General features: G+C 37.3%; 1 protein-coding gene and 1 pseudogene across 2 annotated transcripts; both read left to right on the top strand.

Moving 5' to 3' along the window:
- Positions 1–32829: 32829 nt before the first annotated feature.
- LOC149148790 (uncharacterized) lies at positions 32830–33732 on the top strand. The gene has a single exon (XM_089442275.1). The coding sequence runs from the start codon at positions 32830–32832 to the stop codon at positions 33730–33732; it is 903 nt and encodes a 300-aa protein (XP_089298401.1).
- Positions 33733–50321: 16589 nt separating this feature from the next.
- On the top strand, positions 50322–69551 carry LOC149148789 (autophagy-related protein 13a-like; annotated as a pseudogene). The gene is made up of 3 exons (XR_016263308.1): positions 50322–51880; positions 52505–52689; positions 68751–69551. The product of XR_016263308.1 is annotated as an autophagy-related protein 13a-like (transcript).
- Positions 69552–72089: the final 2538 nt, after the last annotated feature.

The raw sequence follows: 72089 nt of genomic DNA, 5'->3' as shown, positions 1-72089 counted from the left end.
AAGTGTTCTTGGTTCGTCAAACTCAATACAGTCTTGATAGGACTATAGTAATCCACTGAGAAAGCATTATATTTTCCCTTTCTCATCTTTGATATACGGCACATATATTAGCACCTCTATGAGTATATTTGCATAGGAATCCATATTGAGCTGCCCTAATTTATGCTCGTGGAATTATCTAGTCTTTCTATTGAAATAACTTTCAAATAGGTATTTTTCTCAAAAGCATTTTTCAAATTTTTTCCATGGCAACTTCTTCTTATGAATTCCCTTGAAATTATTAAGATCTTCCCACTAAATTTCAACCTTTCCTTTTAAGTTAAATATGGCCATCCCTGGATCTGGGTGACAGAAAACAAATCCAAGGTATTTACTACCTTCATGAAGAACACCTATAGCTTATGTGGCGTAGGAATTAGGCAATTCCATTAGTATGCCTTCCACGATGTATTTGGCTTAGAGCAAGTATTTGGAGGCAATCCCATCCTCCTCTTGCATTTAAGGCACATGAACGGTCAATACAACCGCCTTGCTACCTAGTGAGAAGATCACATCATTTTAATGATCTGGATTCTCTCAGCTACTGGAATTAACCAAGCTCTTTTACTTTTGTGATGTTAACAGAATGGCATGCGAAATAGTATGAAAACAACAAGTGCATACTTTAAAGGAGAGGAAGCATAAAGGCAACCATCAAAATCAAAGAACACACACAAGTTGATAATGGAGTTCAGCTAGTGTGGGTTATGTCTTTGGGCCCGGTGTCAAGAGTGGGGAGGCCGCTTCATTAATTGTTGCAAGATGATGATGAATACATTATGTGTTCTTTATCAATACAAGGAAGAAATCCCTTAACTAGATTGGCATGTCTCTCCATGAGACGTTCTCCTATAAGAACTATCACTCATATAATCTCTCCTTCAGCATGACAAAATATCAAACTCTCACTTGAAGTGGCATAAAGGGATTCTCCAATAAAGTGGCAAACAAGGATATGAACATCAAATCATTATCTTAGAAAAAATCAAAATTAGACATGGCATCAATGCATCTTATACCTCCTCTTTCGCAGATGGCCTAAAAATGCACACCTCTGCTGAATAAATAGACTGCATAGTTGAATTCCTGGCAAAAAATCATGAAATCTAACTATAAACTTGACCCCTTCCTGACTTGGTCAAATTTGGGCTCCCCGAGAATCTCAAAGATTCCTCAAATATTCTATAATGTGGGATGATTGAAATTCGGCTAATTAAACAAAGAAGTTGATCACACCATCATGTTCCTTGTGAAAAATTGAGAAAAATGAGTATAAAGTCAACCTAGTTCTGAAACTGTCATTTTGGGGCCTCTATGGAATCTTTTAGAATCCATGTAGATTCTTGCATCAAGGTTCCACCCTTAACATTATTTCTCTAGAAAATCTAATACTCATAACAAAAATTGGCTACACCATCACTCATGGCAAAATTCTGAGTAATCTGAGTATAAACTTGGCATGATTCTAATTCTATCAAAATTTAGCTCCAAGGGAATCTAAAAGATTCCTCATGATTCCTTCAGTTCATGGTTCCACCTCCTCGATCCATGCACCCGCTCAGGGTTCCGCTCTCTTGGCTTGCGTGCACAGTTCCATCGCTCAACCTTTGTTGGTGGGTGTATGGTAAAATTTGGGGTTTAAATAGTTTGTCGTCGATGTTAATTACAAAGTCAACATGTTGGGTTGTTGGATATGATCCAAATTTGGGTGGGGCAGGTCTAGGTTCTGATTCTGCGGCCTCCCCAAAATAGTTAGCATTTTTTTATGTTTAAATATGGTGGGATGGTAATGGGGCTATCGCATGGGGCGGGTTGGCCACATGGTCGGCGTGGGTTACAATCTCGTCGACCTCCCAAAATTGTGTATGGTTGTTGGTGTTAGGATATTCCGACACATAGGAAATAGTTAAGTTCAACTTGGTCTAGTATAGAGTTAGGTATAGAGTTAGGTAAAGTGTGTTTCTTTACCGTTGTACATTTTGTAACTTACAATCCGACGGTCACGATATGTAGTGATCCGACGGTTCACTCTCTCCTCGGTATTACCGACACTTGATCCGTGGCTTGACACCCGATTGGTCCATGAGTTCTATTTAAAGCGCATGGAGGGTCATTGTTCGGGTAATCCGTGCATGAGAGAAGCTTATGTAAATTTTCATTCTTTGATTAATAAATTGCCTGTAGTAGCCACGTTGGCGCAGGCCGTGGACTGTTTCCCTCTTTGAGGGTTTTAACCACGTCAAAAATACTAGTGTATTGATCTGTGATCTGGTTGTGAGCGGTGTCCTTTTGGTGTTCTTTTTGAGGAAGTTACCCTGTAAATTCCTACATGGTATCAGAGCTATTTGAGGGCCGCGTCCGTTGGTGATCCAAATCTGAAGCCGGTAGAACTGCATCCGACTGCCGTTTCCTAGATCTGCTGTTTCTGACTGCTTTCGGGCCGAGAGGACTGCTCTGTTGTGTTCGGAGCATCTGTTCCAGTGAGGAACCCCTTTCGTTTCACGCGAAAAGGTTTCCGGTAGCCCTAGCTGCGTCATTTTTTAGATCTGGAGGTATACAGTCTTTATTTGCAGTTTACTGTTATTTTCTCTCTGCTTATTTCGGTTTCTGTTTATTTAGCCTTTTTTATTACCGGATCTATACCTTTCATTTCTGCGTATGCTCTTTGCCCTGCGACTCTGTGCGATCTGGGGAAATCAGAAACAAAAAGGAAGTTTTTTTTCTCATGCGTATGCTCTTTTCCCTGCACCTTAGTGTGATCTTGGAAAATCAGAAACATTGAGAAAAATATTTAGTTTCCGGCCAAAGCTAACTTTTAGCCGCAAGGTTCATTTTTGAAAATATCTAGTTTTTTGGCTAAAGCTAACTTCGAGCCATAAAGTTCGTTTTCTTTGCATGTCCGTGTTGGGTTTTGTGTTTTGTGTTTTGTAGGGAAAAAGAGCTTTCTCAAAGCAAGCACGCAAACCAAGCCCCCCCCCTCTCTCTCTCTCTCTCAAATTTTTTGTATAGATCAATTGGTTCAAAGCTATTTTAAGAGAGTAGAGGTCTTGGGTTCAAGTCTCCATTTTGTGGGGGCGGATTTTTTCATTTCTGCACATTCGCGCACTTTGCCGGCAACTTCAACAAAATTTTTTCAAAAAGTCATAACTTCTTCATCCGGAAGCCTTTTTCAGAGCCGTTTTTTTTAAAACAGCCTAATTTTTCGAGATCTATCCATTGGAACACTTACTTTCAGCATCTTCAGCTTCAGTTTTTTTTTAAATGGAAAGTCCATGCCAAGTCATTCTTGACAGCACTAACTACTTCCAATGGATAGCCTACATGGAAGATTTACTTAGAAGTAAAAGTCTCTACAGAATAGCCACAGACCAAGAGAAGAAACCAAAAGATGAAGACAAGGCTGCAAAATGGGAAAATAGACAAGATCAAGCACGTGGTTTGATAGGGATGTCTATTTCTCCTGATCTTAGATTCCATATTGCAGAACTTGAGACTCCTCATGAAGCATTGGAAAAAATCACTAAAGTTTTTGGGATTAAAAATGAAATTAGAGCCCATCAACTTGAAAATGAGTTGCTTACATTGGATCCTAGTAATTTTTCTTGCATTGAAGATTTCTTGTCCAAATTCAAGACCCTTAGATATCTTTTGGAAGGTGTTAAGGTTAAGAAAGAAGATAGTAACCTTATTTATTCCATCCTTACTAAGTTGGGACCAGCCTACTCTGTATTTGTTTCCACCTTCCATTCTACAAGGGAAGCTTTCATTTGTCAAGGAAAAGACTACAAGGCCCCTTCCTTTGACTCTTTTTGTGATTCTTTAATAAGAGAACAAGAAAAACTCTTACACCTTGGTCTTCTTCATCTTGGAAATTCTTCCAAGAAAGCGTTAGCCGCCCAGCAGCAACCAAATTCAAAGAATCCTAAGAAGTCATGTCCTAAAAAGAATGGTCCTAAACCAAACAAGGGTCCTAAGCAAACTCAGCCTCAAAATGAAAGATCATTTCAGCAAAATGATAAGACCAATAAAAACAAATGGAAGAAGACTGATAGACATTGTAACTTTTGTAATCGAGATGGCCACTTAGAATCTAAATGCTTTAAGAAGATGGAAGCCTTGGAAGCCGCAATGAAGAAACATAACATCCATGTGGAGCATACTTCAACTTCAACTTCAGGAATGGCACTTTCTGCATGTCGTTGCCAATCATCTCAGTCTGGTTATGCATTAAATGTATCTTCTTCTTCTCATTCTCATGAGTGGCTTATTGATTCTGGAGCCTCTTATCACATGGCCAAAAACCAAGCCATGTTTTCTTCTTTAAATGATTGTAACACCAAAAATATATATGTTGGTGATGATAGATCTCTTAATGTTGTAGGGACTGGAACTGTTCATCTAGACAATGGTCAGTTTAATGATGTATTATGTGTTCCAACCTTATCCTGCAACCTTCTATCTGTATATCAGATAACTCATTCAGGTGAAGGTAAAATTGTTGAATTTTCACCTCATGATGTTGTAATCAAGGATCTGAGAGATCTTAAACAGATTCTAGCTACTGGTATTGCTGATGATTCCACAAGGTTGTATAAGTTTCACAACTTTGGGTCATCAAATCTTCCCTCAGTATTTGTTGCTCATAATGATGAAGTGAGCAAACTTTGGCATGAGCGATTTGGTCACTTAAACTATCGCTCCCTTCAGCATTTATGTAAAGAAAATATGGTGACAGGTCTTCCTATGGTATCTTGCAGAGATGGTGTTTGTTCCGGATGTGTACTCGGAAAACATCATCGGGACAGTTTTGAAAAACGTGCCTCTTGGCACGCCTCAGCCCCTTTATAGCTTGTGCACAGTGATTTATGTGGTCCACTTCCTGTTGCTTCATTCTCTGGCTGCAAGTATTTCTTAACTTTCATTGAGGATTTCTCCAGACGCACTTGGGTATACTTCTTAAAACTCAAGAGCGAAGTATTTAACACTTTTTTGGCCTTCAAAGCCTTTGTTGAAAACCAATCTGGACATCAAATTCTTAAGCTAAGAACCGATAATGGTGGAGAATATGTTAAAAACACCTTCATCAACTTTTGCACCGAAAATGGAATTCAAATGCAACATACTGTTCCATACACTCCACAACAAAATGGTGTAGTTGAAAGGAAAAATCGCACCTTAAAGGAAATGGCTAATTGTATGCTGCAATCTAAAGGACTCAGTCTTAGTTTTTGGGCCGAAGCAATTAATTGTGCAAATTATATAATCAATCGCACTCCTACTAAGGTTCTAAAGAATATCACTCCAGAAGAAGCTTGGAGTTCCATTAAACCAGATGTAAGTCACTTTCGTGTTTTTGGAAGTGAAGCATGGGCCCATATTCCAGATGAAAAGCATAAAGCTTTAGAACCTAAGAGTGAGAAATGTACTTTTGTTGGATATTATGAAGATGTAAAAGGTTATAGACTTATTCCATTTAAGTCCAAAAATGTTATCATTAGAAGAGATGTAAAATTTGATGAAAATAAATCGGCCTGCGAGCCTAGTCCGGCGGATGTGCCACCTCTTCCTATCTCTTCTACTTTTGAAAACATTTCTTCTTCAGATGATGAAAGTGAGGATGATAATCCTCCCCCACCTTCTCAGGATCCTCAACTTCCAAGATGGGTCCGTGCTACTCGGGATGCAGCAGGTGATCTTGCCGGTGATCCTACAGATCAGCGACGTACACGTTCTCAGTTTGAAAGAGCCTCTTCTTTACTGGCTCAAGCTCCAGTAAATCATGATCCTGACACTTTTGCAGAAGCTTCAGGCCATCCACATTGGGAAGCAGCTATGAATGAAGAATATCATTCATTGTTGGCAAATGATACATGGGATCTTGTTCCTCTACCAAAGGGACGCAAACTTGTTAGATGTAAATGGGTTTACAGAACCAAGTATGGACCAGATGGGAAAGTAGATAAACATAAAGCTCGTCTTGTTGCTAAGGGCTTTTCACAGGTTGAAGGCATTGACTACACTGAAACCTTCTCCCCTGTTGCCAAAATGAACTCTATCTGCCTTGTTCTTTCCCTTGCTGCCTCTTTAAAATGGGAAGTCCATCAGATGGATGTTAAATCTGCCTTCTTGAATGGGGACTTGCATGAAGAAATCTATATGGAACAACCCATTGGCTTCATCCAAACAGACTCCAACCTTGTATGTCGACTTAAGAAATCTCTCTATGGTCTCAAGCAAGCTCCTCGGGCTTGGTATGCCAAAATGGATAGCTTTCTTTTAGAATCTAGCTTTTCTAGGTGTTATTCTGACAATACTGTCTACACCAAGAAAGTGGGCAACTCTCTTATCATCCTTGTTCTTTATGTTGATGATTTTATTCTTACTGGTAGTGATCCCAACCTTATCAACCATGTGAAGTCCAGCCTTAAAAAGAAATTTGAAATGACAGACTTAGGACACTTACACTATTTTCTCGGTCTTCAAGTCTTGCAATCCAAGGAGGGTATTTCCCTTTCCCAGTCCAAGTATGCTTGTGATATTCTTCATCATTTTCACATGGAAGACTGTAAGCCAACCCCTTCTCCCTTTCAGTCTGGAGTCAAACTTTCAGTCTCTTGTACTTCTCCTGAAGTTGATGCTACCTTATACCGTCAACTTGTAGGAAAACTCTTGTATTTAACCCATACTCGTCCTGATCTTTCCTTTGTTGTTGGCCTTGTTGCTCGTTTTATGCAAAACCCCCGTGAAAGTCATTGGAAAGCAGCCAAAAGAATACTTCGTTATGTTCGAGGTACAGTACAGTTTGGGATTCATTACAGTGCCAAAGCAGCTCCTCTATTAGTTGGTTTCACTGATTCTGATTGGGCTGGTGACCCTGATGATCGGAAGTCTACTGCCGGTTATGTCTTCACTCTTGGTTCAGGACCTATTACATGGGCTTGTAAGAAACAGGCTGCCATTTTTCTTTCATCAACAGAAGCAGAGTATCGTGGTGCCGTGGAAGCTAGTAAGGAAGCCTTGTGGCTTCGTCAGATCCTATCAGAGTTTGGCTTTGAGCAGCAGCATCCAACCACACTTTGGTGTGATAATCAAAGTGCCATTCAGCTATGCAAAGATCTAGTCCAGCATCAGCGCAGCAAACACATTGAACTACACATGCACTTCATCAGAAAGCTCATTCATGACCATGTTCTTGAAGTGCAATATTGTTCAACAGATGATCAGGTTGCAGACATCTTCACAAAGGCTCTCACAGAGGCGAAGTTCACTAAACTTCGATATATGCTTGGAGTTCAGGAAGTTGTCACTAAGGGGGGATAGGCTCTAGTGCCTCCTTCCTTCTCCTATTGTGTCATATTTGTAAATCCTTCAATCCTATCCCAAGTTGTTCTTAAGGGGGGATGTTAGGATATTCCGACACATAGGAAATAGTTAAGTTCAACTTGGTCTAGTATAGAGTTAGGTATAGAGTTAGGTAAAGTGTGTTTCTTTACCGTTGTACATTTTGTAACTTACAATCCGACGGTCACAATATGTAGTGATCCGACGGTTCACTCTCTCCTCGGTATTACCGACACTTGATCCGTGGCTTGACACCCGATTGGTCCATGAGTTCTATTTAAAGCGCATGGAGGGTCATTGTTCGGGTAATCCGTGCATGAGAGAAGCTTATGTAAATTTTCATTCTTTGATTAATAAATTGCCTGTAGTAGCCACGTTCGCGCAGGCCGTGGACTGTTTCCCTCTTTGAGGGTTTTAACCACGTCAAAAATACTGGTGTATTGATCTGTGATCTGGTTGTGAGCGGTGTCCTTTTGGTGTTCTTTCTGAGGAACTTACCCTGTAAATTCCTACAGTTGGCCATTTTTATTAATACATATATATAATATGTGACTGGAGGTTGGGCGGGTCCTCCGGGCACAACCGCCCTATTTTTTTAATATTTTTATTTTTATTTTAAAAACAACTTGGTAAAAAACTTGTGGCTAAAATTTTTGGGGCACTGGAAAAATTTAGTATGGGACAATTTCCCCCTTTTCTACCACTAGAAATCATTACCGTGAAGTGCCAATTTGTCACCCCGTTAGTGGTTTCCAAATTTAGTGAACCTCTGTGCTCTGCTAAATTTAGCAAGTGGGGCCAAGTTAACCAAAACTTTGACTGTCGTAACTTTTGCATACGAACTTGGGTTGAGGTGTCATTTGTGTCATAGGAAATCTTGAGACGAGCTCTTAGATATGACCCTAGTTTCATTTCAATCCAAATACTTTTATTTTTTAGCCTTTCAAAAGCCCTCTTTGGTTGTTGAGCCTATCTAAAGTCACTTAGATCATTCCTCCCAACTAAGGAGCTTTTGGTCCTCCAAAATCATGAACACAATCTGTAATTTGTTATACTCTCTCATCTACACAGCAAGTTCCCTAAGAGGCCACACTTCCTTCTCCTTCACCTTTGTTCTTCGAAGCCATAAGTGATGAACCAACACTTGTGTCATCTGCAAACCTGTAGTAGATATTTGCAAAATACATGTTCCTTTACAAGACCAAACATGACCCAATCAACCTCATACTTGCCAAGATTTTATAACGCACTCTTTGGTCAAGTTTACATCAGAATCATAATAGAAACCAATACCCCAACTATCAGAAAAAGGTCAAAAACATCATCATGTTTCTTTAATAAGTGATGGAAAATGTTTCATCACTTTTACAATCACTTCGCAATAGATGATTTACAAAATTTGGACAAACTCAACTACTTAAAAATGTTACCCATCTTTAACCCAACCAGGTTTATGGGATCTCTTCGTGTAGTTGGCTTTCTTGTTGATCAATTTCATTAACTGGTTCCTTCATCAATTCTTTCTAGTCCTTCGATCGTTGCTTTGGATGGAGCTCCTAACATGTGGCTCTCTGATGTCCACCTCTGTTTCAGTGACTGCAAAAAATCTTCTTCCTCCAGACCTGCATAGCCTTCTTCCTTCCGTGATGTGGAGAAGGATTTTCATGTCATGTCTTCTTTCTTGCTGTCATTCTCTTTTAGCACTCGACAACCACATGGTTATACAAGCCAAAAAAACTACATGGTTTTCTAAACCATGATTTCTGCTCATCAATCTTTTTGTACTCAAAATGAACATTAGAATACTGAGACTTTTTATACCTCATTTCCTCTGCAATGTGCATTTCCATGGGAAGATTGTGATGTACTCTCAACATCCTCCATTGTCTCAGACTTGTCGCCTAGAGATTCTCTTTTCTCTTCCTTTCTGATATAGCCCAATCCTACATGTCATGGTAATTCCACCACTTGGATGGGATTCACAATGCCTTGCCCATTAGATCCTAGGCCCTTGTCTTCATATCTCATCTTCTTCATTAGTTTTGAACCAATGAATGTAGTGTGCTTTTCAAAATCACCCAAATCATCAACATCATGTGAAAATGAAACTAAAGAACTACCAACATTGTTTACCTCAGTTGTTGATTTTAAAAAAGGTGATGATGCCTTCGTTAAGCCTTCGTTGTGCTTCAAATTTTGCAAGACCTCTTCTATGGCTCATAATTTAAGCTGCAACCTCTACTTCTCCTCTTCTACTTCTTGTAGAAGTCTCTTCAATTAAGCATTCTCCGCTTGAAGCATTTCATTGATTTCTTCATTTGAATGATGATAATAAGATGAAGAAGAATAATATTCACCCAAAGTTGGAGATGGAGCATCATCTTCTTCTCCCTCTTTATCCTATTCCTATTTTTCCATTTTCACCTCATAATATGCATACATTATATCTACCCCATCCTAAGGAGGTCCTTGTAGAGATCTTTGTGATCCTCCATATTCCTTATTGTTTCACATTCATGTTGGAAACACTGAGAGGGGGGGTGAATGAGTGTTTCTTTTCAATTGTTACTTTTACCAGTTAGATCATTTATATTTAGAAAACAAAATGAACAATAAGAATAGATTCTTTTATTAATTTCTTTTTCACAATAAATCAAGTACAATGTATATAGGGATCCAACCCCAGATGAAGACACGGATCTTCAAACTCCCAGGCTCCAACCTGTTTCCAAGCACCAACTTGGTCTTTTGTGAAGCTTTGACTTCTAAGGCACTGACCCTATCTTCTCAAGGCACCGACCTTACGTTTAGAGGCTCCAACCCTTCTCTGGGACAGACTCCGATCTGGTTTCTTAAGGACTTTGATCCTCTAAGGCTCCAACCCTATCTTATCAAAGGCACCAACCTTGAGTTTAGGAGCACCAACTCCAAGGACACAAATATTATATTTTCTAAGCACCAACTTGGACTTTCTAAGGCACCAACCTTGTCAATTCTAGGGCACCACCCCCAAGGGCTCCAACCCTATAGCTTCACTTTGTCAAGGTATGTTTGGTTGTACTTCACGGCTCCCAATGTCTTCTTCAATGAGCCTTGCCTATCTTTGTCTTCACCGTAGTCTCCACGTTATGTCATCAATGACAACCTTGTTTTCTTAGAAGGTGTCACCACTGCTCTTCATGGTACCCAGACAAAATCTCCAAGGTCACCTCATGATGGCTTCAATCATGCATCAAGGTCTCCAAGATTGTCTTCAAGATCAACTTCACAAGAGTCTTCAATTCTAAGCCCACTCAACAAATGTCTTAATAGTTGCTCAAAAGATTCTTCAAGAATTACTCCAAAGTCTGCTAAAGGAATGTGTCAAAGAGGTGCTCCAAGAACTTTATGGTCTGCACAACAGACTTCAAGGGATCTTCAACAATGTCTTCAATGAGGACTTCACGAGGGCTTCCAAAGGCTGCTTTAACAATTTTTCTAGCAATGCTCAAGAATGTCTTCAACAAGCAGCTTCAACAAATGTACAATAGGTCTTCTTCAAACATATTTCTAGGTCTCTTTTAGGTGTAGTCCTAGATACTCTTCAAATTTTGCTTCTCTCTGTCCCAAAGGTGTCCTCAACTCTATCACTAGGTTGCTCCAAACATTGCCCAAAAAACCTACTTTCAAATTATGCCAAAACTCTCAACCAAGTGTCTCAAGTCCACAGTTAAGGTGCCACAGGTTCGAGTTTATTCTCTACTACAGATCTCAGCTTCAGAAATTAGGGGTCTCTTCCACAGGTCTGAGCTTAAGAAGATAAGGGTCTTTCGCCACAGTCAAGACTATTAAAATCTACTCACAGGTTTGAGCTCTTCAAAGGTCCACAGTATTGAACCTAGCCACAAGTCTAGGAGTCTTTGTTTATAGTTCCAAAGTTCCTTTATATTTAAGCTCTGTCCACAGAGGCCAAGGGTAATTCCACAATTCAACCACAAGTCTCCACAGGCGCAAAGATATGTCTGCTACAGGTGGACAGACTTCAAATGATACTGCAATAAAATCTGAGCTGCTACAGACTCCAAATGATAGTCCACTGTAATTACAAATCCGAGGTGTAAGGTTGTTGTAGCTCTGAAATCTGAGGTATGGAGTAATTCTTCCACAGTTAAGACTGTTCTCTGTGCCAAAAACAGAATTGTAATAGATGACTATCCTCAAAACCTTTAATAGAATTTGCCCAAAATAGAGATATCAAGTCCTCCTCGGCCTCCTTTTTGTTATGTCTTCTTCTGTGTCTTATCTCTGAAATCTTCACCGAATTGCTTGCTAAAATGAGGTGTCTGAACTCATATTAATACTGGTTTGACATTTAAGATGAATGGACGTGTCTTATGGAGGGAGGCCGACATGACAGGCCTAGCATAGGTCGGCTCAAGGACCAGATTAATATTCCTAACTTAAAAAATTAATATCTCCAAAACTATTTGGAGTTTCGGGTCAAATAATAGCTCATTGGAAATATAAAAATATGCTCTAAAGGATGATGAAGGTCTCATAGAGAAATTTTGCTTCTAAGGTAGTAAAAAATATTTTTTAATGTGACTGGTCATTTATTAGTGCAGAAATTGAGGTAGGGAAGTTAGGCTTCTTCATCATAGGCTTATAATGTCATCAAGATAGTGATATGCCATTAATCATATGCAACATTAACTTTTCTATGTCATCATGAAGTCTTCCATTATCAACATCATCTGAGATAAGAACATCTAGGATTATGGCTTCATCATCAAGATCATCAAAGATACATGATTGGCACTTCTTCACTAATGTCTTGATATCTTCAAGATTTATGACATCATTCGAAATATCAAGAATATTTTTCATCCCAGCCAATATCATACTTACATCAATGAAAACCTAGATTAACAATTCAATCTTTGGTTATCATTCACACTTTCAATCTGCATCAACAAGAAGACTGGTCTAATACCAAACTTGATCTGGATTCTCTCAACTACCGAAATTAACCAAGATCTTTTAATTTTGTGATGTTAGCAGAATTGCATGTGAAAGAGTATGAAAGCCCACATGTGCATACTTTAAGGAGAGGAAACATAAAGGCAACCATCAAAATCAAATAGCACACACAAGTTGATAGCGGAATTCATCCAATGTGGGTTACGTCTCTAGGCCCGATGTCAAGAGTGGGGAGGTCACTTCATTAATTGTCACAAGATGATGATGAATACATGATGTTTTCTTTGTCAATACAAGGAAGAACTCACTTAACTAAAGTGGCATGTCTCTCCACAAGAATTTCTCTTATAAGAACTCTCACTCATATAATCTCTCCTTCAGCATGACAAAATATCAAACTCTCACTTGAAGTGGCTTACAAGGATCCTCCAACAGAGTGGCAAGCAAGGATCTCAACATCAAATCATAAACTTAGCAAAAATCAAAAGAAGACATGGCATAAATGCATCTTATACCTCCTCTTTCGGGGATGGCCTGAAAATGCACACCTTTGTTGAATAAACAGACTGCACAGTTGAATTCTTGGTGAAAAATCATGAAATATGACTATAAACTTGACCCCTTTGAGGATAAGGTATGTTGGTTTATTGTGATTTGGTTTAGCTGACATGATATACCTTGCAGGAAGAAATATAAAATGGTTAGCAAGATGGTTGACTACAAAGACTCTCCCTATGAATCAGTAGATCAGTATGGTGTTGGGAACTCTTCTAATTTGGTAGTAACACTGAGAAGCTTAAAGGAAGAAATAAGGATTTGTAAGGCTGATAATGACAGAATCATGAACGCATAGGAGAAACAAGTAGAGGTGAATGCGGTGATACTGCAGAGTTTGTCATATTTTCAACGACAAAGACCATATCGGATCATCTATGAGAAAGAGGTTAGAACTAATGGGGCATATGGCAGTTGGTCTCATGGTGGTCATAGGTCAGATAGAGATGACATGGTCAGAGATGACAGATTGTTGGACACTCTGGATAGGGGAGGGGATAAACACAAGTATTATTCTAGTTCTGATTCAGATAAGCATCATGATCGTCATCAGTATCATCCTTACAGGAGGAGTGATAAGGGTTTTTTTTCCATATGATTTTAAGAAAGAAAAGCCACCTAATTTTGATGCATATGAAGAAACCAAGGGATGTAGAGGCATGGTTGCTTGGAATGAGGAAGTTCTTTAGGTTGCATGACTATTCAGAGAACATGAAAGCTAGAGTGGCTACATTCAGTCTCAAAGGTAAAGCAAACATTTGGTGGGAAGATATGAAGAATGTTAGGTGTATTCATGAGGATGATTTGACTTGGAGTGATTTTAAGTGGCTATTCAAGAAGAAGTACCTATTAGAGAGATAATTTGATGATAGGGAAAAATAATTATATGAGCTAAAGATGGGATCCATAACAGACGATGAGTACACTAGCAAGTTCTTGGAGTTATTGAGATATGTACCTTATCTTATGGAGGGGAAGGCCAAGGTTCAGAGGTTCATTAGTGGATTATCGGTTGCATTTAAAGATAGGATTGAGTTCGATGAGCCTAGATCATTAGAGGAGGCCATCTGAAAGCTAAGGCATTGCTATGAACAATCTAAGTGCAGGTTGAGACTAAGCCCAACTGGAGAGGTAATGAAAATAATAAAGGAAAATAGGACAAGAAATGAGAAAGACCTAAAGATACATGTAAAAAGGACACTGTTGCACCACCTAAGAGGTTCAATGCATCAAATAGAGGACAAGGACACAGATCTAAGGATCAGAATAAGGAGCTCGTGTGGTGTTGGATTTGTGGAGGAGATCATCGCAAGAGGGATTATCCATAGTACCAGAGTGGTAGGCCTAAGATATACAGTGCGCAGGAGGCATAGACTGTTTGTGATGTTGGTCAGGGTATTCCGCGTATCTATGCAGCATTGGATAACAAATAGGTAGAGCATCAGGCATCTATCATTGAGATGGATGGTAAGCTTTGTGACCAAGTTATTTCTATTTTGATTGACCCTGGATCTAATTATAGATATGTTGGTCCTGACTTGGTGGATAAGTGTGGTTTGGGTAAGGAATTGCATGCAAGTCTTGGTTAGTGCATTTGGCTACAGGTACAAAGAAGCAAGTTCATCATTGGGTAAGAGCTTATGCATTTGATTTAAATGGTATGCCTACCACAACACATTCAAATGTATTACCAATGGGATCATATAGTATGTTGTTGGGCATGGATTGGTTGTATCTTCATAGAACCAAGGTAGGTTGTTATGACAAATCCATTGAGTGTGTTGATGACAATGGGGAACGAAGAGTCTTACAGGGTAAGAAGAAATCCACATCAATTAGGATGGTGACAACTATGCAAGCAAAGTGTAGCTACAGAAAAGGGTGTAAGTTATTTGCAGTACTCATTTCTAGTGATAAGAGCAAGGAAGTTGAGGATGCAGATGTGTTGAGCAGGTACCTAGTTCTACAGTAGTTCATGGATGTATTTCATGAGGATATTACAAAGTTTCCACCTCACAGGGAGGTAGACTTTTCTATTGAGTTAGTGCAAGGGGCAACTCCAACATCAAAAACACCTTACATGATGAGCACACCTGAGTTGGTTGAGTTAAAGTTGCAGTTGAAGGAAATGTTGGACAAGGGATACATTAGGCCAAGTGTATCACCATGGGGCACACCGTTATTTTTTGTGGAGAAGAAATATGGAACTCTCAAATTATGCATTGACTATAGGCAATTGAACAATGTGACCATCAAGAAAAGGTACCCTTTACCAAGGATTGATGACTTGTTTGATTAGCTGAAGGGAGCCCGCAGTGTTCTCTAAGATTGACTTGAGATCGGGATACCATCAGGTACGCATCAAAGAGGAAGACATTTACAAGACAACATTCCGGACTAGGTATGTGCATTATGAGTTTGTTGTAGTTCCATCCGGTTTAACTAATGCTCCAGCTACATTTATGTGCTTGATGAATAGTGTGTTGCATCCATATTTGGATAAGCTTGTTATTGTGTTCATTGATGATATATTGATATATTCTTAAAATGAGGAAGAGCATGTCGAACATTTAGCAGTAGTGTTGAGGTTTTTGAGAGAGCATCAGTTTTATGCTAAGCTCAACAAGTGTAGTTTCCTTTATATTGAGGTACATTACTTGGGGCATGTTGGAGGGCATTGTAGTAGATCCAGAAAAGATAAGAGCCATCATGGAGTGGGCAGCTCCTAAGAATTTGGATGAGGTGAGATCTTTCATGGGCTTGGCAGGCTACTGTAGGAGGTTCATCAAGCACTTCTCATAGATTGCTTATTCTATCACATCATTGCAGAGCAAAGGTAATAAGTTTGAATGGACAAAGGAGTGTGAGGCTAGTTTTGAGTAGCTCAAGCAGTTGTTGACACATGCGCCAGTGTTAAAGATTACAAATCTGGGCAAAGAGTTTGTAGTATGCACGAACGCTTCTAAGAGAGGACTTGGTGGAGTCCTTATGCAAGATGGATAGGTGGTATGTTATGAGTCACAGAAACTAAATGAGCACGAGCAAAACTACCCCACGCATGATCTTGAGTTAGCAGTGATTATACATGCATTGAAAATGTGGAGACACTGTCTTTTGGGTAGGAGGTTCACATTGATGAGTGATCACAGTGGGTTGTGATATATATTTGATCAGCCGAATCTGAGTGATAGGCAAGCTCGGTGGTTGGCTACGATCAGTGGGTTTGATTTTGAGATCAGGTATATTAAAGGTAAAGAGAATAGAGTGGAAGATGCTCTTAGCAGGCGGATACAAGTAAATCACTTAGCAGTTGTGAGCCCCTATGGGATAGACTTACAGGCTAACATCTTTTAGGCAGGTCGGCAGGATGTCAGATACATGAGATTATGCACAGGTTGCAGCATAGTACAGGTACAGGTACATGTATAGGTACATGTGATGGTACATGTGTAGGTGATGGCATAGGTACAGGTGATGGTACATGTGTAGGTGCAGGTACAGGTATAGGTGCAGGTCCACAGGATGTGGACTATTGTCTTACAGCAGATGGATTGGTTAGGTTCAGAGACAGGATATATGTGTCAGATAACAATGAGCTCAAGAAGGTTATCATGAGAGAGTTTCATGCGAAACCCTATTCAGGTCACCCAGTTTATCAGAAGACATTGACTGCAATGAAGAGATTTTACTATTGGTCGAACCTGAAGAGGGATGTAGCAGAGTTTGTGGCTAGGTGTTTTGATTGTCAACGTGTGAAGGCAGAGTGTAAACATCTAGGCAGATTGCTACAGCCGATTGTGATTCCAAAGTGGAAATGGGAGGTCATTTCCATGTACTTCATCACAGGGTTGTCAAGGACAGTGAGACAGCATGATTCCATCATGGTTGTTGTGGATAGGTTGACAAAGGTTACACACTTCATTCCAGTGAAGTCTACATTCTCAGCTAGCGATGTGGCACAAGTATTCATCATAGATGTGGTTAGATTTCATGGTGTTCCAAGGAAGATTGTGTCAGACATGGATGTGAAGTTCACTTCCAAGTTTTGGAAAGAGTTATTTGTAGGTTTCGGCACAAGGTTAGCCTTCAGTACATTTTATCATCCACAGACAAATGGACAGACAGAGAGGGTCATTGGGATATTGGAGGACATGTTGAGGATGTATGTGATGCATCAACAATGAAAGTGGGAAGAGTATCTTCCACTGGTAGAGTTCACATACAACAAGGGTTATCGGGATTCATTGAGGATGAGTCCTTTTGAGGCATTATATGGGCGGAATTGCAATACTCCTATCAGTTGGAGTGATCCGATTAACAGGGTATTGATTGGACCAAATATGTTGGCAGACATGGAACAGGAAATGCATGTTATAAAGAGGAATCTAAAGGTAGCAAAAGATAGTCAGAAAAGCTATGCAGATCAGAATAGGTTGTTCAAGCAGTTTTAGGTTAGGGAACATGTGTACTTGCACATCAAGCTGAAGAAGAGCTCCTTACTAATTCGATCATGTGACAAGTTGGGACCCTTCCGTATCATTGAGAGGATTGGGCCAGTAGCCTATCGACTTGCACTACCTCCGACAATGAAAATCCATGAGGTTTTCCGTGTGTCATTGCTTAAGAATTATTTTAAAGATGTTGATCATGTAATTGACTGATCTGTATTACAGGTGGAACAGGATGGGGAATTCCAGCCAGATCCTGAGTGTATATTGAGGTGTTCATGCTTTGTAACCGAGAAACTGAGAAAGTTAAGGTGCAGTCGAAACACTTTGGGCCCAATGAAGCTACATGGGAGATGGCAAATTAGATGTGAGCTATGTATCCTTCCTTGTTTGCGGGTTGAGTCAAAGCAGTTTTAGTATGTTGCTTTGGTATATGTTTTGGTGATTTATTTATATATGTACATATATATGGATGTAACTACCACCATGACCTGTTTTATAAATCTCCAATAAGCAGTATGACTGTCATGTCATTATGATGTTATGTTTTCATGTTGGTTTGGTTTTTAGCAGGTTGATCATTGTAAATAATGCATCAAGCTACATTTTTTTTAACAAGATCGGATAGTGGATATATTACCAAAAGTTGAGATGGAGCAAGCTCCTATTACAATTGACTATAGCATAAGTGGAAACTAAGCAATGAGAATGTGTTGGGAACGCAGTCCCTTCTCTTGTGCTTATATTCAAAAATTCATAGATTTCTGTAGCTATTCTTGAATACTGTCTAACATATTGTCCTACTAGTAAAGCAAATTTACATAACATTGATTCTCTGGTATTTTTTCATGGTTTGTAGACTGACTGCTCCTGAGAGGGCTGATTCTTCTTGTCATAGTAAATAGAGTTTTCACCTTCTTGGCTCGTGGTGTTGGTTTTAAAGTATGTAACTGCCTCCTCTAAATGTTTGCAATTGTTTTTGAGTGCCATGATCTCTTCTTTCTGAATTTCCATGTTCCTCTTATGGTAGCTATACTCCATTCTCATTTCAGACTTGATGTCTTTCAGCATTTCTTGGAGTCTGCTAATCATAAATTTGTTCGCTTTGCATGCTGGGCATGCATCATTCCTTGCTGCCTTTTCTATTGGGTTAAATTCCATTTGGTTTGCTTCCTTCTTTTTCCCCTTGAGCTGCTTGCTTTTCCTTCTGTTGTTGTGTTGTTCCTTCTACTTGTTCCTTCTGTTGGATGTTCCTTCTGTTGTTGTGTTGTTCCTTCTGTTTGTTGTTCCTTCTGCTTGCTATTCCTTCTGCTTGTTGTTCTTTCTGTTGTTGTGATTTTCCTTCTGCTTGTTGTTCCTTTTGTTGTTGTGTTGTTCCTTCTGTTTGTTGTTCCTTCTGTTGTTGTGATTTTCCTTCTACTTGTTGTTCCTTCTGTTGGCTACAGCTGATTGCTATTCCTTCTGCTTACTGCTTGGCATTCCTAAGTGTGACAGACAGGGAGGAGAGGCGCTGAGGGGGAGGAGGTAAAGAGGCAAAAATGGTCACTAGTGGAGGAGTGAGGTTGGTGGTTGGAGGTGTTAGCGCTTGAAATTTCACCTCGGTCTGAGAAAGGTAAACCTCAAGGCAACATCAAACCACTTAGCCTCGTAGCTAGCCCTACGGGGCAGGAGAGGGCTCTCTCCGGTCTATCTCGGTAAAGATCTTCAATTGGTGAGATGACCAATAGGGTAACACTGATTTTAGGCTAGTAAACTGATCAAAAGGGTTGATTTGGGGTTTTTAGGGTTTTTGGTGGCAAATTGAGGAGATGGCAATTTTGGGTGCGGGGATTGGACACAGTTTCTGCAGGGGGTTCTTTGGGGCGAGGTAGGAGACAGTATTGATGCCTTTGATTGAGGTGGATGATTAAGAATGACAGATGAGGAGTTAAGGAGAGCAAACAATAACTTTGAATTCTCCTTAAACAGTAGAAAACATTGAAATTAAGCAAACTTAAAAGCAGAGCATGACACTTCATTTGCTTAATGTGCAGAAGGAAAAGAAAGGAAATGATTCACATAACACACTTACAAGAACAAAGAGAAACACACCATCAATACATGTGACCACAAGAATCCCAAAAAGGACTGCAAAACCCTGGTCTTCCTTAGCCAAAAATTGCAGAGATACAGTGAATAATACAATGATAGCTTCTCCCTCAAGAGTCCAACCATGAAAATGAGCAAGAAAGTACATAATATAGATGATCTAACCTCTTTCCCTGCCTCCATGGGTCGAGCTCACTATCCTAGGAGCTGTTTCAACCACTTCTAAACTAAGCACTACAAACTAGGCAGTCAAAACAACTTGCCTCTATAAGCTAGGAAACCAATTCATTCATTTAATATTTACCCTTTTCATGAATGAATCTTCTAGAAGTGTTACATAAGAGTAAAAGTGTCTTAAAAGTACAATAATTACATCAAATAGAATCATAATTCACCCCAAAAAGTCAAACTGGGTCAAACTGCGTTTTTCTGAGCTGTACAGTGCATTTTGGAAAAATCTGCCTGACGGGTCGCGCGCCTTTGGAGCCACTTTTGGGGCACTTGCAGGTGGCCAAATTGAGCAAGAGTAGGCTTGTTGGAAAGGTCTGTGAGTCTACTTTCCAACCCAACTGGAATTTTTGAATTTGGTGGTCATTTGCCCCTCCAAAATTGCAATCTCCCAAGACTGCTTTTTGCAACTCAAAAATGTGGCAGAAAGTCATTTTTTGCTCCTTTTTTGACTTTCTGGAGGCCCAAAACTTCATAAAATCTCAAGTCCATTGATGAGCATATGTAACTTTGCATGACAAGTCTGGAAATGCTGAGTTTTTTCCAAATGGAGTTGCCATGATGTAGGGTCGCGCGGGGGGTGAGACCCGTTAATGGGGAAAATCCTGTAAATGCCTAAAAAAACCAAAATTTGCCCAAAATGCTCAAAAATTTTTGGGATTTGTGCTGAGGCTGAGTTATTTAGTTCCCTGGTCCTTCAGTGATGCCTCGGCTAAGATATGAAGGGGATCAGGCCTCTTTCTCCCTTTTTGTGCCTTCGCCAACCGCCTCTGGAACATCTTCATTTTTGCCTTGCACACGTGCATTCTTGCCCAATAATGGTTCTTCATGTTCCTCAGCAACTTCTTCTCTTGGTTGGCCCTAGCCAACAGCCTCTCCAAGTGTGCATTTACCCGGATGAGCATGGACTCTCGCTCAGCGGGCAATAGATCACCGGGTCTCCTCCGGTTCAAAATGCGGTCACTACGAATCCTCCACAGCTCATCAAGAGCTTGTTCATCCTCCAACTGTTTGTTGCGCTGCTCAAGATATGTGATGGTCCATTGTGCCCCCTCTAATCTCCTCTGCAAGGCATCATTTTCAGCTCTAAGGTGCTGAATGATCTCCTTTGACTCTCGGCTAGGAGAACTAACATCAAGATCAATAAGCTCTATGTCCGGAACACCTGATGGTCCCTCATCAATCTTGGGCTGTTTGCCCCTCCCTGGTACCTGTGCTACTGAAGAAAGTGAGGCCCCTTCCACCTGATGTGGAGATAACACTCGCTGAGTCGATGAAGAAGGCGAGACCCCTTCCACATGCTGTGGAGAAAGTACTCGCCGAGCTGCTGCAAATAAGGCCCTCTGGCCTCTCTGATAAGTAACCATAGGTGAGGAGCTGACATGTCTGGTGACGGGGATGTCATGCTGCTGTGAAGGTCCTCCCTCCTCATGAATAACCTCAGGATGTGGTGATGATGGTGCTGTGAAAAACTCACGAGAGATGAACTCCTCCCATGAGATGCCCTGCTGAGCCAACTGATGTAACACCACTAGCTGAATCAAACCATAATGGTAAAGGCTCCTGTACTGCTGTGCCGGGCTCTTCCTCTGCATCATGGACACCATCTTCTCAATGTTCTGATAGAAGAAAACAGGGATGTTCATCATCCTCACTCGGGTGAAGTGCATCAAGAGGCGAATATGGTATGAATATACCTGTGAAAATCTGCCCTCACAGGTAAAATAGAGCATGATGAGCCTCATGATGGGAGCATACTCACTCCTGAGAAATCTGAAGGGAAACACTCCTGTCAAGTGTCTCATGAGTGCTGGTCTAACAAAAGGCTCAAAATGAACACTGTCCAGCACCTTGCGCTTATTCCATACCTCTCCAACATTAGGTATCCCTGTGGCCTGTGCAATCACCTCAGGTGTCAATGTAAAGTCCACCCCGGCAAGGTTGACATGTCCATCATGCAAGTGTAAAACAAACAGGCGAGCCAACTCTCTGTGGTGCTGAATCCGAGAGATCCTCTCACAAAACTCATAGCAAGACATGTACTGAAAACATGAGACCGGCATAGGACAAGCTTGTAAATCTGTCAAAGAGGTGGGCTCCTCTCGCCTATGATGACCACCCTTACCACCCTTATGAGGCCTCCTCTGTATCTCAATCTCTGAAGCTGATGCCTGGTCATCACTCTGCTCATAGGTTTCGGTTTCTGACATTGTTTAAGGAGCAGAGTGGACAAAATGTACTGTTGTTTCTGCTTTGTAAAATGCTGATTTATATGCTGTTTCAAGGGGACAAGGAACATGAGGGGAATGTTAGGGGAGGGACATTTTTTAAAAGGAAAATGGGAATACATGTATACAACAGGGAATTTAGGGAAAAACACTGCAAACATCACTGCATAAGCATCATTAAATACATGTGTTTACATGGGTATTATGAGGGGTAGGGTTAGGGCTTGATTTTTTATTTTTTAGGGAAAAGGGGTAGGGTTTATTTTCTTCTTTACAAATTTAAAAGGGAAATTTACATGGAAATACAAGGAAAATGAAATGGGAATGAGGAAAAATGATTACAAGGGAAAAACCATTGAAACAGCATAAAACCCTAGTAAATTTTTACAAATTTAATATGCAGCCATATGGAGCTTTTTCTCTTGCACAATTTGATCTTTAAAAACACATTCATGATGTCCTTCAAACATAACAAGCAACCAATTTTGAGTTTGGAGGGCCTACCTTAAGCAAATCGGCGATTTGATAGCTCCTTGGGTGAATTTGCAGGTGATTTCAAAGGGAGGGCGCTGACGGGTCGCGCGCCTCACCCAACGGGTCGCGCACCTCTGACGGGTCGCGCCCGTTGAAAAAATGAACTGTGGGAACGCGCTGGACGGGTCGCGCGCCTCTGACGGGTCGCGCACCTAGCCTGACGGGTCGCGCGCCTGTCAAACTCCCGAATTCGCTCAACTTTCACTCAATCACTCGCCCAAACTCTCTTGCAAATGACTTGAATGCATAATGAGGGTAAATGGAGGGAGATTGGGCCTTTATAGCTTTCATTTGAATAAATTTCATGCCCAAACCCACTTTATAATGTTTTGCTTTGACACTTTATAAAACTGACTTTTCTTGGTTTCCTTTGTCCTGAAATTGACTGATTTAATGCTTTTGCTCAATTCTTTTTGCAGGGATAGCATCTGAGGGATCTTGGCAAGGGAGCCAGGGTTTCATACTGTCCTTGGAAGCTTTTTGAAATTTCATCACTTTTTACAAAAATTTGAAAAATGACCTTGGCTTTAAAAACAGAGTTTTTAAATCCAAGGTGAAAATTTACTGTACAAGATTGAAATTTGCGAAGAAACACCTTTAAAATCATCCCTCTGGCTTGCTGGGCACCATTTGACCTTCAGAGACATGACCTTGTAAACAAACTTGACCAAAACCCTAGACCTAGGAATTTGACCTCAAGACAAGACAAGACAAGCCTTGAAAGTGACTAAGGACTGAAATGACTTAATCCAGCAATGCCAAGAGGGGGACAAAGACACCAGCTCCTCCATCAGGGTTATGGCATGCCTAATGGGATGCAAAAATTGACACTGATGAGACACCTACTTATGCATATGCAAAGAGCTTTGATCGCTGATGGAGGGCTACAAGACCGACTCTAACAGGAGGTTTGCACAACACAGATGGTTGGAAGCTTGAAGGAGGAGTCGAAATGTTGAGCTCGTGGGCAGTGAAAAGAAAACGAGACAGAATTTAGAGAAGGCGGGGATGCTTGTAGCTGGGCAAGGGATATGAGGGGTGATTGAAGCAAACAAATTTGCCTGGGGATGAAGCTACGGGAGATGTTACAATTCCACATGTATTTGTAGAAGCTGGGAGCTGTTCGAGGCCTTTCGTTGATAAGATGGGTTGCTGCGTGTTTCCTGTGAACATGATCGCAATCGTCCTTGCTGCCAGAACAATTGCGATTTTTTGATCTTCTTTGATTTTTCCTCCGTATTCTCGTGACCTTTTGCTTATATTTGCAATGATATTCTTTTTGCTGAGATCTTACTGCTTTTTTTTATTTCTTTTAGGAATGCTCGTTGTTCCTTTTTTTTGGGAGGATTCATGCTTATTATCTTTTGGAGGAACTTATGGGACAGAGGTGTGATATTCCTCTTTGTTTTCCCGAACGCTCCCTTCAGTTCTTTTCACTGCTTGATTAGCGAAATAGTCTGCCTGTTGGTTATGAGTTCGCAAAACATGTCTGAAGATCACATCTCCTGAGCCTTCTAAATTCTTCCTGATTCTCCTGTATACTCTGTTCATGAATTCATTGTTGGGATTTTTGTGACGAGCCATTGCCTCAATTATTATGGCTGAGTCTCCTATTATAATGGGGTCTTGTATCACTCTTTTTATTATTATTATTGTTCCCATTAACAGGTTGTAGGCTTCAGCCTTATTATTTGAGACTTCTCCAAGTCCCCATTCATATGTAACCTTTTCTTTCCCATCCGGATCAAGAATTATTCCCCCTACCCCTACCTTCCCAGGATTATGTTTTGAAGCCCCATCAAAGTAGAGACAATGTCTTCTCTGATTTTTTTCCCAAGTTGCGAATTCTTCTTCACTCAGCTATGATCTGAAGTTTTCCTCCTTTGTCCTTTTTTACCATTGTTATTTATTATGGCTTTGTTGAACCAATTTTTCTCTTCTTGTTGAAGAGTGTTGTAGTCTGTTGGTGTTGTTCCTTTAACATTTAGGATTTAGAAGTTAAACCCCATGTTTTTGAGAGGGTTTTCCCTATTCTTGGGGTCTGGCTCTTGAAAATGCATTTGTTTCTCGTCAACCAAATTTGCCAACAAAGAACTATTGGGATGCACTTCCAGATCCTCTGTATCGTCACTTTCCTCTTTGTTGTGTATGGATAGGCCTTCTCCAAGGTTTGAAGAAAGTCTAGCAGAGGCTTTTCAAAATTTATATTGATTTCAAGAGGACTTATGAGCTGTTGCCAGCACTCTTTGGCAAAGATGCAGTCCTGAAATAAATGTTGTATGGTTTCTTCTGCTTGCAAACACATTGGACATCTTGAGGGGCCTTGGAAGCCTTTTTTTTTAAGTTTTCACTGGTTAAGATCTTCCCTTTTAAGAGTGTCCAGGTGAACATTTTAATCTTAGGCAGACTTTCAGATTTCCAAACTGTCTTCCAGTAACCCCAGTCTTGTTGATTTGGTTGTTCTTGTAAGATTTTGTATCCAGTCTTGACTGTGTATTTTCCACCACTTGGGTCCCAAAGGAAGTCATCTTCTTCCTCGTAGTTTATGGGTGCTACCCCTTTAAGAAGCTGCCTTAATTTGCTCCATTGCACTTCCAAATTTGCAGGGATTGTTAAGGCTTGCCATTCTTGCCAATCTCTCTGATTCCAAAGAGAGATTGAGTGTAGTGTATTTAGACCTTTTCCTCTCATCCATTTTTGAATACCTTCAATTTCTGAGTGGGTTTTTAGAGGTTCTTTTCCCATAATTCTATCCTCCCAGATAGATATTGTTTTTCCATTGCCTAGGATTTTAGAAATATGATTGCTCATTAAAGGGATTGTCTTTTTTACTAACTTCCAGACTTGAGTACATTGTCTTGATGGGATGTTTCCATTCAGCAGACTTTTCCTAGAGTTGTCCATGTATTTTGAGGCAAGTGTTTTTTTCCACCAGCTCTCTTTCCCTGTGATCAGTCTCCATATTATTTTCATTCCCAAGGCAGCATTCATGAGACCAGGTAGCCGGATTGATAGGCCTCCTTGTTCATATGGTAGTACTACTTGCTCCCACCTGACCAAACTGAATTTTTTGTTTTCTTGCTTCCCTCCCTGCCATAAGAAGCTTCTTAGGATTAACTCCATTTGTTTATGGGCACTTGCTGGAGCCAAGATTATTGCATATTGGTATATTGGGAGTGCTGCTAGGAGTGCTTTGATTAATATCACCCTTCCTGCCATGTTTAGCCACATCATTCCCCAGCTTTGGATTTTATTTTTCATTTTTTCAATTTGTTTGGTCCATATCTCTGCCTTCATGTTTTCTTTTGAGATGGGGAGTCCCAGGTAAAAGAAATGAGTCCATTTTTCCTGTATGGGGATATCTAGGATTTGTGAAATCCTTTGCATGATTCTGGGGGGGTATTCCAACCATAGATTCTACATTTTGTGTTGTTTAAGAGCCCACCTGAAACCTGTAGGAAATCATCCAATATTCTTTTGAATCTTTTTGCAATTATTGTAGATGCCCCTCCCAATAACAAAGTGTCATCGGCAAATAGAGAGTGGTTTATGGTTTTTACTCCTCTTGCTATTCGAAGTCCAGTGATATTTCTTTCTTTTCTTTGTTTTTCCAAGGCTCTGCTTAAAGTTTCCGCCATTATAATATATAGGAAGGGGGAGAGAGGGCATCCTTGTCTGAGGCCTCTTGTACTTTGAAAGAATTCGCTAGGCCTTCCATTTATAAGAGGGGCGATCCAAGGGTTAGTGATGCAAGCTTGGATGACTTCTATTATTTCTCTTGAAAATCCAAGTTTTTTGAGGACTGCCATTAGATATGGAAGGCTGACCCTGTCAAATGCATTTGCCATATCCAGTTTAATTATGATTCCTTTTTCTTTTCTTTGTATGCTGGAATGTACGGCTTCCTGTACAATAATTACATTATCTATGATTTGCCTGTTGGGCACAAATCCTCCTTGGTTTTCAGATATTATTGTTGGGAGAACTTCCTTGATTCTATTTGCAATTATTTTTGTGATGATCTTATAGGAGGAATTGCAAAGGGAGATGGGGCAGAATCTATTGAAGGTGGAAGGGTTGGGTTCTTTTGGGACTAATGCAAGATAGGAGGATTTTGTATTGCTTCCTATTTTTTTTTTGGAAGACATTCTTTACCATTCTTAAGAAGTCCTTTCTTATTATATTCCAATGGAATCTGTAGAACGCTATTGTAAAACCATCTGGCCTAGGGGCTTTGTCTGGATGTAGGCTCCATATGGCCACCACTACCTCTTCTTCTGTTATTTCTTTGCAAATTTCTGAGTTTTGCTTTTTTTTTTAATTTGTTTTTTTGTATGTTGTAGGAAGCTTTCATACTCAGCCGCTTCTTCTATGGCTGAAAGTAAATTTTTAAAATGCTTGTGGGCTACTCTTTTTAGTTCCTCTGCACCTTTAACCTCTTGTCCATCAACTTGTATTTTTTCTATCTGATTTCTTGCTCTTCGTATCTTAATGGTATTGTGAAAAAAGGAGGTGTTTTTGTCCCCTGCCTTGAGCCATAGGCTTCTAGATTTCAATCTGGCCTCTTCTTCCTCTTTTCTGTTTTCCCTGTATATTTCCCAAAATATCTCCTTCTCTCTTAAATAATCTTGTTTGTCTTCTTCTTTGCTTTCTTTTTCAATTTGTATGTTGTCCATTTTCTGTTGCAACTCTTTTTTCTTTTCTTTTCTTTTCTTTTTTTAATTTCATTTGCTCTTGCCCATTCCTTTAGCTTGGCTCTTAAATTTTTTAATTTTGTTTCCCAAATATATTGGGGTGATCCTGATATTCTTGGTGCCCAGGCTTCCTTGATTAGTTCGTTGAATTCTATGTTGCTGTCCCATATTGAGCTGTATCTAAATGGAAGCGGTCCTTGATTTTCCATTTTGCCCATCATTATTGCCACCGGCTTATGATCAGATGTCGTGGTGTGTAGAATTTTAGATTTAATAGAGCTATGAACTGCTGCTATATTTTCTTGAATCAAAATTCTATCCAGCCTTTCTTTAATGTTATTTTTGCCCACTCTTTTGTTGCTCCACGTATATTTTCCGTTGTTTGGGGGAATGTCTATTAAGTTGTGTTGTTCCATTATTGCTTCCAGAGCATCCCTGGATGGGTCTATGTGATATGTCCCTCCAAAATTTTCTTCTATACTTCTTACCAAATTTAAATCCCCTCCGAGAATTATTTTCCCGGTTTGTATTTCTTTTAGTGCTTCCTTTATGGTGTCCCAACATTTCTCTTTTTCCTTGTAGTGATTGGGGGCGTATATGTTTATGAAGTTGTACTTCTCTTTTGTGCTTATTTGCTTTAGATCTGTTTGTATCCAGTGCTGATCTTTTTTTTTTTTTGTATCACTTCCCATTGTCCTTTTTTCCATATTGTGCAGATTCCGCCTGAAGCTCTTGTTGCCTGTATTGCTTCCCCTTCATAATTTTTGAATTTTTTTATTATTTTTTCCGTTTCTTGGCTATTTGTTTTGGTCTCCTGAATCATAAGAATGTCTAGATTTTCTTTTGCCAAAATGTCTCTTGTGGCATTTTCTTTAAAGGGTGATCCCATTCCTCGGCAATTCCAGGAGACCACTATCATTATTTGCTTGTTGGATGGTGCAAGGGGCCTTTCCCTCTTTGTTGGATTTTATCATTGTTTCCTAAGCTTCTTCCCAGAAAGGATTCCATTGGTTGTTGCATTCCTAAAGCCATTTCCTTTGTTGTCGCTTCATCCCTCAGTTCTTTGTTTGACTTTCTTCCTTTTTTTTATGTTCTACATTTTGGAGAGTTTCCTTTGACTGATTTCTTGTTAGAATTCTGTCTACTGAGGGAGGAGGAGGAGATTGGGTATTTGAGATCGGAGAGGTTGCTGGGGGGTTGAGGGTATGGGGGGGGGGGATCTGGATCTGGATCTGGGGGATGGGGGGGCAGAGGGATCTAGTGGCCCAAAAGGATTTAGGCTAATGAGAGGATTGTCGTCTGCTTTTGGTGATGGAGGGAGGAGGTCAGAGGATGCAAGGGGCTGCGAAGAAGGGTGAAGGGGTTGTTTGTTGGTTGTCTTCTTCCTTTTAGCCTGCTCCCATTTGTTTTCTGGATCTTCAGCATTTTCATTTTCATTCTCTCTTTTTTTTGTACATCTATTAGCAAAATGACCATATTCGTGACATACCTTGCATTTGAAGGGGATTTGCTCATAATCTAGTTGTTGAATGTGCATCCACTGGTCCACTTTGATTTTGATCGCTTCTAGAAGCCCTTTCCCTAGATCCACTTCTACACAGATTCTGGCACATGCATGCATATTTTCCTTTGGTTCGCACCTGTCTATGTATTTCCCGACTGCATTTCCTATAGCTTTAACTGAATCATCTCCCCAGCAGTGGAGGGGAAGGTGCGGCAACCTGACCCAGACTGGGACAACACTGGGCACATCCATTTCTGGATCAAAATCTGGTGTCCATCTGTTTAGATACAGTCCCCTTGTATCCATGAAGTATGGGCCATTCCTAAATATCAGATCACGATCCTCCTTGGTTTCGAAGTGGAAGGTGTAATACCCTCTTCCATAGAACCTGATTGAGATTTTTCCATTTATTGACGCAGTCCAGTTCCTTTCCACCCATTTCTGGACCGTCTTGGGTGATGGCCATAACCCAGTAAACTGCCCCACTAATCCACGCTCCACCAGGGACAAAGCTGCTCTACGGGGGAGAGCGAGGGGAATGAGATTTCAGGAATGTCTTCCAATCTTTTAACAAACTTGGTTATTGATGGTCGATTCTTGGCCGGACCCATTGCAGATATGAGAGAGGTGAATGCTTTTGCTGTTCCTTCATTTTCTTGTTGGCGATCTGAGGGAGGATCTTCGTCCTCTAGAGGATCCATCGAGCTAAGGCCTCAGCAGCAGGAGGCCACTGAGGGGCAGCTGCGTGTTGCGTTCTCTGGCTAGGGCTGCATTGTTCTGTTAGCAGCATCAGCAGCGCATTTTCCATCACATCGAGCTACATTATAAACCTCCATCGGCAATATATTTTTCTTACAAGAGTCTTGTGGTTATAGGTGTTGTTGAACATCGAGGACGGTGTTTCCCCAAGGGGGAGGGTTCTGTAACATCCCTGGAGAAAATCCCATGTGATAAAAGTGAATAAAGGTAAAATAATAACCACAGAGGATGGGACACTTATTCCAAGCTGAATGTTGGGGAAAATCCTAGTGATGGGGATCCCTTGTGATTGGTTATGGCTAAGGAAATTGGCAAAGGCAATGGCTAAGGCTTTGGAAAGGCAAAATGGCATTTTTTGAACATTTATTTATGAAAATAATGGAAATTAGGAGAAAAAGGAGGTGAAAGATCACAGGTTGCGTGTGAGGAGAAAAATAAGGAAAATAATGGAAAATGAAGAAAATAGAGGCCTCGTTCATAAAAAGGCTTCTAAGGATTAGTTGGCAACCTTTTGTCAGTTCATTTTTGGAGCTCTCTCATTATTCTCTCTCTCTCATACTCTTAGAGACTTAGAGTTTTCTTGGAGCACTCTTGGTGGGTGTGGCATACTTGGATTCTTGGAGCAAGAAGGAAAAGGAGGAGCAGGAAAGTGCAAGAAGCCATAGGGATCAACAACTACATCATATTTACTTGTAGGTACCGAGTTACATGTATGATTTCTTCACTAGTTTTGGCATGCATGGCATATGCATGTGGATTCTTGGTCATGATCTATCCTTGGCATGGAGGATTATCTGGATTAATAGTGGATTTCCTAGCCTTGTCATTTCCTAGATAGCCATGGAGTTTGTGGGTTCATTTCATTGTTTTGTTTTGTTTTGGTTGGTTCTCATGTTTCCTTAACTTGGGTTGAGTTACTAGTTCCTGGAGCCTTGGTTGGAAAAATGCTTTGGAGCCCTATAACAACTTGGGTTGAGTTACTAGTCTCATAGCCTTGGTTGGACAAATGCTATGGAGCCTAACAGTGAGTTGAGTTACTAATCCTGGAGCCTTGGTTGGACAAACGCTCTCGAGCCCGGTGATAGTTGTGGGTTGACTTACTAGTCCTGGAGCCTTGGTTGGAACAAACACTTTGGAGCTCTGGATGGCTGGGATAGAGACCGATCTAATGATGGTTTTGTGATGTCCGACCATGAGGTGGAATCATTATTTGGTGGGTTGATGTGGATGGCCTCTAGAAGCCCTGGATGAGTTTTGATTGATGTGTTCTGTGAGATCCCGTGTTCATGCTTGGAATATGGAACAAGGGTGAATGGCTGAAGAGAGATTTGGCTCAGTCATTCTATAGTCGAGTGGAACATGGAAGTCCCATCCCGGGTTTGGATTTAGCATGATTAATGAAAGGTTATTTCTCTTTGAATTTCTATGAGCATTTTGATGGACTATATGTGGTCTACATGGTTATACTTTCATGAGTATTTTTTGTTGTTATTATGTTGGTTATGTTTGTGTTTTATGATAGCAACTATGTATGGCTTTCACCATGTTTTTACTTGTAATTGAATGATCAATGTATCTATGATCTAATGGATGGAATGGCAGTTGATGTGTTGAGGCATCAATGGTACTTAGTGATTCTCAACTAAGTATGATACCCTTATTCTCAGAATTTTTCTTTACATCTGTAGTTTACATATTCGTGATATGTTTGACGAAATTCTTGTCATGGCTAGTAGGGGTCCAGTCAAGGTCAAATTATTTGCTTTACTACTATCATTTCCATGTTATTTTACTATTTTGAAGAGATGGTTCAATTATGGGCAGTGACCTGCACTCTGAGCCTGAAAAAGTGGCTCAAGTCTTGGGGACGTTGGCATAACACTGACAAAAAGAGTCCCTGGACGCTAGCAAGCAAGCTTGTGAGAGCGACTCAAGGTTTCTGGATGTTGTTATGCCTATAGCATGGGAGCGATTGGGGGTAAAATTGTCCAAAAGCTCAGTGGGACTCAGGGGAAAGCTACCTAAAGTGTTGGCAAGGTTCCCAGCAGTCCCGAAGTTGATGTTGAATGTCTGTATGGTGTGTTTCTTTCGGTTCCACTTCCTTAATGTGACTTAGGAGGTTGAATCATATCATAGTGGCCTCTCGTCGCATGTTTACCCGAGTTGGCTGGTTGCTTGGGTAGATGTGGGAGGAGGGTGTTACATTAAATATATTATTTTATGACCTTGAACTCTAAAGAAAATCTTATTCTTATTCTTATTATATCATTTTGAAACAACCAATTAAATATATTTTAATAACATTAGCAAATATCCATATTAAGTCGAGATTTACTAAGGGCCAAGAAGATTGAATTTCTCAAAATGCAAACCTCTTTTTGTGTGCAAAACTTAATGAAATGTTTGAACTTGGAGAGATTTGATTCTTTTTTAAAATGCAAAATTTGAGAAAATGTTTACACCTTGAGAGATTTGATTTCTCTAGACATTTGGCAAATCTAAACTTAAAGATAAATTTATGTTAATTCTTAATAATATTGTTTATATTTATATTTTATGTTTATTATTATATTTAGAAATTTTTTTTATGTTTAATTAAAAGTTATTAATAAAAATTATTATGTTTTTATATATTTATTTGTTATATGTTCGAAAATATTATGGTTATAAATATGAATTATTATTAAGCAAAGTCTTTTGGTAGAAATCACATAAGAGAATTTTTTGGCCGGCGCATTTCGAACCAACAAGTGTGGTTCATCATCACGACGAGATGAAGAGGCAAACCATGGCAAAGGCTTAAATAAACGCGTTGGCCAAAAATTTCTCTTATGTGATTTCTACCAAAAGACTTTGCTTAATTCATTATGGATCACAGAAACTTGAATACATAAATGAATTATTATTATTTGAATTTATTTTAATGTGATAGACATATTATGATTTATAATTTTATTAATAAAAACAAAATTACAATATAACAAATTGAATTGAATCAATTTTTTTTAATTAAACTCACATTTAAATATCTACACTTATTTATAGATATTATTATTATTTAAATTTATTTTAATGTAATAAGCCTATTATAATATTTTTAATCTATAAATATTACTATTATTTAAATTTATTTTAATGTAATAAGTAAATTATAATATTTTTATGGAGCCAAAATTATTTATAATTTTATTAATAAAAATAAAACTACAACATAGTAAATTGAATTTAATCAATTTATTATTTTCTATATTCAGGTTTTTGTTATTCATAATGAATTAAGCAAAGTTTTTCAGTAGAAATCAAGCAAGAGAAATTTTTGGCCGACACTTTTGGAATGAACAAGTGTGATTCATCTTTGACCCTGATATTATCAGCATATCATGCAAACAAACCGATCTCTGCCCAATTCGATCTTTCCCCACATTTACTGGAAGGATGGCTGTCAATCGAAAATGATTCACTTCGCATGGCTCAACTTTCATAACAAGATTCTGACCTGGGAGAATTTGAGGAAGCGCGGGTGGATCGGTCCAGGTATATGTCCCCTGTGCAGATCTGATGGGGAAAATAATGACCACCTGTTCATTAGATGCCATCGCTCTCAGCAAATCTGGCAGTTCCTGGAGAAAAGTTATGGATTTAAACTCAAGTCTTATGCTACAATTTTAGATACGCTCCTCTGGTGCAGCGCACAGAAATTAAATTGGCGTAGGTTATTGATTTCCTCCCTGTGGCACATCTGGAAATGGCGAAACTCTGTAATTTTTAACGATTCTAAATTGGACAGCACAGATATCTTTGTTAAAATAGTTGCTTCTTATGAAGCCCTTCCACTGAAAGCCAATTTCCAAAGAAGAGGTGTTCCCTCTGACCAATCTTTCGAAAACTCTCCCTTCCCAAAGGCGTTTTTCGACGGTGCAGAACAGCAAGGCTTATGTGGATGTGGCGTCCTGATCATGGTAGATGAAAGCACTCAGTTCTCCTTTCACTGGAACGGGGGTAGTGGATCTAATAGTAAAGCGGAGGCCATGGCTCTCGCAGGATTATTATACTTTTGCCTCTTCCTTAATCTACAGCATGTTTCGATATATGGGGATTCGAAAGTTATGGTTGACTGCATCTCTGGTAAGATCCATATCACTGCATCTCACTTGAATGGCTGGATCGGCAGGATTAGATACTACTGGGATTCCATGGATGGTAGCTCTATTCACCACATTCGCAGAGACAAAAATTATCTGGCTGATTCTTTGTCTAAAGCAGGGCTACAGGAGACTACTGGTTCTTGTTTTTTGCAGGTCCTTTCTGAGGGAATTAGCTATCATATCCAGGAGTTTAATATGCCGGACTTCTAGTTTCATTTCTCTTTCTCATAACAGGTTTTTCTTGGACGGGTCTATGATCTTTATGTGGATGTCTTTCTTGATTTTTGGATGGGATTCACGATGTTTACTGTACACCATATGCTTTCTGGTTCTCATATGCTTAAGTTATGTTTTTAGTAAAGTATCAGTCATTGCCTCCCTGTTTTTCACTGGTTGCTCCCATGCTTCTCTTAATTGGGAGTACACATGATGTAAATTTTGAACATTATATACCTCATATAAATATAATCAACCACATTGGCTGGTTCGAAACGCGTCGACAAATGATAGATCTTGTGATTTATGCCGAAAAATCTCTCATAAAAACAAGTGTGATTCATCATCAGGCCTAGATGAAGAGGCAGACCATGGTAAAGGCTTAAATAGAGAGCAATGTAAAGAAATAATTTCAAGTAACTGCTATATTTGAATAATAATATTTAAATTATGATATTAATTTAAAATATTATTAAGTAACGGCTATATTAAACTATTAGTTTTTGAAAATTAATATTTAAATAATGATATTGGTTTATTAATTTATTAAAAATATTAATAGGTAAAGGGTATATTAAATGACTAGTTTTTGAAAAATAATATTTAAATTAATTTATTAAAAGCAAATATTACTAGTTTTTGAAAAATAATATTTAAATTAATTTATTAAAACTAAATATTACTAGTTTTTAAAAAATAATATTTAAAATAATTTATTTAAAAAAAAAAATCAAAGTCAAACTCTAAACAAGGAGGGAAGTCAAAAATTATAAAAACGAGTCAAGACCCTAATTGGGATCATTTAATAAATAAAATAATTAATTGAAATAAAATAAACCAAATTAAAAATAATTAATGGAAAAATAAATAAAATAAAACAAAAAATATACACACGTCAAAAGAAATATATATATATATATATATATATATATATATATAGATATAAAGAAAAGTAATCAATAAATAAAATCGGGTCAACAATAAAATATGGGGCCGAGGCCCATTAAACAAATAACAAGATTACTAAAAGGAGTTAAAAACGAATAGGATGATAAAATACATTAAAAAAAAATATGAAGGATTCAAAATATAAACTCTAATGAAGAATAAATCAACAACAAATACTATAAAAGGGACGCCAAAAAAAAACTACGAGGACGGGACAGGGACCCAACTTCTACTAATATTTCATCCCTCATCTCTATCCAAATTATTAGGTCTTTTTTCAATTTCTAGGGCCTCCTCAATTTACGATGATGGAAATGACTAACCCTAACAACGACTTGGGCCTCCTCAATGCAGATGTGATGCTTAGATTTATCTGCATGCTCTGCCAAAGCAGAGGAGCGGGTCCTGCCATGCTTGATGTCAACGGCATGCTCACGAATCTTTTGATTAATCAAGCGACCAATCTCATCAATGTAGGGAGTCCCACAAGAGCATGGGATAGTGTAAACATTATTCATATTCTTGGCCTCCATTGAGCTTTTTATAGATATAAGGGAGCTTCGGATGGTATTTAAAGGCCTAAAGGTTGAAGCCACCTTATGCTTTCTTAGTATCCTCGCAATTTTGTTAGTGATCCCTTGGATAAAAGGAAGATCAACACCAAAAAATCGATCCTTAGTATCTTTCTTAGCACAGGACTTTTTTCAGCTCTAAAGAAAGCCTTAATACATTTGTGTCTACTATACCCCATTATTAAAAAAAACACTTAAAATGTGCTTTCTTTTCATTAAAATAATTATCATCATAAACTCTTAAAACTTTTAAATATTTACATTTATTTATAAATATTACAATATTTTTTTTTACTTAACTGCAAAACATCATTATGTTATTTTATATTGTTTGGTAAAACACCAATACATTCCGTTATATTATATTTTACTAAACTGTAAAACGCCATTACATTATGTTTTACTGGACGGTAAAACACCATTACGTTCTTTTTATATTGTTTGGTAAAACACCAATACATTCCTTTATATTATATGTTATTCTATAAAATTAATGTTAATTTAAGAAACATAATTCGAAAACATGCTCTCCTAATGGCATTATGATAAATATTTAATGTAAACTAAACTTTCATTTAAATATGTAAGGCCAACTATTTCCCATAGAATATTCACTTTGGTTTATGATTGTGTTTCGAGTGACTTGGGACATAGTCCAAATCACTTTACAAAAGTTTATTCCAAACTTAATAGAGAAGAATAAATATAATATTTTTTCGGAAGTTTTGGAATCAATGTAAACTTTCAATTTTGACACAAAAAAAGAGAGATAAAACAGTGCAGATGTAATTAACATTTAAGTATAGAATAAAACCTTTACTTGATTTATCTGGTCTTTATGAGATTTGTTTCCCTAATTCACATTGGAAAAAGGTTAAATAAAATATTAAATAAAATAAAATAAAAGATGGGAGATTAGTAAATTTATGTAGGTTAAATAAAATAAAATAAAAGATGGGAGATTAGTAAATTTATGTAGTATTTATATCATTTTACATAAGGAAAAATGAAATTGTTAGATTTAAGACTTTTGTGATTTATAATGTAGATATTAGTCTTTCAGATTAATCGCATCGTTAGGATTTGGTGACGTTTCAAACCAATCAATGTGGTTTATCCTCGGGACAAGTTGAGAAATCGATCAATCAGAGTGAATAAACAGCAGAGATGTATCATGCCTAGAGTTAGCTGTCAGAGAAATAGTTGTTAATTAGTTGAAAAATAGTCATTAAATAGTTAAATTATTTAATAATTTAGTTAGAAACTAGTTGTTATATATTATTTTATTATTTATTAAAAATTTATTATTAAATAATATCAAGTTCTATATTATCTAGAATAATTAGTTGTTTGTTAGGGTTTGACCAATCTAGTGGTTTCATATTTGGAGGATACTAGCGGTTATGAAATGTATAATTATGAAATCAATTATTTACTAATAGTAATACTATTTGCAAATTAATTATTTATGGTAATATAAATTAATTATTTACCCATAATGTGACATCATGTTGACGCAAACAACCACGTGTCCCTTATCGGAACCAATCAGATCTTGCCACTTGTCCTCATCAGAGCTCCTTCGATGCTGCCTTCTATCCTTATCGGACCCAATCAGATGCCACCATGTGTCTTTCTTAGAAGATAGAGAAACTACCTCGCTCACCTTGGTTTTGCGATGAATTCCTTTATAGTTTCTCTTTTTGCTTCTCCCGACGATTTAACACTAGAGGCTCAAATCCATGATTTGCGGGAGTTTCGATATGCGGGGCCTCTGATCTCCGATATGTCAGGACCTCCAACTGCTGATATTGCAAGTCGTTAATCAACGAAATGCATACGTTGTTGTGCTGCAACTTGGAACCTCCAATCGTTGATTGCGATTCGTCGAGACCTCTGATATGCGATTCATCGGGACCTCTGATTACGATTTGTCGAGACCTATGCACTGAGCCTTGAATCCCCTGATCATCAATATTCCGGGACCTTTGAGCTCTGATATTCCTACCTGCATAAGGCTTGAATCATCCTGAACTTCAACTAACCATATCTCTCGAACCACAAGTCCATTTCTGGACTTCCGCATATTGTTGGAAAGCTCTTCCAGAGAACTTTCCAATGAAAGGACTCTAATTAGCCACTACGCCCATATTCTGCCTCAAAAGATGGCTCCAAAGTCTCTACCTAGATGGAATCACAACCACCAAGGCATGGAGCCCCATCATCAAGATGAGCCTTTTTTGACATCAATGCCAACACTTACACAACCAACCACCTTCATACCATCAAACCTCCAACAAATTTTACCAAGATCTTTGCCACTATCCTAGGCTCTCTTATGATGACTTCAATTGGTTTAGATTGTCTTAAGGATTAAGAGGTTTATTGACTAGTTCCTTCATGCATATTGCTGGAATGTCCTTTTTCCCTTCCTTAGAGGAAACTCTAGTAGATGAATTCCATTTCCCAAAATCAATTTTATCCTCCTCCATCCTTAATGGCTCAATTTTCTTTTTCCCATTCAAATTTTAAGAATTTCATTAAGCAATCCTCCATAAGTTGTCCACAAAGATGACATCAGCACAATAAAACAAAATCTGAACATTGTCTAAAATCTAAGTATACTTCCCTCTTAGATTAGAACACGTCACATTTTTTTAGACATACAATTATTAATCTCTAATTGCATTTTTTTCTATCATTACTAAGTTCTCCAATACTCATAAAGGAAAGGCTATCCATCCTCTTTCCAAGAAATGATGGAAAAAGGTGTAATCCAACAATGGTATCTAAGATTACATGGGGCTTTATTTACAAAAAAAACTTCTCGTTAAGATTTTTTCTTTCCAACTCCAAAACTACATCCTCCACCAATACCAAATTTGGTCTTACTTCCTCATTCTTATACATTTCTTATCTTTTTTTTTTTTTTGGTCCTTAAGTGAGACTTTTAAGAGATTTCTCCTATACTCATGAATTCACCCTTTAATCCTAGTTTTCCCACACGAGTGGATTTATGGCTTAATAATTTGTTCCCACTACCCATTTCCTATTAGAGTATTGGGGATTACCACATATATTCCTCTAACATATTGTTTTTGAAATTCTACACCTTTTTGTATGCAATTTCATTTTTTATTAGACTATTTACCTTCACACTTATGTGTTGAAAGTTGGCCTAAGCTACAATTTCATTTGCATTCAATGTGTTCCCTACCTCTTGACTACCATCCACATTTTTTATAAAAGCTTTTAATCAAGAGTCAATACTTCCATCCTTGATCATTAAGCAAGCTTGTATTTGGCGACAAATCCCCTTGCCCATTATGATATGACCTACTAAGTTTATTTCAATTTAGATTAAGGTAATATGGAAGCTTCTAAACCTTATAGCACCAAGAGAATCCTTCATAGGGCTAGCTTCGAACTCAAGAGATCCAAATTGGTGGATTTATTAGGATTCTTCATTTCAATATGAGGGATAAACTAGATATGAGCTTTCATCAACCCTATCATTTTTCTGAGATGATATTATTTCCTTTAATGTAGTAAAGGTCTTCTTGTGTTCTTATGGATCTGAGGACTATTCCACCAAGCATCACTCCATTACATGTTTCCTCCAAAATCAACCTTTTGGTACTCTTAAATATATGTTGGGCACTAGCACACACGTGTGCGCGTGCACACGCACATATACTTATTCATTAAGTATGAAAGTATTATTGATAATTTTAATGTGCACAAAATCTTTTGGAAATCATTGTAAAAAAAAATGGCTTGCATCTTTATAAGAAACAAGTCAATATGGTCTCGGAAATTATTAATAAAAATATTTGGAATACTTCATTTCACCCTTTAATACTTATGTAACAGTGACAATATTGATACCTTATTCAAATATTGTCTAAATACAAAAAAATTTATTTATTAATATTAATTAGAGACATATTTAATAATTGTGGATATTGGATGGTGCAGTTTAACTGACATTTTTTCCTTTTTCGCTTGAATGTATAATTTTTTGCGAGATCCTGAATTTTAGTTATTTAAGATGTGTGTTTGAATACATAAAAAGGTTTAATGACGTGAAAAACCTTAAGGCATTCAAACCTTGCCAATTATACAACTAAAAGTTATGATTCCATAAAATCCTTTCTGGATTTCAAACAAGATTCACAAAAAAAGACCGAAATAAAACAAAAACTTCTAATATTTAAGCTACATTGATATCTAATGATCCATACAATTTTTTATTTACATTTTTAATGATGAATAATTTAGTTTTAAAATATTTTTATGTCAATTAGCATAACCTAGACCATTCACGATTCCAAAATGCAAAAATACTTTTGACAATTAGATATCCACATGTCATTATTTCTTAATAAAAAATTATTTCCACAACTCAAAAAAATAAAAACTTTATATTTACATTGAGAGACACTATTAGTATGGTAGTGATGTTGTGATGTATACGTAAAAATAAAAATCAAATCAAATCTATAAAATAAAATCAAATAAAAATATTAATGTAATGCATCAAGTATGGTAGAGATGTTGTAATATAATGTTTAATTAAATCAAATTAAGTAAAACTAAAATAATATAAACTATAAAAATAAAATTAAGTAAAGTCTTTCGGTAGAAATCACATAAGGGAATTTTTTGGCCAACGCCTTAACAACTAGAGCTTTAAGAGTTTCTGATGACAACCATCTCAATGAAGAGAAAACACATCTCCTAAGTGTTTTCTTTAATAATGGGTATAGTAGACACCAACGTACTAAGGCTTTCTTCATAGCTGAACAAGGTCCTAGTGCTATGAAAGATACCAAAGATCGATTTTCTAGCATTCATCTTCCTTTTATCTAAGGGACCACTGACAAGATTGCGAGGATCCTAAGGAAGCATAAGGTGGTTTCAACCTTTAGGCCTTTAAATACAATCCAGAGCTCCCTTAGATCTATAAAAGCCCTAGTGGACCCCAAGAATATGAAGGGTGTTTACATTATCCCATGCTCTTGTGGGACTCCCTACACTGGTGAGACTAGTTGCTCGATTAATAAAAGGATTCGTGAGCATGCCATTGACATCAAGCATGACAAGACCTGCTCCTATGCCTTGGTAGAGCATGCAAATAAATCTAAGCATCACATCTGCATTGAGAAGGCTCAAGTCGTTGCTAGGGTTAGTGATTTCCATCATTGTAAATTGAGGGAGGCCCTAGAAATTGAAAAAAGACCCAATAATTTGAATAGAGACGATGATTGGAATATTAGTAGAAGTTGAGTCCTTGTCCTGTCCTCCTAGTTTTTTAGGTTTCTTTTTGGGATTCACTTTGTTTGTTTGTTTATCTATGTAGGTATTGGTGTCCTTTTTATAGTATTTGTTGTTGATTTATTCTTCATTAGAGTTTATTTTCTTGTCCCTTCATGTTTTCTTAAGTATTTTATCATCTTATTCATGTTTAACTCCTTTTAGTATTTTTATTAGTTGTTTAATGGGCCTCAACCCCATATTTTATTGTGACCCTGTTTTATTTATTGATTATTTTTCTTTGAATATATATATATATATATATATATATATATATATAGATAATTATATATATATATATATATATAATTATATATATATATATATATAATTTTAAAGACATTTTTAAATGCTGGAGAAGAGATCACAGAGAACGATGGAAAGCAAGGGTTTTGAACTCGCGTCGAACAAGCGCATCCAGAAGGATCTTTCGAGCTACAGATCCACGCAATGGGGCCAGATCTGGAGGGTCTGCGAGTCGGAGCAAGAGCTGGGAACGTGGGGAATGAAGCAGGGACAGCAGAAACCGTTATGGAGTCAGACTGCGGGGATTCATCTCTGGCATGCAACCTCTCCCATGCTGTATGATCCCTCAAGATATAACAGACTTGCTCTTGACAACATACAGCAAGTTTTCATAGCGGATCCAGGCAAGAACTATTTCCGCGCGTTACCTCAAAGAATCCAGGACGAGTTTTCTGTCAATAGGCACGATTTCAGGCGGATTCAAAAAAATGGAACGGCCCAGAACGTGGATGGTTTGGGTTCAGTGGTTTTTCCATCTGTTTTGATCGCTGCAAGGGGAATGCATGTTCCAGATCTGCCCCCCATCTCAACGGATTGGCTCAAACAGAATAGATCTGGGCCGGATCTATCGGATCTGACCAATCCTCGAAGACAGTTAGATCTCAGTAAGGCAGGTTTGCGCTTACAATCGTTGGCAAGGCCCTACCCTCGCAGACCTAGCCGGGATCTTCATGATACGAACAGAGGTCATGCTTTTTGTTTTGACAGAGGGTTCGCAATCTACGTCAGGCAAATGAGAGATAGACCCAACAGGAGACCCGATCCGGGAAACGACTCAGCATGTAGGGCCAAACATTTGCAAAGAACTGGATCGGGTATTACATCCACGGCAGATTACCGTCTGCTCAGATCTGCTATCAAATCACTAGATCAGGCACCCAGAAGAACAGGGAGCCATAAAAAAACTCAGATCTGTGGACATGCAACCGTCATACAGCGACCTCAACAAGGCTCGGACCCCAGAGAAGCGGATTTCACACAACTCTTTCTAAAAGCACCGGAAGGAAGAAGTTACTGCTTGAGATTATGGAAGGGCAGCAGTATCCTAGAGCTTCGGAACAGAATACAAACCCTTCTTGGCATCCCAAAACAAGGGCAAAATTTGATCTACAATGGGCGCAGTCTACAGGACCACTACACCCTACAAGAATACAATATAACCACAGATTCAAAAATCATCATAAACCTCCGTCTGAGAGGAGGAAGCGCTGGATCCAGTTCAAAAAATACAGGCTCCTTCAGGGACGCGGTGAAAGGGAAAGGGGAAAACATTCAAACAAAACCAGGTCCAGCACCAGAGCTACCAGGTCCCTACATTGTGGAACAAACACTAGAATCTCCAATGATCCAAATAACTCTGCCAGAGGTAACTGATCTACACACTGATCTAGCCACACGTGCTGTTATATGTAGATTCAATGGCTTCTGGCCAAAATCAGATGCACTGCATCACTGGATCTTCACAACATGGTCACCTGACTGTGAAGTTCACCTATGCTCAAAGGGTTTCTTCATAGTTATTTTTACAACAGAACAAGAACGTGACAATATTATCAACCAGGGGCCTTGGTTCTGGGGCAAGGCTGGCCTCTTCACCACCCCCTGGTTCCCGGAATTTGATGCAAATACAATGAAAGTAACAACAGTTCCTGTTTGGGTAACGCTACACAACCTCCCTCTCCACTTCTGGCACTACAAAGTTTTATCAGCCATTGGAAATTCTTTGGGGAAATTCCTCAAAATAGATGGAGAAAGAGTAAACCAAGGATTATTCACCTATGCTAGAATCTGCGTAGAAGTGGATCTCAGTCTGGGGCTACCGGATCACGTTACATTGAACTATAATAATACACAGAGGATACAATCGCTTGACTATGAAAACACAGCGTTCAGGTGCCTAAGATGCATGCAAACATGACATCTCCAAAACACCTGCCCACTGGGAAAGAAGGACCCCAAAGAGAACAAGAAACAACAGAAAAAGCCGAAAGGATGGCAGCACACCGATTGGAGGGAAAAAGAGGACATGCAGACAGAACCTACAGGGAAACAAACAAAACCTGATACACCAATGGAACAGGAATATACACAGGAAGGAAATGCCCCAGACACACAATTGGGGCCTGACAAAATGAAACAGCAACAAGACATACAGTTGGAAACAGGTGGCATCAAACGAACCCATGGATCTGAAGGCTCGGAATCCGACAAGGAACAACCAATAACTACAACAGAAAATCAGCTGGCTATCACTGCACTAAACTCTGATGGCTGGCGAAGGGTGGAGAAGAAGAAGGGCAGGAAAGCATAGACCTGCTGACATTCTTTTTTTGTTTTTTTTCTTATCATTTTGTAATCTCTGTTTTCACTTGCGAATACAGGAACAAGTCATCTGCATATGCTAAAGCATCTACAAAATGTAATTTTTTCATATTATGAATAAAATTACGACTTTTTCTACGGGAAAAAAAAAAAAAAAAAAAAAAAAAAATATATATATATATATATATATATATATATATATATATATATATTGACTTGTGTATATTTTTGTTTTATTTATTTATTTTCTATTATTTATTTTATTTATTAAATGATCTTGTCTCGGGTCTTGACTCCTTTTTATAATTTTTGACTTCTCTTTTTGTTTCGAGTTTGACTTTGATTTTTATTTTTATTTTTTTAATATTTGATTTAATAAATTAATTTAAATATTATTTTTCAAAAACTAGCCATTTAATATAGTCGTTATTCATTAATATTTGTTTTTAGTAAATTAATAAACTAATATCATAATTTAATTTCAAAAACTAACTGTTTAATATAGTCATTACTTAATAATATTTGTTTTTAATATATTAGTAAATTAATATCATAATTTAAATATTATTGTTCAAATATAGTTGTTACTTGAAATTTTAGTCTCTACATTGCTCTATATTGAAGCCTCTAGTCCTGATGATGAACCACACTTGTTGGTTTGAAACACCTTGGCCAAAAATTTCTTTTACGTGATTTCTACCGAAAGACTTTACTTAGTTTATTATGAATCACACTTGTTGGTTTGAAACGGGTCGGCCACAAATTTCTCTTATGTGATTTCTACCAAAAGACTCTGCTTAATTTGTGATTTCTACCGAAAGACTTTGCTTAATTTATTATGATTAAAGAAGCCTGAATACAAAAAAATAAAATTAAATAAAAAGATTAAATAAAATTAAATAAAAAGATTAATGTAATGCCTCTACTATGACAACGATGTTGTAATGTAATGTAATGTTTAATATTTTGACTAAGTTAAATACATAAAAATAAAATAAAATAAAATTTTAAAATATAAAATTAGATAAAAAGATTAATATAATGTAAACATTTTAAGTCAGTCAAAATAAAAAAATAAAAAAACCCATGATAATAAAAATAAAAATGGTTCATGGTATTTACCCATGGAATTGAGAACCTATGGTATTCATGTGGAATGTCCCTTATTTAAAGGGAAAGATCCAGAATAAAATAAATCTAAATCGGTTATTTTCGATCCTTTGTAGGAATTTACAGAGTAAGTTCCTTAGATAGAACACTAAAGGACACCGCTCACAAACAGATCACAGATCAATACACTAGTATTCTTGACGTGGTTGAAACCCTCAAAGAGGGAAACAGTCAATAGCCTGAGCCAACAGGGCCACTTCAGACAATTTATTAATAAAAGAATGAAAATTTACATAAGCTTCTCTCATGAACGGTCACCTTACAATGACCCTCCATGCTCCTTAAATAGAGATCATGGACCAATCGGGTGTTAAGCCACGGATCAAGTGTCGATAATACCAAGGTGAGAATGAACTATCAAATCACTTCATGTCTAGAACATATCGTGACCATCGGATTATAAGTTACAAAAATACATAGTAAAGAAACACACTTTACTTAACTCTATACTAGACTAAGTTATATTTAACTATTTCTTATTTATCAAAATATCTTAACATCTTTTTTAATCATAATAATATTCTCTCATAAATTATAATATTAAAAAAAATAATTATAATATAAAAAAACGTATACCACTCAAAAAGAACAAGGAGAATATGAAGTGAAGGCTTTATACTTAACTTGCCGTAAGTCTACAATAATAGGATATAATACATCACGTGATGCTATGATTAATACAAATAAAAAAACACTTTATCATCTTCGTGTAACCTGTACCCCTAATCACGCCACATGTTTTAGGATTGTCAAAAGTTTAGAAATGAGTAACAGATAGAGTCGTACACTTCAATGTTCAACATTCATATCAATTTACCACCACCCACACACCAACGCAATAATTATTGAAAGCCATATTTTTTATTAATTTCAATTATGAAAAACATCATGAGATATGAAACACTATATTAAAAAAAATAAAAATTAAAGCAAATACTAACGATTTCCAACCTTGTTTAAAATCTCCATAGTCCAATAATAATTGATAAATTTTTGATTATTTTTTTTACAATTTCATTAGTTTAGATTTTTTTTTTTTACAATTTCATTAGTTTAGATTTTTAAAATAATTTTTAAAGAATTTTTAAAATTTTCATATATATATATGGTTGAGAGTATGTTTTTTAAGAAGTTACAAATTTAAAATGGGTAGAGTATACATGCTTTTGTAGATTTAGTAGTAAAATTGTAGGGTGGAGGTGGGAGTATGTTTTTTAAGAAGTTACAAATTTAAAATGGGTAGAGTATACATGCTTTTGTAGATTTAGTAGTAAAATTGTAGGGTGGAGGTGGATCCCTTGTCTCATAACAAGGGGGTCTCATACACTAATTTGGTGTCTAGCTTATTTGTGACCTTAAAACTGGATAATAATAATAATAATAATAATAATAATAATTTAATAATATATTTAAAAATAACAATACGAAATAAAATTAGCTTTAAATTTGGTTAATAATTTTCCTCATAAATATAGATAGTACATGTCACCAATTTGGTGTCTGACTTGGCTGTAACCTTAAAATTGGATAATAATAATAATAGTAATAATTTAATAATAATATATTAAAAAAACAATACAAAATAAAAATAGCTTTAAATTTGGTTAATAATTTCCCTCATAAATATGGATAGTACATGTAATTGCTCATGTTTTTTTTTTGGGTAATGTTTGACAAAATAAAATTAGCTTTACATTTGGTTAATAATTTTCCTCATAAATATGGATAGTACACACAATTGCTCATGTTTTTTTTTATTTTTTTTGTAATATCCGTTTATGATTTCTATTGATATTCAAAATAAAGCATAATTACCACTGATGATGTTTGAAGCACTATGTAGACCTTGTCCACACGATCGAAATCCGCTGACATCATAAACCCAAAAAACTACTGACATACTAGCAAAAGAAGCTTCCCTATCATGACCATATATACATGAGGAGTGATCAATCAAACAACAAAATCATAGATGCTTACAATTATTGCTATACACAATTAAATCATAGAATTACCATTGATCATGTTTGGAGCACTATGTAGACCTTGTCCACACGATCAAAATATGCTGACATCATAAACCCAAAAAATTATTGACATACTAGCAAAAGAAGCTTCCTTATCATGACTATCTATACATGATGAGTGATCAATCAAACAGCAAAATCATAGATGCTTACAATTATCGCTATACACAACTGATTATCTTATGAAGATAGATACAAAATTACAAGAATATTGGGAATAGACATAAACCAAAATACCAAGATGACATAGGAATAACTCATGGAACCAGTGAAGAGTAGTAATTATTCATCCAAAATGATCACTAGTGATATGGAGAGGAATTAAAGCTGACTAATCTTCATGGTCAAACTAATTATTTCAATAACCATAAACACATTTTTTTACACATTGTTTTTAATTATTTCCAAATCTATTTTATTTTTGAAAATAAAAAATAAAAATCATGTTAAAGTAAGAAATTGATTCAACAATATTAAAAGATGTAGTTTAAACATTTAGATGTTTTAATAAGGCCTAGTCTAACTTATAGACAAAATGAATTTATTTTTCTTGTTATCTATGAATTTCAAAATGTATTTTAAACAACACAAAATCACAATCTTACTTGAAATTATATCTCCTAATTCTAATGAAAAAACTATACCGTTTTATTTTTTACTTAGCAATTATTTTGATTAATTTTCACAGTCGAAATTTTTTAAAATCTTAAGTTTTAGTAATAAAATCTATAAAATTTCATAATATTAAATCCGTTTATACATTAAAAATACATTTTAAACCATTTAAATTCACAAAGTTAAAAAAAAATTTATATAACTAAAAAGACATGTCATGTTTTAAACTGCTCCTATTAAAATTACCCCATGTTATTAAAAGTAACCAACCATGTTTTCCATAAGGGTAACTGACAATTATGACCACTAGAAAATCCTAGGACCACGTTCCAATCCTAGGACCACGCCTTCGGTTTATGTGTATCTTTTGGTGTTTTTTAATTTTTTTATATCGAAGTACTTTTGTTGTACTTGAACAATATCTCTAACACTAGAAAAATGGAGAACATCATCCATTCCGAGGTTGGAGTTAGTCATTCAATTGGATCTCCACATGAAATAATGATATGCCTTGTGATTTCAACTTTGTTGATAAATATATATATATATATATATTTTATTTTTTTTTCTTCTTCAAAGCTATATGGTTATGCCTCATCTCTATGCTCAAAATATATATGAAATAATGTCTTTTGTTTTTGTTTTTTTTTTAAACAATGGAAGTGCAGTGTAAAGATGATAGAAAGAGGAAAGAAATTGAGTGACTTTATTTTTTTTATTGTTAGGTAATTTTAATCATTGTTATTGATTTGTTTGTGTGTTGTTAGATCTAATATGTTATAAGTTTTGTTCATGAATTTGTTTTTCAGTTGCATTATAGTTTTTGGTGACCAATAAAGTTTAGGAGTTTGTCTTCCTCTTATTTGATTTGAAGAGTTTTTTACATTGTGTAATGGGTGTTTTTTCCAAACTTGTGTCATGGATCTCTGCCCCATGGTGGAGTGAGTAAAAAATGTCTTAAGCTAGAGAGATTTGTAAAAGGGGTAGATACAATTCCTTCCTTTGACTTGGGGTTTTCTTCTTCAACGATGAAAAATGTTAATACCCTTAAGGAAAAATGGTTGATTGATAACGTTATTAGCATTTGGCCTAGTTATAGCTCTGTTTTGGATTGGATCTCTAAAATTTGGGCAGATCACGAGCTCGCTAGTACTCTATACTATGATAAAGGTTATTATGCTTTTATTTTTGAAAACAAGGCATAAATTACATTTAAAAGGAACAACATGTTCAAGCCCTGGATTATGAGCATGTTCCTTTTAAATATATTTCTTGCAATGAATATGGGCACTTTGTGAAAAATTGTCCTAATGCTCTAGCATCTTAGCCTCCTTCTATCATAGTGCCATCTTCTCAAACCAATGATGAGCAAGAAGTATTCAAACAAGTTATAAGAAAACAAAAAAATCACTTGCCTAAGTGGTCTCATATTGCTAGTAGGTCTAAATTTTAGCAATGTTCTCCCTTTAGTAATAGCTTTGAAGCTTTGCAATCTTTGGGGGTAGAAATCAACGTTGAAGAAGTTCAATCTTCTCCAACTTACCATTCTAATAAGCAAGTTCCAAATCATGTGCTACCAGGACAAGATGATGAACCACACTTGTTGGTTCAATTCAAAACACATCGGCCAAAAATTTCTCTTATGTGATTTCTACCGAAAGACTTTGATTAATTCATTATGGATCACATAAGCTTGAATACAGAAATTAAAAACTTGTTCATCTTGCTCTAATGATGAACCATGCTGGTTGGTTCGAAACACTTCGGTAAATATTTCTTAATGTGATTGATTAATTATTTTTTTATAAATTAAAAACTTGTTACATAATAATATTTTATATATTATCTTTTAATAATAATTCAATCAAATAAGTTTATGGGGTATAGAATAATTCAATCAAATAAGCTTATGGGGCGTAGAATAGACAATGATAATATTTTATATATTACCTTTTAATAATAATTCAATCAAATACGTTTATGGGGCATAGAATAATTCAATCAAATAAGCTTATGGGGCGTAGAATAGACAATGATAGTCATTCCAAACACCAAAAATAATATTTTATATATTATCTTTTAATAATAATTCAATCAAATACGTTTATGGGGCATAGAATAATTCAATCAAATAAGCTTATGGGGCGTAGAATAGACAATGATAGTCATTCCAAACACCAAAACTCAGGCCGGAGTTGGTGATGGGACTTGCATTCATATTGCTTGTATCCTCCTACACTACGGGCGTTGCAAATCGATTCCAAACACCAAAACTTCAAAGGCTGGAGTTGGTAATGGGACTTGATAGGGCATTCTCTTAAGACATTCTATAGTGAAAAAGCCATTAGTTTGAAAACCCGTGGGTAAAAATCCAGCCATGCTAAGAGCTATTGTGGCCTAAGCTAAGTGCCATTGTGACGCAAGCTAAATATTATCCTTAAATGATTTTAACAACTTAAATACCCCTAATCATAACTACTAAAACTACATATATACAAATCATCTTAAAACTTACATTAATTGACAAACTAAACAAATTTAAACTAATAAAATAACATCAACAAATTAAACTAAAAAATTCAAAGTAATATTTTTTAATTACCCATTCCAATTCTTAATTATGTAACTTAAAATTAATGACTTACCATTTTTCTTTTCAACAAATGAAATTTGAACAACCATTTTAAAAAAAATGAGTATTAGGAAACATTTCCAAGTGTTTTTTTAAATTGCAAAGCAAACCAAATTTTCCCAAACATGACAATCATCATTTTTTAATATCATGGAATTTAGCCAATCAAATTGGACAATTTTTTTTGGTTTGATATTATTATGATTATGTAAGATCCAAAGAATTAATGAATTTTTTAAAATGTTATTTTGGAACTAGATATAATTATTAATTGTATCTGCTCCAAAAAAAACAGAAATGCAGAGGTGATTTAATAGGTTTCTATTTGATTATTTATATATATATATATATTTTATTGGAATTTTTTTTTAAGTGGGGGCATTTTGAATATTGGGTCTACTAAAAATAAACAAAATCCGTAAACCGTCTATGTTAATTTCTATCGGATCAAAAGAAAAATCTTTATTTAAAGTATGCCGCCAGTAAGTTGTTATTAAGGACTTGACTTCCACCGCTGACCCAGCTGGCTGTCCAACTGTGACACATCATCGCTTTCCAGGTCTTGCACTGAGATATACTGAGCATACAATATTACACGTGTCCACTTCAGAATCTCCGAAATCCGAATCTGGAACTTTAAGAAGAACTAAAAAGTATTCTCAGCAGTTATGAGTTTTGTTCTCTAACGTCTTTTTATTTTATATTTTCGTGGCTCTGCTCGCTTTTTCTGTCTTATTTATTTATTCTGTGCGTTAAACCCTACCACGATCTGACAGAACTCACCTGTGGGAAAATTAGCTTTCTCAAGTTATGGGGTGGGATCGGCTCTCAGCGTTTATTTATTTTTGCTGCGGTGACTGGTTGCAGGTTCGATTCCTGCAAAGTGGGCCACAGGGCCGATATAGGGCAGGTTATTGCGGCGTTCGTTGTTCGGTCAGTGGCAAAGTCTGTTGAAATTCTGCACCCGTAAGGGTTTGGGGTTTTCTAAGCGTGTTTGCTTTTTGCGAGAGTTTGCCGGTTCGTGTTCAGCCGCTCTTACAATGGCAGAGTCGGCGAAGATTGAACAGATTGTAGTGAAGTTCTTTACCAATTGCTTGCATATAATATTGGAGTCGAGGATTTCGGCCGTCTCGTCTTCGTCGTCGAAGGGAAAACCCTCCTGTTTCAATTTGATGCTAGGTTTAGACGAGAATGCCATTCCTGGTATAGAGCCCTGGAATCGAACCCCGACCACGGAACCTATGTACGTGGACATCATCTTGGCCGGCGAGGGCATGCCTTCCACTTCAGCGGCTGGCAGCCGGGTACTGGAGAGATGGGCCGTGAATTATTCGCACGTTCCTTCCTCCTCCCGCTCCAAGTCATCCTGCGCTGCGGACATGGAACCGCCAACTGTGTTAAAGAGAACAATGATACTACTACGCTCTGTGTATTCCTTGGCAAGGCTGCTGCCTGCTCACCGGAACCAAATGCGGCTGGCATACAGGATATCTGCTTATCCAGAGCCCCTGCCGCGTGGGAAGATGCATCGCTACAACTTTGTCCCCGTGGAGATCCCCCGCGGTAAGTTTTCCCTCTCTGTGTCATATTTGCCTGCCCCATTTGCAGCAGGAAGTAGAGCAGGCAATGAAAGTATATGCATGTCAGCAAGCCCTACACACATAATTTCAAACTATGTTCGGAGCCCTGCTGCCTCTGAGAAGAGTTCTCAGGGTGACGTGGCTTCGAGTGGAAACCCATCGGCGCCATCATCCCCTGGGTATAAAAACGGTGGCTTTGGAAGATGCCATAGCTGGAGTGGGGCTCTCAACAAAATTCTGCTTCGCTCACCGTCGCAATCCCCTATGATGTATAATGCCAATTATCGCTGTTCGCCACTGAATTCTGGTGCCCCCCCCCTTCCTAGGAGGTGCCATAGCATCGACCATTTCACTTCGCCTTCCCCATCGCCGCCTATGCGAAGTCGTCTTCTGCAGAATGATAATGATAGCAGGTCAGTTCTTGTACGAACCGAGAGCGCTCCTGTAAGCATTCCACCATGTTCTAGTGCAAGGAGTCCTCAAACGTGGGCTGCTGAAAATAGAGCCTCTCTGCCTCCTCACACCTCTAAGAGTAGAAATCTTGTTCGCACATTATCTGGTAATTCTAGGCTTTTGTCTGCGTACTTTTAAATTTCTCAAGGATCAAGGACTTCTGAACTTCACACAGCTCTCCAAGTAAATCCAGGCAAGAAGGTAAAATTTGTTTTTTCATTCTTAGAAGATTGTAGCTTAAAAGTTTTTGATGTTGTTTGTTGAATGAGATGGAGTTATTTACATTGGCCCTCATTTTTCTTTTCTTTTTTGTAGTCCATGCTGCATTTTCCTAATACAAATTCAAGGCTTCCCTGCTTAGTTGCGTCGGTACATTTATATTTCCTTTGTGTTGTTTTTTGTTACAATTTTACTTCTCATCGATTTTTTCTCTCCTTTTCTAATCACGTGAAGAAGATCGTAATAGATAGGACATAATTAAGAGTTTTTTGGGGTTTTCTGTCCTACTGGATTGAGTAATTTACATTGGCCCTCATTTTTCATTATTTATAGTCCATGCTGGATATTCATAATACAAAGTTAAGGCTTTTTTGCTCAGTTGTTGTAGTAATTTTATACTAACTTTTTAAATATATCCTTTATTCTTGTTTTGTCATTTTTAATTATAACCCATTGTTCTAGTCTTGTATACTGAATTTATTGAATGGGTGATATGGAATTTATGTTGCAGCAATGACTTGACTCGTGAAAGATTCTGCTGTTTTCCGTAGCTGTTCTTTTTTTATGTGATGTTTATTCTGATAAAGTAGACATTCTCATTTTTAGGTGGGCAAATCTGAGAGAGAAGACAGTGAATCATCATTGGGATCAAAGATCATGCACAGTGGCTCACCACAGGTTATGGGCTCTAGAAGTTCCAGCAGACGTTCTTATACTTATGAAATTGAAGATGAAGACTTATCTTGCCCCTTTGCGTTCCAAGATGATGAGAGCGATAGCTTGAGGAGCAGGTGTTTGAATTTTCTATTTCATTCCAATTTTGCAATTTCTGTTTCTCGTTTTTCACTTTCAGAGGAGTAGCTGTTTCTTGTATATTTTTGAGGTTGTGAATTTCATCGTAATTGCAGTTGAGTTCTTAGGAAGATTCTTCATATGCCATGATTAGAAACGGAATTGACTTTTAAAGAGTAATAATGCATTTTTGCTATCAACAACATTAAGAAATATTTTTACTCTGAGCAGATGATTATACTAGCTGATCATGTCATTAGGTGGTAGCAAGTGAAACGGCAGTTCATTTTTCTTGTTATATTCCTACAACTTAGTCAAAATTATTTGTAGTCCTCTAATCAATCGTTGATAATAATATTAGCTGATCTTTCCATGAGGTGACAGCAACTGAAAGGACAGTTTACTGTCATGTCAAAACCTACACCTTAGTCAAAATCTTTTTTGGTTATTTATTCTTGATGGTTCATTGATCAACTTGTACTAGGGCCGATAATTCATTCAGTGTCACTTGCAGTTTGAATAGATTAACAATGATCTAATTAAGAATACAAACCCAGGCATTTAGGGTTGAAATTGGTCATCTTATTTTGCCGTTCTCAATTTTTTTTTTCCACTGAAAAAATCATAGTTTCATTTAATCATGAAACAAAATTGATTTCTCTATATGCTTCATAGCTTATCTTAGATCCCTCAACAGAATTCCAGTATTATAGCAAACTAAATCTCTATGAAAGTATAACACTTCCCAACAGTATAGGAAATGGAGCACATGTAAGGGCACCCACACTAAACATATCTGAAGGGCTGTTACAAAGAATTTAAAAATTTTCCTTATACCAAGTTGACATGGTCCAATAAAAAACTGTCCAAACTATATCATTAAGAACCGGAGCTCTCTAATGAGCCCCCTCATCTTATCAGCATGTATCATCAACTGAAGTCCAAGTACTATCCTAAGATATCACCGGAAAGAAACAGAAACATATTTCATGATACAATTGTCATAAAAAAGTAGGGTGATCGGATTCAGAGAACTGCTCATCCAATTTTCCAAAATGTTGCATCGACCAGTATCCAGAATATTCCAGCCTTTGACAATCCATCGGGATTTTCATTCCTTGTAAACATGATGAAAGGAGATATGATTAGAATACAAACAAAAGATTTGTATCTCCTCAAAGATTGACCTTAATAAGAATTTTTCTAAAGTGTATAGCCCCCTCATGCAGTTATCACCACAAGTGAGTCATAGAAATTTTGGGATTTTGTACACCATTTTCAGCTGCAAGCATGAGAATTAACTTCTTTGGAAAACTATTCGTTCCTCTTTCCAACCTAGCTTTACACTTCATCACATGTGATACTGACTCCCTTATGAATAAAACACAAGCCCCACTAACTTGTGGGTGACTTTGAGAAGGCTCATCAAAATAAGCCCAGGCACTTGATTTTCCCACCTCTTCCACAAACGTTAGTCTTGCAGCCCGGAGAAGCACATAATATAGCTGTATAGCTGGCATATTCTTATCATCGAATAAACACACATTCCTAGCAAGTCAAATACCCCCATGAAATGATGATTGGCAACACGTTATAGCATTTTACACTTGTGTTTTCACACTAGTTCTTTGGACATTCTTGAATTGTATTCCTTCTCCAAACATCTGTAAGCCTAGTAAAAAATTCCTCTTTCCACACCTGTACAGTGCATTGTTTTAAAAACTGGTCCAGTTCGACATGGAACTGGACAAACTGGCTGAGTTGATAGGAAATTGAGTTGACTTGGCCTTTAACTTGGCTTGGGGGGGCAGTTTGGTACTGAACTGGCCTGAACCAGCCTGGACCAGTCTGAGTTGATGCAGATGATCATGTACCCAAGGGATCTGAGGAGTCTGAAGACTCTAAGCCAGATGATGTTTTTATAGCTCTTGCTGATGATCCCATTTCTAGCCAGCGGTGGTGAGTTTGATGAGTTATGATTTTGATTAGTTATTTGTAGTAGGCCAGTAGATTGTAGCATGATCTTTGGACTCTAGAGGCCATTTAGAGACTCACTGATTATGTATTTTGTTGCTGATATGTATTTCACTTGGTGCCATTTTGATATATTCAACCTCACGTGGTACATAGATGAGCAAGCTTTGCATATTTTGTCTCTAATGGTTTGGAATCTCAAAAATAATTGTCATTGAAATTTAATTATTTTATGTATTTCTTCTGAAAACTGAGTCGAAACCCAGGTTGATAGGTGGCAGAGTCAAAGTATGAGTCTGAGTTTTAAAACTATGGTTCTACAGTGAAGGGACATTATAAAAGAAAATGAAGAATGGTCTCCGCAACTTCCTTGCAAAGAGATTAGCTACTGGGACCATATCTACTCCCCTTTTGTAATTTTCCTGTGTAAGAACCTTATCCCTGATTGCCAACTAAAGAGTGTTTGAACTTCCAAATACTCTTAAACTACCATTCCGAATTCACCACCACATTCATCTTCACAGAGTACCTTATAACCCAACTTAGGGGTGTAAAGACCAACAGGTATATTCTTCAGTCAATTTGTCCTTTACACAAACATGACTGGATCTTAATGAAGCAATATACCCATCCCAAGCAGTAGCATCCTCATTGATCAAACCAATTGATTCTGCAGGTTTCCACTCTTGTTTCCAAATCCTAGTAACATTTGGAACAACCACCTGGTCAAGTGTGAAAAAGCTTTTTTCAAGTAATGTTTTCATCAGATTTCCTGGAAGTCTGTAGTTTTCATTGCATTCAATCCAAGGACCATATCTACTCCCCTTTTTTAATTTTCCTTGTAAGAACCTTATCTCTGATTGCCAACTAAAGAGTGTGTTTGAACTTCCAAATACTCTTAAACTACCATTCCGAATTCACTGCCACATTCATCTTCACAGAGTACCTTTTAACCCAGCTTTAGGGGTATAAAAACCGCCAGGTATATTCTTCAGTCAATTTGTCCTTTACACAAACATGACTGGATCTTAATGAAGCAATATACCCATCCCAAGCAGTAGCATCCTCATTGATCAAACCAATTAATTTTGCGGGTTTCCACTCTTGTTCCGAAATCCTAGTAACATTTGGAACAACCACCTGGTCAAGTGTGAAAAAGCTTGTTTCAAGTAATGTGTTCACCAAATTTCCTGGAAGTCTGTAGTTTGTATTGCATTCAATCCAAGGATCCTTACCCAGTCTAACCCTGTTCTCTCTGCTGCCTTCCAAACCAACCATCTGCTGATAAAGTGGAATGTCAAGACTATTACCTTCTATATGAAGGAAGCATTATTATAGGATTTTGCAGGATTCCTAATCCATTCCTCAACACTATTAGGCTCTATATATTTTTGGTTTGCAATCTGATCCTAGTGACCCTTCCCTATAATCAATCTCTGATCACATTTTGCAGGAAGACTTTTGAAAATTATGAGTATTTTTGAGTCTCCATCCACCAAAATCCTTAGGGTTTGAATTTTTTTTCCAATTAACCTTTGTTATATGTTTCTTTTCTTTATCCCCTGACCAGACTAACCTTAATCTTACCTTCCCCATCCTCTCAAGTACACCTTTTGGAATGGAAGCAAGAAGCATCTAGTAAACTGGAATGGTCTCGAACATTAAGTTGACTAATACCAGCCTATCTCCCTTGAATAAAGTTTATATAAAAATAATAAAAATGTAAACAAAAATAAACTTAAAATAATGATTAATTAACTATTAGTTAATAATGAAGAGGCATGTCTCTAAGGACATGACCATACGTGAAAAGGTACTTGCCTAGGATATATAAACAGGCCCTCACCCTCATTTGCAATCATCATGTCACTTGTATTCAAATATTCTTATATAATATGTTATCTGTCCCATGATGGACATTCTTATATACCAGATATTCTGAGTATTCCATTGTGTATACGAACCGCGTTCGTTACATTGGTATTAGAGCATTTCTCTGAGTATATGAACTTTGTTTATTGCAGCCATTTGTTGCACCAAACTGAAATCCTTCCTACCTGAGCCAGAAGCCAGTCCTAGTCTCTTTTAACATAATCATTGGGTTTTGAATAAAAACAGAGGAACTTTAATGCATTCTGAAATAAAACCTGTTAGTAAGGGAATAACTGAGACAGGACTCTTTTGTTTTTATCATCAATAGGTGGGAAGGAAACTGCTGACTTACCAACATTGACCATCACTTCTGTAGTGATACAGTATAAATCTGTTCTCTTTCAACTTCAGAGCATCCCTTCTAGAGTGATCACAGAAAAGTAAATGTCATTCACAAATTGTAGATGTAATAAATATAAGGAACCTTCAATCTCAATACCCTTGAATGAGCCTGTTCTCTTTGCCTCCAATAAAGGCCTACTCAAACCTTCAGCCATAGTGAGGAAGAACGGGGTTGACTGTTGGAGAATTAAGTAGGGAAACAATTAAAACAATTCTCCTTCCTTAATAATTGAACTTATATTAGCTTCTTAATGTTCTTTATTAGCTTCTTTTCATCAAACAATTATCAAGAGTATAAACCATGGAGATAGAAGACAATGAACACAAAATGTAGGCTCCAAGCTAGGGCAAAACCCCTTCAAGGGGAAAAACCCAGAAAGAATCTCTTCTCTTCTTATAGAATTTGATCAAATGAAAAATCCAAGCCTCAAAGACCAAAGCCAAGATTGTTGAAATTCTGAAGTTCTATGCTGTAACAATTACTTATTTCAAAAACTTCCTTCTGCTGCAATATTAGTTATAAGCAATTGTAGATAGAACATAAACCAAATGCATAATAGAAGACAACCGAGAACATAAACGAGACATAGAATTTAGGTCCAATGACCAAGGCAAAATCCACAAGGGGAAAACTCAACCAAATTCTTCTTCTACTAGATATCAATTGTTTAGCAGAGATACAAAGTACAATGAGGGAACAAGAGAATGAGTAAGTTCACCCTAATTTGAACAAGTTTTAGCATAAAGATCACTGGTAGCAGCAACAGGTGCAAACACTAAATCAACCTTCGCTTCAACTAAATCAACACCGAATCAACCTTGGCTCACCAGCCTTGCTCTTACTCTCCAATTCTCTCTCTCACAATCTTCTTCAAGTCTCTCCAACTCTCTCTCTCAAGTTCAAATTCTTCTTTCACAATGCACAAGTAGTGAGAATGAGATGATATGAGATACTTATATAGGAGGAGCAACAAAATATGGTCATAAAGGAGTAATATGCATGCCTTGAGGAGTTACATATGCCATTTAGGGAGGTACACACGCCTTTGTAACTTATGCCCTTTGTAACTTATGCCATTAAGGACGTACACATGCCTTTGTAACTCATGCCATTGAGGGAATGCAACATATTCATTAAAGAGTGCATAAGAGGAATCTTTTATGACATGCTTTAATCATAATGAGTGTGTAAGAGGAATATGCCATGCTTATAATGAGTGTGTAAGAGGAATATGCCATGCTTTTAATGAGTGCATAAGAGAGAGTGTTATTAGAATATATCTCTATATCTCTATTTAGTAATGCTCAGTCTTTTAGATGTTTCTATTCTTATTCTTTTAGCAGTTTCTTAGATGAAACTGTTTGTTCGATATTCTACATAGAAACCTGATGTTTCTATTCTTGTAAATATCTTTGTATTATCATTGAGCTGTTTGCTCCATGTGAATTAATTCATTGAACATTCTTTTATGGTATCAGAGCAAGGTTAAGAGATTTCTTGAACAATAATTCTCTCTGCATCGTAATCTCTTGAGTCTTTTCTAAGGTCGAGCCCTCTGTAAGCCAGGCAGCCTTCACTGAGTCTTAGCCTCGGCTTTGCTCGCTGTGATAAATGCACAGTCATCCTCTCCTCTTGTGGATGAAACTTTATTCAGGCAATTAATGGGCAGTCTCATCTATCTTACTGCTACCAGACCTGACATCAGTTTTGCCGTAAGCTACATTTCTCGCTTTATGTCAGCTCCTAAAGCTGATCATTGGATAGCAGCAAAGCGGGTGCTACGATATGTGCGTGGTACTTCTGATTATGGCCTCTTATATACTCACAGCTCCACTCCTATTCTCAGTGGCTACACTGACTCTGACTAGGCCGGTTCGGTTGATGACCGTAAATCTACAGCTGGGTATGTGTTTAGTCTAGGATCTGGAGCTGTTACTTGGACTAGTAAGAAGCAACAGGTAGTGGCTCTCTCCTCAACAGAAGCAGAGTATCGGGGAGCAGTTAAGGCCGCCTGTGAGGCAGTTTGGCTTCGTCGTATGCTTGCAGATATGCATGTTTTTCAGACAGGGCCTACTTCTTTGTTTTGTGATAATCAGGGAGTGCTCAAACTTGCCAAGAATCCTGTCTTTCATGAACGAACAAAGCATGTGGAAACTCACTGCCACTACATTCGACAGCTGGTTGAAGACGGCTCAGTTCAGTTGCACTATGTTCCCACCACAGAGCAGCCCGCCGATATTTTTACCAAGCCTCTTGGTCCTGATAAATTTGTAAAATTTCGCGGGTCTATTGGTGTTGTAAATAGATTGAGCATTAAGGGAGGGTATTAGAATATATCTCTATATCTCTATTTAGTAATGCTCAATCTTTTAGATGTTTCTATTCTTATTCTTTTAGCAGTTTCTTAGATGAAACTGTTTGTTCGATATTCTACATAGAAACCTGATGTTTCTATTTTTGTAAATATCTTTGTATTATCATTGAGCTGTTTGCTCCATGTGAATTAATTCATTGAACATTCTTTTAAGTGTAACATATCCATTAAGTGAGAGAGAGTAACATATGCATTAATTGAGGGGAGTTACATATGACATGATCGAGAGCCATGATTGAGAGACATGAATTTCCTTTTAATAATAATATAATAGTATCATAAAGTATCAATAATAATAATATTTATAATTAAATCGAGATTGAACTATTATGATTGATTAATGATAAGTTCAGTGATTTTCCATCAACTAGACTTGATTTCCAATTGATGCAAGGTGATTTACTATTTTTGGAAAGTCATACTTGAGATGCTAGACATGATTTTCTATTTTTAGAAAGATTTTAGATAAGGAAATTCATCTCTAAGCAAATTCTCCAAGGAAATTAGATAAGGAAATTCTCCAAGCACTAAGTCATCCCTCTAAAAGATCTCTTTTAAGACAAGACAAGGTCTACCTAAGTCAACAAAAGTCAACTCCTTCAAGGTTTTCTCCAATCAATGTTCGACTCGCAATATAGGTTTGCAACTTTGGTCTGCAACTCTTGGCCTTGCAACAACTACAGAAACCCTAGAATCTTCGCACGTGTGAGAAAATTATCACAAAATTCAGATTTTTAGTTTCTTCTTGAGATGTGCTCCCTTTTCCTAGACTTTCGCTTCTTTTTTCTTCTTCTTTCTTGGTTGAGATTGAATTGCAGAAGTGTGTCCAAATTAATCAACTTTCCTCTATATTGCCTTCTCATGAGGTTGATTAGGCCGTTGGCAGGGCTGACTTGGTCTTAGTGTTGAGAAATCAATAGGGCAACAAATGAGGTGATTTCTCTTAGACTTGATAATTGCTTGTGATGTTCTTTTACTTTTCTTGATTATTAGCTTCTTCTTTTCTTATTATTATGTTGTTCTTATCATCAAACAACTACCAAAACATGAAGATCAATAATACACAAGGACACAAGATGTAGGCTGCTAGCTAGGGCCAAAACCTCTCTTCTTGAGAGGAAAACTCACAAATCTCTTTTCTTATAGATTCTTCAAATGACAAAAACCAAGACCTCTAGACCAAGACCAATACCTTTCCAAGACCAAGTCACACCTCCTTGATGATGTGCTTTTTCTATCCAAGTCAAACCAAGTCAAATCTCTCTCAGTTGCACAACTTCGACCCCTAACTACAAATTTTAGCCCCCATTGTAGGTTTGAAAGTTTCGGTTGCTGCAACCAGCTACAACTTCGCATGTGTGGGTGAATTAGGGCTTTTAGAGCTTCTTCCTTCCTTCGCTTGGATTGCTTCTTCTTCTATGCCTTGTGAGAGATCAATTTTCTCCTTTTTCCTTAGACTTCGAATCTCCATGACTTCTTTGAGAACTTCAACCTAGTAGCTGCAAAACCCTAGCCTTCCTTTTGTATGTGTGAGATGTAGAGAGAGAGAGAGAGAGAGAGAGAGATTGAAAATCTTCCTTCGTCCTTCAAGTCCTTCGCTTGCCTTCTTCTCCTTGTTCTTCGCTTGATAATTGAGTGAATGAGTCCATAGGAGGTCGAATGCTCTCTTATATAGGCTTCCAAGGAGGACGACATGCTCTAATTAGGTCGACTTCTCTGCTACTAGGCTGACTTGGGCTTGAAGCGATATTTTGTTGATTTTTGGTAGCATCGGATGTGCTCTAAGTCTCAAAATTTGCAAGGAGTCTAGGACACATGTATTTCACAGTACCCAGAAATCGTTTTGGGAATTCCACCTGAAGATAGTTTTATTAAAATAGTTAATTATTTTTAATGGGTGCTTAAGTCTAAACTTAGGAAATTAAAATAATTAAAGGGTATTAATTAAATTGGGGGTGAAACTTCTGAAGAAGATGAAGATCGAGCCCAAATGATCTGAGCCAATTATTAGAATCTAATCTGTGTCGTTGATTACTCAACTGGAGGATTATAAGGACTTCGATGGGCATTTGGAAGACACATCGAGTGGGAGATTAAGAGATCGATTTCTCAAGAGAGCAGCACAGAGCAGTCATAGAGATCATCGAGGAGATTTTCTTGCAGTGAGGGGCAGGGATAGTTTTTTTGTTGGAGAGGTTCTTGATCCGTGGATACATCGCAGAGGAGGCATAAATAGATCTAGAAGAGGCAGCGCAAAGTCACGCTGGGTAGCGTAGAGTCACGTTGAGACAACGAAGAGCAAGAGAGGAGATTCAAAATTTGCTGAAGGGTCGATTTCTAGAGCCAGAACCCGAGGTGTGAGACTAGAATGGCTGGAAGTCAAAGTTCCAGAGGAAAATCGATCAACAGAAGGAGTGACGCAATCCCCAGAAGTTGTGACGCAGAGCAATGTAATGATTGCGTAGAGGCAGCTTGGGGCTAGCCATGCTGTGGCTGGATCAGATCCGGATCATCAGTGATAGTGTGAGGTATAACTCACTCGTCTCTTTGCTAGTCAAATTCTTTGTATTGGATAACCAATAAGGCATCCAAAGATTGTATTAAGAAACTATTGCATAATAATACAAACCCTCAGCTGCTGCACCGGTTTTCCTGCATTGGGTTTTTTGGGGACATTTGTCCAAAAACAACGGTGTCACTTGTGTGTTGTGTATTTCTTGTTGCTCTGTTCTTGTTTCCGCATATTCTTTAAGTAGTGAAGGCTGTAGTGTATTGGTTTTGATGTTTACCGTAGAACACAATAAATAATTTGTTCAGTGGTTTAACAAATAGAAGAAACTTAATCAGTTCCTGCAGTAGAAATTTGGGTCTTCCAAATTTTCACAATTTTGACTCTTTGACTCAAAATATTCTTTTGACATGTTACAAGATGCCAAATGTGGTCTTTTCCGTATGATGATGACTCTTTGACTTCTTGACTCAATGACTAAACCTAGAAGCATTTAGTGGGTGTTTTGACCTATAAATAAAATGACCTTGAGCATGAAACCCATGCTACCAAAAAAATTAATAATAATAATAATAATTTCTTTTTTCATTTTACAATATACAAGAATCAAGAGTACATATGAAGACCCAACCTAGTTACATATTTCAACACTTGGAGGTTAAATTGGACTTTCTAGACACAAAATAATATCTTTTACATGTTACAACTTTGCCCAAATGGGTCTTATACAAATGATAATGACTCTCTTGACTCATGACAAATATTATCTTGATTTGACAAGCCCTAGGAGCATCATGCGTGACCTAGTTGACCATTCAAATGAAGCATGAAACCCATGATTGAAAATAATATTTTCTTTCTTATTTTGCTTGTAAGTTGTAACATAAGATAATTAGTACATAATGTGAAGATTACAATGACAATTATGAAGACCGAAACTAGTTACATTTTCCAACACTGACAAGGGGCACCTCTGTCTCAGCCCCTTGCCAGGCCTAAAGAAAGCACTTGCAGAGAAAAAAAATGTGACACAGCTTATTGCCCAATATACAAAATGAACACGGAACCCCAGATTAATTAACATCATTCTTAAGTAAAGCCAACTAGCCTATCATCAGCCTCTAAAAGATTCAGCTTAACCACTATTGCTTGCAATCTCTGTCTTAATAGTCTGTAGGCCCTCCTGTGCTACACCAATGGATTCATGTATCTGTATTTGCATGAACGAAAACCAAACTGTTCATTAGAAATAGATGTAGATAGCAAGCTCTTAAATCTTCTAGCAATGATTTTTGCCACTATTTTTAAATACAATACACAGGGAAATGTGCCTAAATGACTCAAATGTAGGAGGATCATCAGATTTAGGAATAAGGGCCATGAAGGTAACATTGGAGGTGGCACACTTCTTTTTAAATGCCCTGGACTCTTCTGTCACTCTCAAGTTTCTCAAAAATTTCGGTGGAATTAAGGCCTAATTCTATCATAGTATCATGTTCCCTAGAGGGTTTTGTCAGCTGGGGAGGGTTGGATGAGTAGTCTATGATGTGGATTTTCCTGCTGGTTCTTTTATTTATAATGCTTCTTTTGTCTCTTGATTGGAAAAGGTTGGATAGAATGCCAGGGTATCAGAAGAGTTGTTACCTTTAAATTACGAGGACAACTTTTTGAAATGAGCAAGAAATGTTTGTTTCCATATCTCGGTTGAAGTTAACCATTAAGTGGTTCTCTAGAAGAAATAATGCCTAATTCCAGTAGCAAGGGGAAAACGCAAGGTTTCAGCTATATTTGTGAATCTTCTAAATCCAAATCTCCCTCCCCTTCAAAGCTAATTGAAAAATATACTTCTACTGGGCCAAGCCTGCTTCATCTCTTAGTTCAAAATACATGGAATGTATCCAAGATTCAAGAACAGTCACATGACTATGTTGAGGTTAATTCCTAAGGTTTGTCAGGTTTGAAGGTTAGGATTTGAATTTAGATGAATCTCAACTTTGAAGGGAAATTGCACTGAAGTTTTGTGGAAATTCAACTACGTTGACAGGGGTATTTTGTAGGTGAACAGCAATGGTTGCAAATCCCTGAAAGTTCAAGGTAACTTACACTTATAGCATTTGATGCATATAAAATTGAAAATTAGCAAATTTAAATAATGTACATCAGCTCCAGCTAAATTTATTGAATATAACTCCATATAAAATATAATTCTGTTACCTGATATCTGAGAGCCCAACCAACATTTTTTACTGTGTTTTCCTGGAGTGTTCCAAGTGTATGCCCTTGATGGATTTGTCCACAGTTTTGTAGAGTCTGGGCTTTGTATCTGTTCCATTTCCGTCACATGTGGACTCCATTCCTGCAGAGTCTTCCCCTCTTTTGTAATTCTTTCACTGTGACAGACATGCTCTATGTAGTGTTCCCTAAAAATTGATGGGCTAATAGGGATGAAGTAGCCTATCGATCCCTGTAGGCTATAGTCCTCGATAAAGGGAAAACCCCTAAATACCCAATTTTTGGGCAAGTCTGGGGCAGCTGGGGCAAAAAAACCCAAAATTGGTGTTTGATATGAATTTCACTCAATTTATTAAGGAGAACCCCCCCCCCCCCAGGAAATCTATAAATTCAAGGGGGTTGGATTTGTTTGAGGCTTCACTGAATTGGATCATTTATCTCTATTTTTCTTTGAGCTTGAGGCTCTGAGGGTTTTAAGACCCCTTCTCTCCTATCAATTTCGGTGGTGAAAGATTCCACCCTACTTGGTAAATTTATTCTCTTTTATCTTTCCTATTTTGTTCTGGCTAGCAGGAGACTGTTTCATCTGAAGAATATCAAGTTTTTGGAGGAAAAAGGTTGAGGAAAGGCATCCCATTCATTTTGAAGTTAGATCTGAGACAGCCAGAGACTAATTTGTGTAGCAGATCAAAGTAACCTGCGGTTAAACTCCATACAAATCATACTGAGGTGGAAACAAATCATCTGGAGCAGGCTGAAGTGCTTCCTGAAGCTGGACGTCTATAGCAAAGCAGGCCACAGACAAACACAGGCTGCAGGCCCGAATTCTGGCAGCGAATTTTTTGAGGCAAGCAATCTATGGCAAAGGGACGAATCTTCTGAGGTTGGCCAGTGCGAGGATCTCTGGAGACAGATCAGTGCCATTAGAGAAAGGTTCCTGAAAGTTGAAACTCCAAAGTTTATCTATGATAGGCCGAATTTCTGGAGACTCTGCAAGAATGGAGTCAAATTCCCTGTACTCTTGTGGGAGCATCCTTCTGTGATGGATCAGTCCCTCCTCCTCTGAAGCAAATTCCCTGTACCCTTTTGGGAGCATCCTTCTGTGATAGATCAGTCCCTCCTCTTCTGAAGCAAATTCGAGGTTCTGAACAGAACAGGAATTATTCCTGTTGGAGTTGTTTGTGGGTCTGTTTGGGTAGGGTTTCTGGTCAGAATTCACAAGGGAATATTGGACATGCACTGTTTAGTTTGCAGACAGTTCAGATAGGTGTATACAGTTATATTGGTAAACCTGGAACTAGTTGCCTGATTTATTGAAATTTTTAATGAAGCTGGATAAATTATGAACAGTGGTATTATTATTGCATGAACAGTAATAGTGTTACACTGCATTGTTGAATGTGTTGTTTGTTTCACCCCTAAATGAGCACAAGAATATTCCTGGTAAGCCCTAGTGTCCCAAAGAAATCCTAGGGCAAAATTACCCTAGATCACTACACTCTATTTAACAGGTTATTCATAGCATTGAATGGCCACGGAAGAATTTCGACATCCGAAGGGCATGGTTTTGTGGAATCTAGACTCTGCATAGTATCCATCCTTCGGTTCTGAAATGTTTAGATTCCTGCTGGCCCACCCGTGAACTCAAACCTCAAACTAAACTCTGATTGTGTAAGAACTCGTGATCTTATAATCTCTCATATGTCATATTATATTTCTAATATATAAAGATATTATACATGTTACTGTTTACATATTATTATTAATATATCTAATATATTATTTATGTTATATTATATATATCTAATATCCTTGTTATATTATTGATCTTATGTGTATAGTCAAACTTAATGACAAATCTTATCCAAATCTCATTTTTTTTTGAATTTGACTGAATATGTGTTTCCTCATAAGAGGTCACAGGTTTAAATTCGGAGGGGAGTACAGTATGTATAGCTCTGTAAACTTTAGCAGTCAATTTGCTCCGCGGAGGGGATTAGCAGTCAATTTGCTCTGCGGAGGGGATTCCCTTTCCCACAAACAAGATTTGTCTTTTTTCTTTTCAAGAAAATGTTTTATATTTGATATTTCTAAAAAGAAACTAGAAATCAAATATGCATTGTCCAGGCCTCGTGACTTCTATTTCCAAAATCTAAGATTGTCTGACCTAGCTATGCATCTTTATGTTTAGAGTTCCTCATAACAGTTCAAGTCTTTTTAAGAGACCAGCCCAACTTATCACATCGTTACTACATAACAGTCCTATAAGGGCACCAGGGCATTAACCCTTCAAAAACTTTTTTTCAGTGTAGATCACATAAACAAAGAATCAGGAAATATATGATTCAAACCTAATGATGAATCTCATAAAAATATTCAAATTTAAACCGGATTTCATTGTTGTCAAATTCAGAGTCAGACCTGGACCATGTGACTAGTGTTGAGCAATACCATAAAAACATAATAGATGTTTTTTAAGAAATTGAGCTGTAAGGGTGTGAAGGATGAGAATTTCAGGCTAAAATGGCTTGAGGACAGACCCTTTTTTTAATTCCATTGATCCCAAATCATCCTATGGGAGGAAAGCTTCCTTCCTGGGAACCACAACTGTGGAGAGGGCTATTAGTGATATCTTTGTGGGCATGTTCAAAGGGGATCCACCATCAAGCTTCGTGAGGACAAAGTCGATACAATGCATAGTTTGTTTAAAGCATGTTCTTACATTCCAATCAGTCATTCATAAGTCGAAAAATCTCATGCTGCAACCGATCTGAAATGATATTAGTAGCATCAAACTTCATTTATCCCAATTGATATTATTAATGCTCAGACCATTTTTGTTGTGCAGATACTAAAGAGTCCTGTGCTATTGTTCCAATATGCTTTCATTCATCCAAACACATAGCCATGGGAGACAATGCATAGTTCTCAAGAAAATAGAGGTTTTATATATGACAGTATCTTATCTACCATCTTGCAGCAGCAATCCATTCGAAAGAATAACATACTGAAGTGGATGTTGTTTAACCACAAATTCCAATACTGAACGATGTAATATTAAATTAACAACCTGTCACTTCCCTTGATGGCATACAGAATTTGAGGTAGATCCCTCACAAATTTCAGCAACAAATAACAGTCATTTTCTCACGATCCGTTTAGTGCAATTCAACCTTAATAGATGTTGGATTCTCTAGCACAATCAATGCTTCCCGTATAAGGCACGCTCCTCAGTTTTTGGCCTCATAATTCTTTGAGTCAATTCAGCACCAATATCCCAACATATAATTTTTTTTTTTTTTTGTTATTATGGTTGTTTGGGATCCATGTACTTCTCCCAAAGGAATGTTAAAACCTTTTATTTTTATCTTTATAAAGCAATATATTATATAATCATAGCTGGCTTTACTTACACCCCCAAAAAAAGAAATATATACAGGTAAATTAATGGACATTTACTGTTTATTATTTCCCTCTCTTTTAAGTAGTCATACTAGCCGATCTTGCTATTAGGTGATAGCAATTGAAGGGCAGTTTATTGTCATGTTACATGGCTGCAAGTTTGTCAAAATAATTTTTGGTCAAGAACAAAATGTATTTCCTCCTAAGAGGTCACAGGTTCAAACCCAAAGGGGTAGAATATGTACACCTCCATAGACTACTGCATAGAGGCAGGTCATTTGTCCCACAATTAAGGGTCTGATACACAAATTTGATGTCTGTCTTGGCCTTGACTTTAAAATTAGATTATTATTATTATTTTCGATTGTTCATTGTAATTCACTTGTACCAGGGACGAGAAGTTATTGTCAGCCTCATTTGCAATTTAGGGTGGACTTATGGTCTTATTTGCTGTTCTAAAGAATTGTATGGAATGTAGGCCTAAATTTTATTATAGTATTATGGTCCCTGCGGGTGCTGCTGCTGGAGAAGGTTGGACAAGTAGTCTATGATTGGACTTGCTATGTGGCACTTGTAACTTGTATTTATAATTATTTTTATGTCTCTGTGTTGGGAAGGGTTAGAATGTCTGGGTGTCACAAGTGTTGTTGCCTTTCAAAATGAGGGACAACTGATTTAGGGCACAACAGGTTCCCTACCTCCAGTTATAAATTTTAACGAGGAGTTTGCCAGAGGAAGATGCTTCATGGGAGTGTCCTGGCTTGTAACATCTTGATACATTCAGCGTTTCAATTGCTTGAGAGAAAGCAATTTGGGAGAGAGGACTTGTAGTGTTTTTGGTAGATTTATTATTTTTATTTTTTAGAAATTTACTTCAAAAAACATACCTTGAAGTATCAGAAAACAATAATGCACAAATAGTTAAGACAAAAGGCTCCGTGTTTCCATTCTGGAATAGGGGGCTTAAGTAGAAGCAGCTATTGCTTCTGTATACTGCTTTAACTAACTTTTTTATTTTTAATTATAAAATTGCTTCATCTAATAATACCGTATTAACTATTTCTGTAACACAAAGACAACTAGAAGCATTTCTTGTCTGTTTTCAAATAAGTTTTATTATAAAGACTCCGTCTTTCATATAAGTTTTATAGTAAAGACTGCCCCTTTTAGTGAATAATTTTATTATGGTGAGGTCTTTGAAGACTCTACCTTTTCTATAACACTGCTTGTTGCATTTACCACTATTATTTTGTAGCTGTTGACTTACTAATATTTTTCATATTTTTTCCTTCAGAACGGGATCTTTTGATAGTAGAGGAAACATGTCAGAGGCTATGGAAACTGTGGGCCAGTCTTCAACACCAAGAAGAACACAGAATGCCGCAGTAGGTGCACTTGTAGAGATGCTGAAATCAGCACCACCTTTGTGTCCAGATTTTCAAAATCCATCAGAGTTTTCCCAAAACTCTGCTATGATGTCAGGGAACGACTCTTGGAGAGTGACTTGTCCAAATCAAACTGTTGATGACTTCAATTCTAGTAGGGCTTCTTCTGGTCCTGTGTTTAAGAAAGCTGCTGATGCATTACAAGAGCTGAGAAACTACATAGAAATCAAAGACAGCTTGTTGAGACAAAGTGGAATTCCAGAAGGAGCCAGCCGTGCTAAGAATGTACAGTCTTCCAAACGGGAAAAGTTTAAAGGTTTCTAGTGGGGCTCTTCAAGCCCTTGTGTAAGAAACCTATAGATGCATTACAAGAGCTTAGAAACTGAAACTCTTTATTGTGATAAAGTGGAATTCCATAAGGAGCGAGTTGTGATAAGAACGTAAAATGTCCAAAGGCTAATGGTTGTTATTCTAGCATGCCAAGGATTTTATTTTGGTTCGGTAAAGGGATAGTGGTGATTACCTGGCTTCCCATTGTACAGGATGTATGGTTATCTGAGGTTGATGATGGCCTTGTTTAAACTGATTAAATGAGGCTGTTATCCACTGATTTGTAAATATGTAAATATCATTCTTGAAACAGGACCAGAGAAGGAAGATCCCGTGTTTTTTTTTCAGGCATTTTTGTCAAGTCTTAGGCATACGAGTAATTTAGCAAATAGAGCAACGAAATCGAGGCACTCAACAGGTAGGAATTTGTATTTAAGTGTAAAAAGTTAAGTGGTGAAAAGGTTTCTATTTTGTATAACTTGATTTGAAATTTGATAATGTTAGATTCTTGTTTGAAATCATATCCTATGTCGTAATAATTCTTGTGGATGCAGTTGACTGCTACAGATCCTTGTATGATTTTGTCTGTTCACATTCTAACTCTGTGAACCTAGAAAATTCACAAAAATATTTTTTCCACAGAAAATTTCGGACTTATTTATGGGAAAAATAATTAAAATACTTATACTCTGAGAGAAATATGTCCTCAGGGTCTCAACGAAGGGTTTGGATATAGCTAGCAAGGCTTTTATCTTGTTGGGGCTATCAAGGTAGATCGTCTCTGAACTGAACAAGGAAAACCTTGATGTATTTGTGTTTAGAACAAGGAAAACCTTGATGTATTTGTGTTTAGCAAGCGAGATTAATATTTTATTTATTGGTTTATTTGTATATAGCAAGGATGGACTAGTTAGGTGGATCAACTCTGTATCCTTGGTCTAGTAACTTAGCGTTTGCAAGGTACATTGACATTTTATTCTTGCTTGGTCAAGAGCCAATGGCGAAGATTTGAAGATCTGAGCTAGTTAGAGCTAGTGAGGTAGTTTATTATTTTACCCTTGGTTAGGTGGGAATCAATGTGGAAAACTTTGAAGAAGTTCATTTTTTTTACTCTATGATTGCTTGTGAGCTAACAAGGAACACCTCAAGATTGTTGGGGCTCGGAAAGTTATCTCTGAACCCTTGATTGGTTGGGAACAAACAAGACCTTGAGTTAGTTGGTACTAGTTAGTTGGATTAATAACTTCATTCTTGGTTCAAAAAGGATTATTGAGATATCTGTGAAACCATGTACACTGATCCTTGATAGTTTTCATGCATCTTTTGCAATATTATCTTCTTTAAATCATTTCTGCATATTCTTGAAAAAAATTTGCAATAAACTTAGTTATGATTGAATTTTTTTATTCAATACTGTTTGCATATCACTAACAGTAGGTGATCAACTGCAATTTTGAACTCAATTAATAGAACCATCTATCAAAGACGTTGTCAATGAGAGGCCACAGGTCACAGGTTCAAACTCAATGGAGTCCTTAATGTTACCAACAACTATTGTGGTTGGCAGTTGAGTTGTCCTCCATTCAGATATTCCAAGGAAGAAGAGATAATTTTACAGGGTTTTCATCGGAAAGTAATTTACTAACACTTGTTGTGGATGTATAAATACGTTGTGCCACCATTAAGGATTAGATATTCGTGAGTATGGTGGACAAACCTCCCCTAAGCAGAGTTGGACCACTAGATGATTACTATATGATTTCACAATGACACTGTTTGATGAAGTGAACAAGCCATAGGAAGAAAGGCCGAACATAGCGATGATCTCCTTGAGCTCTATGATCGAGTGGAAATATGCTCCTTACCCATTTGGTCATCTTGTGTATTTTTCTGTCATCACCATCCTTCATATACTCATCGTATACCCTTTTGTTTTTAGTTAGTGAGGCACCCTAATTTTAGTGCGAAGGTAGATTATCTTAGGTTGAGTAGTGGAGTTCTATGACATCTGTAGGTTGCAGGTTAGATGTTAATTGCATGAAGTAAGGCGTTGGGTGAAACGCTACAGTGGAGAGCACTTTGGTAAAAATAATCTAGAGCTAAGTTAGCAACACACCTGATACCCATAGCTTGCATTTGTGAAGACAAGCATGGGAAAGCAACAAATGGTGTGTTGCCTTTGTTGAGTATTCTGCAAAGTAACTACAATTTTCCAAAGAAACATTCAAAGTGCGACAAAGTTGATAGCAATGAAGAGAGATTGAAGAGGCATTGTTATCTTAAAAAATATTTACATGATGATACATTAATTAACATCATACGAGTTGTATTAATTCATCCCTTCTCACTTTCTTGTGTAAACCACATGGTGTAACACATTTGTTATCATTGCTTGGAAAAGCTAAGAACTTTGATAAAAATGTTCAGGCAACATTGACATGTGGTATTTTCATGAAACAAAGGGAGAAAAGATTTAGTGAGAAAATAACAACACCCGAGTCTCAAGAGTCTCCTCACAGTCATGAATTGACTTCCTAGTGGATTTAATAAAGGGTTTTCATTCTAATGTAATTTTGAGAATGATGACGATCTCCAACAAGATGTTCGATCCCCGATTCCTTTGGTTGCCCTCTGTAAATTGCATATATTTTAGTTCAACCATTGCTGTCTTCTGCTATGCTTTGTAAAGCGTATATATTAGAGTGCTGTAAAGTGCATGTAGTAGAGTGAGAGGCGAACGTGAGTATTTTAAAATAAGTGCTGGTTAAAACTATTTATGCGAAACAAAGAGACCATGTGCCTAGAGACCATGTGCCTAAGATAAATGGGGAGCAGTAATAGTGACATGCATAGGGGAGATATATCGTGTAATTAAGGTATTACACAGTAGTTTTGTAATATTTCGGTGAAGGTATATT

Source organism: Pinus tabuliformis, chromosome 9, assembly GCF_031772625.1.
Source record: "Pinus tabuliformis cultivar Carrire ecotype Pingquan chromosome 9, CPIR1, whole genome shotgun sequence".
Classification (NCBI taxonomy): domain Eukaryota; kingdom Viridiplantae; phylum Streptophyta; class Pinopsida; order Pinales; family Pinaceae; genus Pinus; species Pinus tabuliformis.
Note: the sequence above shows the minus strand (reverse complement) of the source record. Positions and strands in the feature narration are given on the sequence as shown.

Excerpts from the sequence above, each read along its gene's own strand:
- LOC149148790 (XM_089442275.1), top strand. The coding sequence starts at position 32,830 with ATGATTCACTTCGCATGGCTCAACTTTCATAACAAGATTCTGACCTGG.